Genomic DNA, 72089 nt, shown 5'->3' with positions numbered 1-72089 from the left:
TCAGCCAGTTTGCCGTGGCATACGGAGCTCCATCGCAGTCTTTCACACTGGTAGCATGCCGCGACAGCGTGGACGTGAACCGTATGTGCAGTTGACGGACTTTGAGCTGGGGTGTATAGTGGGCATGCGGGAGGCCAGGTGGACGTACCGCCGAATTGCTCAACACGTGGGGCGTGAGGTCTCCACAGTACATCGATGTTGTCGCCAGTGGTCGGCGGAAGGTGCACGTGCCCGTCGACCTGGGACCGGACCGCAGCGACGCACGGATGCACACCAAGACCGTAGGATCCTACGCAGTGCCGTAGGGGACCGCACCGCCACTTCCCAGCAAATTAGGGACACTGTTGCTCCTGGGGTATCGGCGAGGACCATTCGCAACCGTCTCCATGAAGCTGGGCTACGGTCCCGCACACCGTTAGGCCGTCTTCCGCTCACGCCCCAACATCGTGTAGCCCGCCTCCAGTGGTGTCGCGACAAACGTGAATGGAGGGACGAATGGAGACGTGTCGTCTTCAACTATGAGAGTCGCTTCTGCCTTGGTGCCAATAATGGTCGTATGCGTGTTTGGCGCCTTGCAGGTGAGCGCCACAATCAGGACTACATACGACCGAGGCACACAGCGCCAACACCCGGCATCATTGTGTGGGGAGTGATCTCCTTCACTGGCCATACACCTCTGGTTACCATCGAGGGGACACTGAATAGTGCACGGTACATCCAAACCGTCATCGAACCCATCGTTCTACCATTCCTAGACCGGCAAGGGAACTTGCTGTTCCAATAGGACAATGCACGTCTGCATGTATCCCGTGCCACCCAACGTGCTCTAGAAGGTGTAAGTCAACTACCCTGGCCAGCACGATCTTCGGATCTGTCCCCCATTGAGCATGTTTGGGACTGGATGAAGCGTCGTCTCACGCGGTCTGCACGTCCAGCACGAACGCTGGTCCAACTGAGGCGCCAGGTGGAAATGGCATGGCAAGCCGTTCCACAGGACTACATCCAGCATCTCTATGATCGTCTCCATGGGAGAATAGCAACCTGCATTGCTGTGAAAGGTGGATATACACTGTACTAGTGCCGACATTGTGCATGCTCTGTTGCCTGTGTCTATGTGCCTGTGGTTCTGTCAGTGTGATCATGTGATGTATCTGACCCCAGGAATGTGTCAATAAAGTTTCCCCTTCTTGGGACAATGAATTCACAGTGTTCTTATTTCAATTTCCAGGAGTGTACTACGTTATTTTCTTTAGAAATATGTTCAGACATTATTTATTCTGTTTTGTTCTAATGCTCATGTGTGAGGTTGATGTTTCAAAAGTTATTCTGATTTTTTATGTATGTACTTATGTCGTAATTTTTGTAACACTGATGTATTTGCTATTTAGATTCTTTTGTAAATCCTGTACTACTGCAAATGTTATCTGTACTATTATGTTCTTTAAAGATGTATTTTTTACCTTTGTTATGGTATTCCTATGTTATAAAATTGTAATTGACACCAGTCCATCAAATTAAGTAACTATTGAATTACATTTCACTGCACATGTTTCTGTTGGTCATAGAATATGGACAATATGTGAGAAGTAGGGACTGATAGTGTTTGCATGTGTGTTAATAATTCAGTAAGGGACTGGATAACAGCATTGCTCGTTGTAAGGACATTTCAAAAACAATTTTTGTGAGTGCACAAGTGGTGGTTATGGACTTGCTATATTATCCACAAGACTCTTCAATGGTGTTTGTGCGCCTGCACAGTCAAACAGATGGCTGCTGGCCATTTCTACAAGGACTGCATTGGGTCTGCACCTCTGGTGGCCCACCAATAGTAATCTCTACCAGGACTACAGTGGGTCTGTTCTGTGATGACCTACCTACCGATAGTCTTCAACGTCGACTGACTTTGCTGTGGCCCATTACCTGTCTGCATGTCAAGAGTCAGCACTGTCTTTCGTTGGAAGGACAACACTACTTCATCAAGACTGCATGGAAATCCACTACTTCCATGTGCATTTTCTTTTACTACTCAGACTTTGAGAAAAACACTGCAATTTTACTTTGATGAATGATCAGGACTGTCTTTATGGACTGTGAGAAAATTTTAGCTTCTGACCAACATTGTATCAATAAGTGTGTGCATTTGATATCTTTATTATAGTAATTATGAAAAAATTTATCAAATCATTATTGGCCACTGCCCAAAACAATTTGTAAAAATTTTTTGTGGGGATCATGGGGCTATGTAAGTAGGCTGATTAAGTTTTTTTATTGGTAACGCCACCGCCACGTAGCGCTCTGTATGAAAATCATTGGCTGTGCCGTGTGCAGTCTGTCGCTGGTTGGCATTGTTGTTATACTCGCCATTGTAGTGTTGGGCAGCGGCAGCTGGATACTAACAGCGCGTAGCGTTGCGCAGTTGGAGGTGAGCTCCAGCTGTGGTGGACGTGGGGAGAGAGATGGCGGAGTTTTGAAATGTTTAAGAATTGGTGTCACGAACTGATATATATATTATGACTATTAAGGTAAATACATTGTTTGTTCTCTATTAAAATCTTTCATTTGCTAACTATGCCTATCAGTAGTTGTGCCTTCAGTAGTTTGAATCTTTTATTTAGCTGGCGGTAGTGGCGCTCGCTGTATTGCAGTAGCTTGAGTAACGAAGATTTTTGTGAGGTAAGTGATTTGTGAAACGTATAGGTTATTGTTAGTCAGGGCCATTCTTTTGTAGGGATTTTTGAAAGTCAGATTCCATTGCGCTAAAAATATTGTGTGTCAGTTTAAGAACAGTCGTGTATAATTGTTCAAAGAGGACGTTTCACATAGACCAGTCTTGTATAAATTGTTCTAAGGGACGTTTCACTCTTTTAGAGATTTGGAAGGTTGAAAGGTTTATTCATGAAAGAACTCCCCCCCCCCCATTATTTATTTAATATTGACATATTGTTTGAGTTGTTCTTATTGCCAATACAGGTTAGAGGCATAGTATGCCAGTGTTAAAATTTTGGAGATTAAAAAATAAATTTTGTAAAGCTTGTTCAGTGTTAATGTGTACGGAAGTACCATTCCGGTTGCTAGTCGTATTTACACCCTGTTAGATATCATATGCTGAGTACATTATTATTAAATTAGATGTGAATGCATGGAGCACAAGACCATACAGCGCCCCCTCCTAAGGGCGCTTCGCTGCTAGTTGACTTGTTTAGCGTCAGTATACGCTCTGCTTCAAGACTGGTTGTGTCGCAGTTATAGTCATATGTTATAGGACACTCTCTTTGAGTTTTCAAGGCTGTACGTCTGGTTGATTATGAATGAGTTGGAGTTTGTGGTACGTAACTTATATGAGCCGATGTCATTTCCTTTAACGTTGAGACGTGTTGAGTGTGTGCTGTTCACTTATGTTTTGTACTTTTTTGTAACAGATGTCTCAAGATGGGTGTAATCCCTAAACGCGTAACATGTTATAATAAAAGAGTGAATCGAACATGTCATGAGTTTGTTGCCATTGTTGAGCATTGGTTGCCAATTTTTAACGTAAGTAACCCTAACAGCTCGTAGTATCATAGTGTCAGAGAGAAATGAGAGGATGACAACCAAGGTACATTGTTAATAGGTAGCTCTAGAGTAAATCATATCTATGGTTTTGGCTATCTCTCATGCACAAAAGTTGTGAATACTTATGTCCTATGAAATATGAACAAAACTGCACGACCTGAAGTAGCTGGTATTTTGTGAAAATTGATCAGGCATTTGTAATAACAGTTTCTTTTAAATATTATCTGGTGTGTCACATAGGACATTGATTGCAGTTTAATTTTATGCGAATGTACTTACTGCACTAGGGATACAAATATATCAGGATAAGACGAAAACAGAGAAAGAAAAGGAGGCAGATGACTATAAATAAAGACAAAATTGGGAAATAAATAGGAGTTATGTGGTTTGGTATACAGCAATATTTACACAGTCCAATATCAACATGATTAAAAAATAATCCACAGTTTATTAGTCGTGTATTCACTATAAGCAGAGTGATGTTTCTAGGTAAATATCGCAGTAACAGGTCAACTATCTCCATGTGTTTGAAAATGCTACAATCATTCCAAGAGGTAATCAGCGATACCGTATTACAGGAACGTAGTATGGAGTGTAATCGGAAAGATATTGAGGAAAGTGATCAGTTTAATAAATATGCAGTTCTGAAATATGTGGAGATTGACGATTTCATTGTGGTCAGCATTGTGCTCAGAGGTACCGACATGTACAGTAATCACATGTACTACTTTCCAGACATTTTTGTGGGACTGTATTTCCATTCCACATCGAGTTGCCTTTGTGCAAGAGTTCCTGTCAGGCAAATGTAGGGTACCTGCTTCATGATGTGGCCTAGGAAGTGTTCGTGCTGGCGAGCTGCTCTCGTTCACCACCGAGGACTCTAGGTGGTCATCGGATCCGTGTTCGACTGCTGCCACTTCCGAATATGGGATTAACCTGTCAAAGTCTCGAAAATGTTCACTTAAATTACAATATTTCCGTATTTTTCTGGCAGATCTCTGCTTCGAAAAACCATAAATAACACATAATTACGACACACAACCATAAATAACGCATAATTATTATACATAATTGTTATACATCCAACAAAAGCCAACCTAATTGCGGCGTGGAATCCATACCTCAATACTTCCCTCCACCTAACCACCCACTGGTAAGCTTTCAGGAATTCCTTACCTCCAACATGACCTCATCCTTCTTCCCCAAGACCAGGTCCTTTGAGCAGAACAAATATTATGAACTACAGTGCCTACTTGACACAAAGCCTCTCCCAATTATCTGACTCCTCCACTTATAAACTCTATCAGAGTGATCCCATACCAGATGTCCAATATAACCTCCAGTCCCTGCTCATAGACTTAAGTTGATTCCAGAATCACTCCTTTGAATTCACTTCCCTCTTCATCCCTATGACACTGCATACCTCTCTTCTATATGCTACCCAAGAGCCACAAAGCCAACTATCCTGGACACATGGTAGGTGGTTACTGTGCCGCCACTGGCATAATTCGGCCCTTATTGATCAACACGTGAGACCGGTGGTCTGTAATCCAGCCTCCAATATTAGAGACATCCACCAGTCGCCTCTTTACCTCTGTATCAACCCCCCCCTTCCCCTGTTTACTCCCTGGATCCCTACCAATCACTGTTGATGTCAGCTGTATATACAACAACATCCTTCATGCCCATGGCCTTATCGCTATTGTACAACCTCCTTCATTGCTTCAGGCTCCACACTCACTACCTTATTGCTCACACACAATACCAATTTTACCCTAATCCATGGCTACCTCTGCTACGAAGGGAAGGTACATCAACAAATCTGTGGCACAAAAAAAGTGGTTCAAATGGCTCTGAGCACTATGGAACTCTACATCTGAGGTCATCAGTCACCTAGAACTGTTCGCACGCTTCTCAACAACAGATTCGGTGACCAATGGATTGGTTTGAGGCGGACCAATTCCATGGCCTCCACGCTCTCCTGACCTCAACCCTCTTGATTTTCATTTATGGGGGCATTTGAAACCTCTTGTCTAGGCAACCCCGGTACGAAATGTAGAGACTCTTCGTGCTCATATTGTGGACGGCTGTGATACAATACGCCATTCTCCAGGGCTGCTTCAGCGCATCAGGGATTCCATGCGACAGATGGTGGATGCATGTATCCTAGGTAACGAAGGACGTTTTGAACATTTCCTGTAACAAAGTGTTTGAAGTCACGCTGGTACGTTCTGTTGCTGTGTGTTTCCATTCCATGATTAATGTGATTTGAAGAGAAGTAATAAAATGAGCTCTAACACGGAAAGTAAGCGTTTCTGGACACATGTCCACATAATATATTTTCTTTCTTTGTGTGTGAGGAGTGTTTCCTGAAAGTTTGGCCGTACCTTTTTGTAACACCCTGTATATGCACAAAACTGTCCAGACTAAAGAAACTTAGCAGTCTGGTCCCTTTAACATCCCCCCCCCCCAGACTAAAGAAACACCACCACTACACATTCAGCTAACTAGACTACTCCTCTTTCTCATCTTAAGCCTCCACCTTTCTCCATGACTCCTCCTAGTGCTTCCTGTACCTGCTCACCGTCATAGCCCTTGACGGAAAACTGTATCCCACCTGAAACATGTTCACTGAACGGCAAAACTAACTGACAGATAAAGACACGTATTGAGTTAAGACATACCTGAAGAAAAACAGGACCTAATTATACAGATAAGTATTATACACTGCATCATACAAAATGAAACAAAGGTGAAATTATATTTTTATCCACGATACACCAAAGAGTAACCATCTATAAGAGAAAGGATACAAGTGTCTTTGCACATCATTGCATCATTATCATCTCCAAGGGCCCAGCTCTTGTAGTGAGTGATTTCACGTTTGATACATGGTCAAGCCCTCTTCACCGTTGGAACTGAAGTGTCTCCACCTGTAGAGCGTTCGGATGTGTGAGTTGCCTCACCTAATATGATACACCAAAAATAGTAATGAATTCTTTTCTCAATGCCGAATACCTGTTAGTTTACATGACAGCATGAAGACCTTTCGGCTAGTGCGAAACTCTATGTTTCTAACTCACTTCGTACACATCGTTTTCTTTGCTTTGGCGGCGCATTTCATGTTGCATGAGAAAATATCAAAGACAGCCGTCGATTGTAACAGCTCTAACGGCCAAGGGACCATGGCTTCAATATCAGCGAAGAGCTCCTTGTTTCCCAAAACCAAGAGAACAGGTAAGATGGTCGATGCACCAATAATTCATTCAAAATATCTTGGGACGACTTCAGATATGTATCCCACGTTAAGTGGTTACATCTACATACAGCCCACAGAAATTCCCCGAATAGAAACGGATGTGATTAAGAGAGATAAACCTTGGTTTTGTTCTATCGTCTCATCGCTTACCGCCAGTGTTGAGATCCAAACTACAGCGCGTTATCCGAGATCACTCGTTTCACAATTTCCCCTCCTCTTGCACAAAATGGTATAGGAAAGCTGCAGCAATTCTTTCCACTGTCACCTTTCCCAATGGGGTAAAACATACCGACTTGGACGTTAACTCCACAGTGCCCTACACACCAGGAAATCCTGACTTAATATGTACAACACGGCCCACCAGATCAACAACGGCAAGGTCACGGAATTTGCTCGGATAATGGGATGTAGGGACACAGTGTACGTCATGGTGGTGATAAGCTCAAGAGCATAACTTACTTACGCTAATGACATGACATATTCATTTGAGCACATCGTTAAAGTGGCAGGTCTCGCACAGTTTCTGGAATCGGTCGTGCCGAATTAGCCATACTTTAAGTGCGCGCACTATAGTAATTTATTGACTGGAAGTTGATTCTTTTATACTGATTCTAGAGGCAGACTGGTTATCTGATTAGGAACGTGTTTAGGCTGTTAGACACCTACTTCCATCCTTGCATATGTTCAGAATAATCACTTACGTATTTTTAAATGGACACTCTATGTTGCTGAGAGAGGCTTACCGTTTGCGTGTCAGTTTTTTATCGTTATTTGTTGAACAGAGGGTAACAGGTGGTTTGAAGATATTGTTGGTTAATCCTCAATATGTATTAAGTAATCCTACCACATGAAGCGAAACAAGCGCTGTATCGTTTGTGAGATACAGAGGCGAGAGAGTGCGGGACTAACGCCAGTTCACTGTTAGTAACGCCACGTCACCTTCACGCGCACAAGTATTGCACCTTCATTAAGTATAAAATTAAGAGTCCAGATTTTATATTGAAACTTTGTCAAAATATACTTTAATGTAATAACTTTTTAAATCTCAAGTCTTACAGTAAATAAAGGAAAAGTTTTCAATAAAATACAGTTTTAAGAAAAAACTAAGTGGCGCTAAATAACAAAGCTAGAAAGCCAGAACTTGGTAGTAATGCGTCTATGGAGGTCAAAAATAAGTGCTGAAAATTTCAAAATAATGGAATAAAAATTATAGTCAGAGTCCACGTATTTACGAAAAATTGAAGGCGCTAAAAATTAGACTTAGAAATGTAAAAATTTCTATGATGCTTCAGGTCAACCTAAAAATAATATCTAAGAGACCACGTTAAGCTCCCTCTTATAGTTCTTGAGTAATTTAATGGAAACAAATTTGTAACTAAAATATACCCATTTTTAGTAGATTAAGCATATGCAGTCTTACTTATACAAAATTTTGGGTACAGCACATGATAAAACGTGCTAAATAATAGAACCATAACAAATATTAGAATCGTAGTATTAATAACAAACAATGTAATATCTACTAAATTTATATTTCAGATAACGATCTAACGTTAGTTTCAGTATAAATATCTTCGAAGGCAAGGCTTTTATTCAAGCGAGCTCAAACGTTTTCTTTGATTTCAAACAACTTACCGAAATGCAGATAAAAATTAAGAAGATTCTGTTAATTCATAACTTTGTTATTATAGATTATGTGTCCGAAAGAGCGGTCTTTCTGTGACAACTGCCGCGTGCATAATGCAGATGACAGCAGACGTTCCATCGATATAATCTCCACTATTGTGGAGATGATAGATTTCTTTGTCTATTGCCAGTGTTTCAAAGTTAGCATCTCATTTTGTATCTGTTGTGCCTATCGCCCGTCAGCTGCCTTGGCCTGCCGGTCACACGTGACCTCGCAATGTCTGCACCTGGACAATGGCTGCTGCGTGTTTAATCACTATTGATCACCCAGTCACGTGGAGACCCGACGTCCCGTCCTGTTGTCCCGCAGATTAACCCTCCTTACCTCTGCCCATTACGTACTGACCTGCTTGAAAGATAACAGTATTATTGCTTCGTCCCGTTTTCCGCTAGCAATCAAAATGCGTTAGCTTAAATTTCTCACATCAATTTTCTCTACATCGGTAAGTAAGAGGATAATGAAAGTGAAAACGGCATGTAACGTAGTAAACACCTATTCGTCATATTACCTTGTTTGCAAGTATTGTGTGTCACTCGAAAGTAGTGACTTGTCTTCCCCTAGGGGGAATAGTAAAAGCGAAGCACCTTCCAGATCTTCATATTCCGCAATAACTTTGAACTTCACATGACGTTAAAAGAATCAGTTCTCCCATTTTCTGATAACCTACACTATAAAAGATATCTCATCTTCTATATCAGTGGTGGTCAAACTGTGCCGCACCACCACAGGTAGAGAGGTAAGTGGCAAGCAAGGGGGTCGCTGTAGTTTTTTTTAAAAAAGAGACATTCTTCGTTGCAAGCAAACCAGATTATTTTTTCCTTTGAACAAAGAAGATTTTTTTTTTCTGACGTCAATGGTGTGTCGAGCGCTGTCGACAACAGTGAAACTGTTATCATATTTTTAGCGTGCTTCCAAATGAATGGGTGAGATGGGCGACGTCGGCCGTCGCAATTTTCGTCCGTTTTCGGCTGCACTGTGACTGCGTCCTTGATTGTCGCCCGCAATGGAAGCTTTGGCTCGTCTACATCGACGTTTTCCTGCCGTCTTTCAAACATGAAGACACCAATGGTCTGTCAGCTAGCGGATGTTAGAAAGATAGTGCAAAGTCGGAGAAGCAGAAGCTATGAAGGGTACTACGCTGGAGAACCAAAGAAACTAGTACACCTGCCTAATATGGTGTAGGGTCCTTGCGAGTATGCAGAAGTGCCGCAACAAGACGTGACATGGGCTGGACTGATGTCTTAAGTAGTGTTGGAGGGAACTGACACCATGAATCTTGCAGTGCTGTCCATAAATCCGTAAGAGTACGAAGGGATGGGGATCTCTTCTAAACAGCAAGGGATCCTAGATATGCTCAATGATGTTCATGTCTGGGGAATTAGGTGAGCAAAAAAAATGGTTCAAATGGCTCTGAGCACTATGGGACTCAACTACTGTGGTCATCAGTCCCCTAGAACTTAGAACTACTTAAACCTAACTAACTTAAGGACATCACACACATCCATGCCCGAGGCAGGATTCGAACCTGCGACCGTAGCAGTCGCACGGTTCCGGACTGCGCGCCTAGAACCGCGAGACCACCGCGGCCGGCTTAGGTGAGCAGTGGAAGTGTTTAAACTCAGCAGAGTGTTCCTGGAGCCACTCTGTAGCAATTAGTAATTGTAGACTTAAGGGGTGTCGCACTGCCCTGCTGGAATTGCCGAAGTCCGTTGAAATTCTCAATGGACGTGAATGGACGCAGGTGATCAGACAGGATGCTTTCGTACGTGTCATCTGTCAGGTCGTATGTAGAGTAGCAGGGGTCCCATATCACTCCTACAGCATACGTCCCACACCATTAGGGAGCCTCTACCAGCTTGAAGAGTCCCCTACTGACATGCACGGTTCATGGATTCACGATGTTGTCTCCATACCCGCACACGTATATCCGCTCGATAAAATTTGAACGGAACTCGTCCGACCAGGCAACATGTTTCAATTCATCGACAGCCCAATATCGGGGCTGACGGGCCCAGACGGGGCGTAAAGGTTTGTGTCGTGCAGTCACCACGGGGACGCGAGTGGGCCTTCGGCTCCGAAAGCCAGTATCGATGATGTTGCGTTGAATGGTTCGCACGTTGACACCTGTTGATGTCACAGCACTGAAATCTGCAGCAATTTAAGGAAGGCTTGCACTTCTGTCACGTTGAACGATTCGCTTTAGTCGTCGTTGGTCCCGTTCTTGCTGGATTTTTTTTCGGCCGAAGCGATAGCGGAGATCTAATTACCGGATTCATGATATTGACGGCCACACGTGAAGTGGATGTACGGAAAAGTCCCGATTTCTCTGCTATGTCGGAGATGATGTGTCCCATCGCTCGTGCGCCGACTACAACACCACGTTCGAGCTCACTTTAATCTTGATAACTTGCCTTTTTACTTATCTCTATATCTGAATACGGATACCTATACCAATTTCTTTGGCGCTTCGTGTATTTATTGCTAGGCTTCATGAAAGCTAAAATTAGTTTTGAAGAATGACCGTGGTAAGTATTTTTTAACCATTTCCTATGTTGACAGCATGAAAAGTTAAAGACACATCTTGAAACCAAACATCCTGAATCAACGGGAAAACAAAAATATTTTTTAGTCAGCATAGATGAGCTTTGCTATTACGACGAATGTGACTTCTAAGACCATTTAGCCTCATATCAGATTTCAAATAGGATTGCTAAATCCTAGAAACCACACACAGAGTTGCAGAAAATCTGGTTTTTCCAGGATCGACTAATACAATACCAACAATGTTTATTAACTCACTTGCTCAACAGTTGAAAAGTATTCCTATCTCTAATGACAAAGTGCGTGATGGAATTGTGGACATTTCTGACAATTAACTGGAGCAGTTAATCGATAAATTGCATAACACCAGTTTTTCAACTGGACGAAACGACTGATTCATAAAGATGTTCATTTTGTTGATTACGTCGGTTCTAGTCATGAACGTAACACTCCGAAGGAATTGCTTTTCCGTGAGCCGATAATAAAAATAACTACAGCTTAAAGCCTTTTTGTCCTGATTAGTAAAAAAGGTGGTTCAATTGGCTCTAAGCACTATGGGACTTAACACCTGACGTCATCAGCCTTAGAACTTCGTAAACCTAACTAACCTAAAGTCATCACATACATCCATGCCCGAGGCAGGAGGCGACCGTAGCAGCTGCGCGGTTCCAAACTGAAGCGCCTAGAACCGCTTGGCCATCGTGGCCGGCAATGACTAGTACGTTTTTAAATCGTAACTGGGTATCATGGAATAGGTGCAATGGAATTTTCACAGAGAAAGCTAATTTACATCTGGAATTCATGGTGGATTGCAAGCGAACGTTAAAGCTGTAGCTCCTGACGCGGTATGCACTGACTTCATGATGTATCGCGAGTCTCTGGCTGCTAAAGAACGTATCCCATCCCTTCATGACGTCCTGTAAAGAACAGTAAAAGTAGTTAATATTATTAAGGCAAAAATCTGGCACTTCCAAGTGTTTTAAATTACTGTGTGAGGAGATGGGTGCTGAACACACTCAATTGCTCCTTTTTACTTATCTTTGATGGTTTTAAAAGGATAACATACTAAAAGGATTTTCGAATTGAGGGATGAGATATTATGCTTCTTAAAGGAGAAAATTCACTCTTTGGTAGTCAGTTTCACCGAAATGTTTGAGGAACTAAATGTTCTTAACACCTCGCTTCAAATAGTCAGACAATTGTACTACCTTGGAACGAAAAAGTGAAGTAATTAATAGAAACATTAGAGCTGTGGCTAATCAGAATGGAAAATGGCTCGCTAGATACGAATATCTTCCCTACCCTAGCGTAGAACACAGATAACGCGATATTTACAATCAAGCTGCGGAGCTACGGGGTATCGTCTCAGTTGTGCGACTGGATTCGTGATTTCCTGTCAGGAAGGTCGCAGTTCGTAGTAATAGACGGTAGATCATCGAGTAAAACTGAAGTGATATCAGGTGTTCCCCAGGGAAGCGTCCTGGGACCTCTACTGTTCCTGATCTATATAAATGACCTGGGTGACAATCTGAGCAGTTCTCTTAGACTGTTCGCAGATGATGCTGTAAATTACCGTCTAGTAAGGTATCCGAAGACCAGTATCAGTTGCAAAGCGATTTAGAAAATATTGCTGTATGGTGTGTCAGGTGGCAGTTGACGCTAAATAACGAAAAGTGTGAGATGATCCACATGAGTTCCAGAAGAAATCCGTTGGAATTCGATTACTCGATAAATAGAACAATTCTCAAGGCTGTCAATTCAACTAAGTACCTGGATGTTAAAATTACGAACAACTTCATTTGGAAGGACCACATAGATAATATTGCCGGGAAGGCGAGCCAAAGGTTGCGTTTCATTGGCAGGACACTTAGAAGATGCAAGAAGTCCACTAAAGAGACAGCTTACACTACACTCGTTCGTCCTCTGTTAGAATATTGCTGCGCGGTGTGGAATCCTTACCAGGTGGGATTGACGGAGGACATCGAAAGGGTGCAAAAAAAGGGCAGCCCTTTTTGTATTATCACGTTATAGGGGAGAGAGTGTGGCAGATGTGATACACGAGTTGGGATGGAAGTCATTACAGCATAGACGTTTTTCGTCGCGGCGACACCTTTTTACGAAATTTCAGTCACCAACTTTCTCTTCCGAATGCGAAAATATTTTGTTGAGCCCAACCTTCATAGGTAGGAATGATCATCATAATAAAATAAGAGAAATCAGAGCTCGAACAGAAAGGTTTAGGTGTTCGTTTTTCCCGCTCGCTGTTCGGGAGTGGAATAGTAGAGAGATAGTATGATTGTGGTTCGATGAACCCTCTGCCAAGCACTTAAATGTGAATTGCAGAGTAGTCATGTAGATGTAGATGTAGATAAAATAAAAGCCTGCGAGTGGCTGTCTTGAGAAACTTTTCTCGAAACATAAACTGATCCATCACTCTGAAGTTTGTAATTTAAACTTTTAATGCTCTTGTAATACTTGGCTGCTGAATTGTAAATATTTTACGTTTTATAGTTTTTGAAAAAATAAAAATGCGCTAAAGGTAAAAATCTAGGTCCTGTCTTTCCTTATAACAATGCACGTAGTTTTGGTTTCTGTTGCGTAAAGCCTTTCAAAGATGGATTTGTTAAAACAGGGAACAAGGCAAAGAAAATATAGAACAAAGGCTATTTTTATTAGTAAAATAGGTTAGGGTGGCGGATACACTATGTTCTAGGTGGAGACACCATGTACGTTGACAACTGCAGACTGTGCTGCTGTAACTCTTAGTTCAGAATAAACGATATGCCGTTTCCAGTTTGGTTAATGATCCCTCGTTCACTGGATCCTCGATATAAACACAAACAAGCTGATGTCCAAAACTACCCGTCTTCCTCTAGTAATTTACGTCAGTAGTGACACGAAAATAAAACACAGCCTCATGAAAAGACTATGGGGCGACTACCAACTGCCAATAAAGAAATGAAAAAGGAAAACCTATTTCCTTTTAAACTGGAGGCCGATTTCTGTGAGTCATTATGTCCAGCACGTTGTTGAACACCATATAACCCAACCCCACATTTTAGATTAGTTTGTAATGAGTAATATTAACTGATCTAGTACTGCAAGTTCCATTACGGGGAACGTATTTTCTATAAATACTGCTTATTCCTTGACATACCGATCGCTATCGTACTAGAAACCGAATACATCATTTTACTACGTACAATCGGTTTAACAGGAGGTAAATTTGTATTTTCCGTTTCCTGACATCGACTTTCAGTCTCGTATCAAATACAAATCTTATAGGAAATTGTGCTTTGGTCCAAATTCCATTCCCCTAATTGCATAATTCGACGAGTATCAGTTGTCAGTTTAGGTGAAGTTATCATGTTGTATTGTTTCAAATATAAGTCAATTTGTAAGATTAATTACAAATGTATTCTGAGTTGTCTTTACTACCTACTTAAAAAGCAAATCCCACTAGGCAGAGACGGACAACAGGATTTTTACCCGTATTTCAGCAGCGGACTCAGCAGCAGATTTTACTGGAGGACCTACTCTGTTGAGACGACGGTGTTCACCGCTACTCAAGTGAACCTATAGCTTTTTTGTTATCAGAACGCCGAGTATTGTTTGAAAAGCGTGAACACGACAGGCCGTGAATGTTGCCCAGGCCGTCTAGAGGAATTTGCAACACAGAAGTGCAAGTGCACGGCTTCAGTATGTTGAATGCTATCAGGGTCATCAGACGTCATGCTGAAATTATACGAAGAACAGCAGAGCTGTTGTAGAAAGTAGTAGTCAAATCGAAAGGGAAAAACGGTTAATTTGTTAACATACATTGAGTGATCAGCTACTTACATGATACGAGGAATCAGACCTGACATTTCAGATGACATCTTTAGTAAAGTGAAAGCAAGAGAAAACTATGTGTGCTATGTTTCCCGAGGCCTTAATGCTCTGCTGTATGTTTAAATGATGCCCGCATCATCTCGGGTAAAATATACTGGAGGGAAAACAGTTTCCCATTTTGATCTCCAGGCCAGGACTATTCAGGGGGATGTCATCAGGAAAAACAAAACAGATATTTGACGAGTCAGAGAGTAGTATGCTAGATCCATTAACCAAGCATGTCGACTAGAGGATTTAAATTTGGAAAAGAATAGAATGCCGTAAGATATATTGATAACAGTTCTTGTGGTCAGATGAGTAAATAGTCATAATTACAGAATCAAACTAGGTCAACACAGTAGTAGCTCTATTCGATAAGAAAGTAGCAATGCAGGTATGCGTCTGTGAAAGCATTATCATATAAAACACAGACCGAAGCCAACCTCATTCACAATAGTACAATTTTATATCCGAAGTAGTTGTGTAGAAGAATATTGTGAGATAAAAGAAATTATCCAGATGGTTTAATTGTGGTGGGGACTTGAAAGCTGATAGTAGGCAAAGGCAGAGAAAAAAAATCATTTGGAGAATAAGGACTGGCAGAAAGGAATAAAAGCGGAATCCACCTGGTAGAACTACTACTTAAATCGATTTAAGAATCACGCAAGGAGGCTGTATACGTGGAGAGAATAGTAGACTTCAGAAGCCTACGCACAGGCTATATAATGGTGAGGCAGAGACATAGAAACCAGTTTTTAAACTGTAAAGTATTTCCAGGAGAAGCGACACTCCGACCACAATTATTAGTAGACAAGTCTAAATTGAAACATAGGAGATTACAGATAATGGGGGAACTAAGGCGAGATGTGAATACATTGAAAGAAACAGAGGTTGATGGGAGTTTCAAAAGGAGTATTAGGCAACAACTGACTGAAAGCGGGGTAGGAAGCAGAATGAAACACGAATCAACAGCTTTGAGAGACACCGAGCTAATAAAAAATCCTTAGACAACGAAAAAGTTATTGAAATACACGGATGTAAGGAGGAAATATAAAATTGCAAGAAATGGAGTATACAAATGAGGACAAAGACGTTTGAATGTGAGCTGCACAGACAGTAAATAATGCATAAGAGGAAATAGGTAGATGACAAATGCAATCCTACAGGAGCATACATAACCAAGGGAGATGCCGCCTGTACGATAATTTAAGAGGCCTTTGGAGAAAACAGAAGCAGTTGCATGAGTATCAAGGCTCAGATATTAAGCGAGCACTAGGAAATGGAGGGAAAGCTGAAAGCTGGAAGATACATATAGAAAGGCTATACCATGGAACTGAAGAATACTACGCGACACAGGGTGATCCAATAAAAGTAATAAATTTTCGTTTAGTTATTACGTGATTTGATGTATATTTACACCTAATACGGAATAGACAACTATTATACACACACTCATTGCTAAAAATCCCAATGCAAGTTTGTTTCTTAAAAAGTATGTTATAAAAATGGCGTCTATCATTGACCATGTATTACCGAAGACGTTCGCGGATCCATCTCCCTACGTTCTCAATCGTTTCTTCAGGAATGGCTTTTGATTCTTCCTGGATTGCAGCTTTCAGTTTATCGGTATTCTGCAGTTACCGTCAGAAAACTTTGTTCTGGAGATTTCTCCACAGAATAAAACTTGGCAGTTGAAAGATCAGGTGATTCCGCGGCCGTGCAATATCACCGAATTATGAGCATCATGCCGGGGAAAAAGGCGCCTCACTGAATTACTGGCCATGTGGGCTGAAGACCCATCATGCCGAGCTCATATTGCATTTAGTCGGTAATGTCCCGGTAGCAGCAGAACAAAAAAATATTTAATCGCGTCCGCATACGCCATGAACTAATACCCACTCACCGCCGGCCGATGTTTGTGTCCGAGTAATATCGGAAGTTTTGTTTATTGACAAACCTGTTCATATTAAAATATACCTCATCAAATACCACAAAATTTCAACAGTCTTGTTTGTGCACGGGTCCACTGCCTCAATACACTTTTCGAAAGAAAACATTCCCCATTATGAACTGTACATGTTACATACAGATCCGATGAAAATGCGTAACAATGACATCAGAGATGAAACGGGTCAACAGCAACAAATATATGCTCCAGCAACAGCGACATTATCGCATATACAAACAGTGATCCAATACTGTAAAATGCTTTTTTGTTTCAGTCTCTGATCAGAATATGAATTCTTTAGACGATGACCGGTTTCAGTCTGTATTGACCATCCTCAGACCTTTTTTACAACATGTCCTAAAGTGATACGGACACAATGACTGGTCTGAGCATGGTCAATACAGACTGAAACCGGTAATCGTCTAAAGAACTCATATTGTGATCAGAGACTGAAATAAAAAAGAATTTTAGATAAATGGTCAGTTTTACAGCCCATAACGGAACAATTTCTACTTCTAATCCCAGAATTCCTCAGAAACTCGTAATCCTGATCAATTCTGACCAACAGTCTTGTTCAGAAATTGCGCTTACTCACTTTATCTCTATGTCGTAACTGTTCAGTTACTTGCAACTGATTCGGACGGAACTTGAAATCATTATCCAAAAGTCTGAAACAGACGTGCTATAGATATGTAATAATCTGGAGTGGCGCTGGATAAATCACTGTGGGTTTCGATGCAGAGCTGGAGCAACTCGTTGGATATTTTCCGGGATTCTAACTGTCATGTTGTGTCGTTTATGCTTCTCAGTGGTTTCAGAACGCGTCTCAAACGACTATTTTATTTTTCTGGATATTGTTTTCCTGTCTGGAACACGGAAACAATCATTTCTTCAATAGCGCTTTGCGTGTCGGACAGCTGCTACGGTGTGCAGACGACAGCGCTCCTTCACTGCATAAATACGCACTTACATTTCTAACGTTCCACACTGAACTGCATACTGTTTGGAGTCCGAACAAATTGCAGCAGATGGAAAGAGTGCATTTGTATCCTAGCGAGATAGAGCATTGAAAATATACCATTTGCCTTGGACCAGCCTGTGGAATGAGAAGATTAAGTTGTAGAAGATGAATGGGAATATAACACTGGGAGAAGAATTTTACAGACAATGAAAGAACTAAGTCGATACATATACATCTACATACATACTCCGCAACCCACCATACGGTGCGTGGCGGAGGGTACCTCGTACCACAACTAGCATCTTCTCTCCCTGTTCCACTCCCAAACAGAACGAGGGAAAAAGGCCTGCCTATATGCCTATGTACGAGCCCTAATCTCCCTTATCTTATCTTTGTGGTCTTTCCGCGAAGTATAAGTTGGCGGCAGTAGAGATGTACTGCAGGCAGCCCCAAACACTGTTCTCTAAATTTCCTCAGTAGCGATTCACGAAAAGAACGCCTCCTTTCATCTAGAGACTCCCACCCGAGTTCCTGAAGCATTTCCAAAACACTCGCGTGATGATCAAACCTACCAGTAACAAACCTAGCCGCCCGCCTCTGAACTGCTTCTATATCCTCCATCAATCCGACCTGATAGGGATCCCAAACGCTCGAGCTGTACTCAAGAATAGGCCGTATTAGTATTTTGTAAGCGGTCTCCTTTACAGATGAACCACATCTTCACAAAATTCTACCAATGAACCGAAGACAGCTATCCACCTTCCCCACAACTGCCATTACATGCTTGTCCCACTTCATATCGCTCTGCAACGATACGCCTAAATATTTAATCGACGAGACTGTGTCAAGCGCACACTACTAATGGAGTATTCATACATTACCGGATTCTTTTTGCTGTTCATCTGCATTAATTTAAATTTGTCTATGTTTAGAGTTAGCTGCCATGCTTTACACCAATCACAAATCCTGTCCAAGTCGTCTTGTATTCTCCTACAGTCGCTCAACGACGACAGCTTCACGGACACCACAGCATCGTCAGCAAACAGCCGCACATTGCTATCCACCCTATCCCAAAGATCATTTATGTAGATAGGAAACAACAGCGGACCTACCACACTTCCGTGGGGCACTCCCGATGATACCCTCACCTCCGATGAACACTCACCATCGAGGACAACGTACTGGGTTCTATTACATAAGAAGTCTTCGAGCCACTCACATATTTGGGGACCAATCCCACATGCTCGTACCGTAGGTACGAGTCTGCAGTGGGGCACCGAGTCAAAACCTTTCCTGAAGTCAAGGAATATGGCATTCGTCTGATACCCTTCATCCATGGTTCGCAAGATATGTTAAAGAAGGGTGAGTTGCGTTTCGCAGGAGCGATGCTTTTTAAAGCCGTGCTGATGCATGGACAGCAACTTCTCTGTCTCAAGGAAATCATTATATTCGAACTGAGAATATGTTCGAGAATCCAGCAACACACCGATGTTAAGGATACTGGTCTGTAATTTTGAGGATCCATCCTACCCTTCTTATATACAGGCGTCACCTGCGCTTTTTTCAAGTCGCCCGGTACTTTACGTTGGTCAAGACATTCGCGATAAATGCAAGCTAAGTAAGGAGCCAATGCAGTAGATTACTCGCTGTAAAACCGAATAGGATTCCCGTCACGACCTGGCGATTTATTTATTTTCCAACCCATTCAGCTACTTCACAACCCCAGGGATGTCTGTCACTGTGTCTTCCAAACGGGAATCTGTACGAGACTCAAACGCGAGTGCAACTGTCTTTGCTTCCTGAGCATTCTCCAAATTGCGCTGTTATACCACAGTGGGTCTTTTCCGTCCGTAACCCACTTTTTCGGCACATACTTGTCCAATGCGTTATTTGCCCATAATTCTTCCACGTCCATCGTACCGGAAGTAAATGAAGTCGATTCATTTACTAAGTGGGATCCTAACAACTGCTTATCTGTTCTTTCTAGCAAGAATACTCTCCTAGCCTTCTTGACCGCCTTTCGTAACCATAGTCGTAATGAAAACATCATGATCACTAATCCCTGTCTCAACACTGACACGTCGATGAGGTCTGGTCTGTTAGTGGTTAACAGATCTAAAATATTTCCATTACGCATTGGCTGTCGATTTAGCTGCTGAAGACAGTTTTAGAATAATGTGTTCAAAAGTAATTCACACGACGGCTTGTCTGTACCACCTGTGAGGAATCCATGGACATCTCAGTCTATACTAGGTAGGTCGAAGCCGCCGACTAATGTAGCATGATCCGGGTACTTATGCGATACAGAGTGTAGACTCCCTTTTAATGATTCTAGAACTATCACGGTGGAACCTGGTGGCCGGTAATAACACCCAACAATTAACTTTATTTCCCCTAGCCCTGTTGAACGTGTCCAGATAACTTCACAATCACACTCTACTTCGATCTCCGTAGACACAATATTTTTGTCAACTGCAATGATGCAATGAAGACACCACCTCCTACGGTGTCTAATCTGTCTTTCCGATACACTTTCCAACCCTCACTAAATATTTCAGAACTTCCTATCTCAGGGTTCAACCAGGTCTCAGTCCCGACCATAATTGGCGCGCCACGCGCATCCTGGAGGGCAATAAATCCAGGAACTTTATTCCGAACAGTCCGGAAATTTACTGCTAATATCTTGATAGCTGAAGTGTCTTTACAGTTTTTATAGAGTTGATTTTCCTGCCTGAACGTCGACTGGTGAGTTTTCATCAGGACACCTCGCACTACAGCCTAGTCTAAAAACAAAAAAACCATATGCATGCCACAAGTACTCTGCTAACCGAGTATCCGCTTCCTTTGTATAGTGCACACCTGACCTATCTAATGGCGTCCTACAATTCCCCATCCAAGAGCGCAAGTCTAGAAATCTGCAGCCAAGACCGTCGCAGAGTAGACGAAGCCTCTGGTTGAGACCCTCCACTCGGCTCCAAACCAAAGGACCCCGATCCACTATGGGAACGAAGCTGCAAATGGAGAGCTCTACTTGCACCCCGCGTGCGAGGCGAGCGGTCTTCACCAAATCCGTCAGCCGCCTGTACGAACTGAGGATCGCCTCAGAACCCAAGCGACAGGCATCATTGGTGCCGACGTGAGCAGCTACTTGCAGATGACTGCACCCCGTACGCTCGATAGCTGCAGACAAGGCCGCCTCCACATCTTGGATGAGGCCCCCGGCAGACAAACCGAGTGCACGTTGGAATTCTTTCCAGGCCTGGACGCTATTTCCCTAAGGGGTTCCATCACCCGACTAACGTTGGAGCTCCCAATAACCAGCAAGCCTTTGGCTCCGCGTGCCTGCTCGGGCCGTGCTGAAGGAGCGGCCATCTGCCCACTGACAGGATGAACCGGCGATGAAAGGCCGGCTAGCCTCCACATTGACCCTCCGCCTCGAGCGACGCGAACGCATTGTAGTCGCCAATCACCCTGAGTTGAGGGCGGCCCCAACGCGCCGGGTACACTAGAAGGTGCCTCGGCAGCTGAGTCAGCGGACGCAGCAAGCGACACCTGGGGTGTCTGGAGCGACGCTCAAGACCCTCCGCAGTCGCTGCACCTCGAGGCACCAGCCTGAAGGCGGATGACCGTGGCCAACAGCACGCTCAGCTGCTCGCGAACCGCGGCCAGTTCCTCCTGCGCCCGCACACAGCACGTACACCCCCTGTCCATCCTACTGCTATATCTGGACGTATAGAGTTGCCACCAATAAAACAGCAATATGCGACTGCACAGTTGCGTCACCAGAGCCAGATTGAGCTGCGATATATGAACAATTACTTACGTACTAAGCAATCAAATTACCACGACTACGCCGCTTTACAGATATTACAACGCGATCCTACCCCTGTCTTAGTACAAATGACAACCGCCAACGCGATGTTATACTCTACTATTATTAAAATTTGCTACTACCCCTTTCTAGAATGAGATTTTCACTCTGCAGCGGAGTGTCCTCTGATATGAAACTTCCTGGCAGGTTAAAACTATGAGCCGGTCTGAGACTCGAACTCAGGACCTTTGCCTTTCGCGAGCAAGCGCTCTACCAACTGAGCTACCCAAGCACTACTTACGCCCCCTCCTCACAGCTTTACTTCTGCCAGTACCTCGTCTCCTACCTTCCAAACTTTACAGAAGCTCTCCTGCGAACCTTGCAGAACTAGCACTCCTGAAAGAAAGGATATTGCGGAGACATTGCTTAGACACAGCCTGGGGGATGTTTCCAGAATGAGATTTTCACTCTGCAGCGGAGTGTGCGCTGATATGAAAAGTTCCTGGCTGATTAAAATTGTGTGCCGGAGCGAGGCTCCAACTCAGCACCTTTGCCTTTCGGGGGGCAAGATACCGAGTTCGAGTCTCGGTCCAGCACACAGTTTTAATCTGCCAGTAAGTTTCAGAACAAGGTCTTACATGACGTGTTAATCAATTTCGCTGTTGTGGCGAACTTGATGTTCTCGATCGTTCTAAACAGACAGTTTATAAAACGATCGAGAACATTGAGTTCGCCACAAAAGCTGGAGACAAGAAGAACCGCATACCAGTTAAGAGTGTCGCTGCTACTGCACTTGTCGACGGACCTTGTTTATTCTGTGGTTTTAGACTTAATTTTAGTATTGACATTAATGATACTTTTGGTCACGGTAATGGTTGGCTCACTGTAGGCATTGTACGTGGAGATACTGGAGTTCCTAACGTACCAGGACTTGAAAGTTTCGTCGAGAGAGACATTATTGCCTATCGTACCTACCATATGGCAGAACTTGCAAATAAAGACTTTAGTAAATCAGCTTATATGTCGCCTTCTGCTTTGTCTTTGTACAGGAGTTTGGAAGGTAAAAGACGAGGTACTGGCAAAAGTAAAGCTGTGAGGACGGGGCGTGAATCGTGCTTGGGTAGCTCAGTTGGTAGAGCACTTACCCGCGAAATGCAAAGGTCCCGAGTTCGAGTGTCGGTCCGCCACACAGTTTTAAACTGCCAGGAAGTTTCATATCAGCGCACACTCCGCTGCAGAGTGAAAATCTCATTCTGGAAACATCCCCCAGTCTGTGGCTAAGCCATGTCTCCGCATTATCCTTTCTTTCATGAGTGCTACTTCTGCAAGTTTCGCAGGAGAGCTTCTGTAAAATCTGGAAGGTAGGAGATGAGGTACTGGCAGACGTAAAGCTGTGAGGGCGGGACGTGAGTCGTGCTTGGGTAGCTCAGTTGGTAGAGCACTTGCCCGCGAAAGGCACAGGTCCCGAATTCGAGTCTTTGTTCGGCACACAGTTTTAATCTACCCCTTTCTAATTCCAAAATACACAAAGATCCGAAAAATTTCACCACGCAAGCACAGTCACACAAAGTAATTTGAATTGAACCTGCGGAACTAATATGAAAAACTGAATATACGGCTAGTTTCTGCTACTGCTGCTCACACACGTCACTCTGCAACCACAGATGAAACTGCACTGGCCTCTTGCTGCTGCTAACTGACTCTGTGAAATAAACAGAAAGCAACTGACTAACGACTCCGCTTATTTATACTTTACAGCAATCAATAAACAACATTACTCCTCTCAAATACGAGAATACGCAAGGATTTTATGTAATGAATTATATAATCGCACAAACACTCGGAAAGAAATTAAGAATCAAACTACAAAACAAATATGAAAGCTAAATATGCGACTCCCTACTGCACTGCTGCTGCACTGATGAGGCCCCTGGAACAAACTGCAGTCCTTCGAGTGTTACTCAGATCAATGGGAGAGCCAAAAATGACAATATTAAGCCTCCTGGGATGCAGGTCATATGAGACAAGAGAAACCCTCTCAAACTTCAAGAAGAACTAAAAATTCCAACTCAAAAGAAGGCAGTACTAGTATGGCTATGATGACACCAGCGTAGTTCGTTCACATTCGAAAAGTCAGATGCACAATTCAGTACCAAACCCACGATCCGCTAATGAAAGATGCGGGATCAGTGACATAACGATGGAAGGCTATTCAGTCAGCAAATGACAGCTCAATACAGTACTGGCCACTAAAACGAAACAGGTAATTAAGAGTCCATTATTTATACACACCATTAAAACGATACAGCCTGCTAGAGTCCAGTACTTTAACTGGTTCTTAAAGCGTAGCAACCAAGCACCAAATAGTATTTTACTAGATATTAATACGGAACTACCAATCACCATCTTTTCTCCCCACATCTAATACTGGTCAATGAGTACAGCTTGAGTTTTGTACCACACTTGGGGCAAGGCGCAGTGGAGCCCGAAATTAAATATTGCTACAACTACATTCTGTGTCTTGTTCTTGTGGAGCTCAACCAAATACATGTTGTTTTCAAATGTCACATTTTTTACTGTATGTCTAAAATTTCTGTAAAAAATACATGTACCTAAAGAATTTCCACATATAAAATTACTGTCAGAAATAAGTAAGCATTCTGAGATATACAATTTCTAAGACAATGTTATTTCCAATCCTTTACAGAACAAAACATTGTGTATTGTGATAAATATTACAGACAAGTTTTCGTTTCTTTAAAGTGTAATAAAATAATAGAACTACGTTCGTTGACAAGTGCAGCTATACCTGTAAATTATATCGATAGCACCTATATGTGACTTATCCGCGTTTATTTTTTAAATGCAATAAGGACTATTGAGTTGTGAAAATAATGTCGCATTTGTTTTCTTCTCGAAATATTTATGTATTTGATAAAAAATACATACAATTCTACTGTTTTGCAAAGATCAAATTTTTGTTGTCGATCAGAGATCAGAGTTATACCTATGTATATGAATAAGCATCTTTGTTTCTTTTACTTGAAATCTATTTTGCTGCAAAGATTGTTTTTGAAGATGGAAAACCATCTCCATGCGGACTCCTGTCCATCATTTTCTAGGACGATATTGTGATTACATATCATATTTGTTATACACTCCTGGAAATTGAAATAAGAACACCGTGAATTCATTGTCCCAGGAAGGGGAAACTTTATTGACACATTCCTGGGGTCAGATACATCACATGATCACACTGATAGAACCACAGGCACATAGACACAGGCAACAGAGCATGCACAATGTCGGCACTAGTACAGTGTATATTCACTTTCGCAGCAATGCAGGCTGCTATTCTCCCATGGAGACGATCGAAGAGATGATGGATGTAGTCCTGTGGAACGGCTTGCCATGCCATTTCCACCTGGCGCCTCAGTTGGACCATCGTTCATGCTGGACGTGCAGACCGCGTGAGACGACGCTTCATCCAGTCCCAAACATGCTCAATGGGGGACAGATCCGGAGATCTTGCTGGCCAGGGTAGTTGACTTACACCTTCTAGAGCACGTTGGGTGGCACGGGATACATGCGGACGTGCATTGTCCTGTTGGAACAGCAAGTTCCCTGGCCGGTCTAGGAATGGTAGAACGATGGGTTCGATGACGGTTTGGATGTACCGTGCACTATTCAATGTCCCCTCGACGATCACCAGAGGTGTACAGCCAGTGTAGGAGATCGCTCCCCACACCATGATGCCGGGTGTTGGCCCTGTGTGCCTCGGTCGTATGCAGTCCTGATTGTGGCGCTCACCTGCACGGCGTCAAACACGCATACGACCATCATTGGCACCAAGGCAGAAGCGACTCTCATCGCTGAAGACGACACGTCTCCATTTGTCCCTCCATTCACGCCTGTCGCGACACCACTGGAGGCGGGCTACACGATGTCGGGGCGTGAGCGGAAGACGGCCTAACGGTGTGCGGGACCGTAGCCCCGCTTCGTGGAGACGGTTGCGAATGGTCCTCGCTGACACCCCAGGAGCAACAGTGTCCCTAATTTGCTGGGAAGTGGCGGTGCGGTCCCCTACGGCACTGCGTAGGATCCTACGGTCTTGGTGTGCATCCGTGCGTCGCTGCGGTCCGGTCCCAGGTCGACGGGCACGTGCACCTTACGCCGACCACTGGCGACAACATCGATGTACTGTGGAGACCTCACGCCCCACGTGTTGAGCAATTCGGCCGTACGTCCACCCGGCCTCCCGCATGCCCACTATACGCCCTCGCTCAAAGTCCGTCAAGCTCCGTATGCTACGGCAAACTGGCTGACACTGACGGCGGCGGTGCACAAATGCAGCGCAGCTAGCGCCATTCGACGGCCAACACCGTGGTTCCTGGTGTATCCGCTGTGCCGTGCGTGTGATCATTGCTTGTACAGCCCTCTCGCAGTGTCCGGAGCAAGTATGGTGGGTCTGACACACCGGTGTCAATGTGTTCTTTTTTCCATTTCCAGGAGTGTATTATGAGGTTTACCATGTGTATTACGAAAACATGCATTTCAAGCAATACAACACTATAAAGATATCATCAAAACAGAGCAACACTTTAGTAGAGTTTGCTATAATAAAATGGTGTACAACGTGACATCAGTGCATAAACATGCTACCACAGTTACGTCCAGATACAAAGAAATAAAATAAAAAGTTACTAGTATAATAACCAGCGAGGAACGTCAGCATTACATGCTTCCCCCTTACAACACAGCTTGGGCGGTTTGTGTCCTTACTACCACTAACACAGCCTGATTTAGACCTAAAACCAAGATTCAGTTATTACTGCAGAATGTCTTTTTAGCAGAGCTCATATTTTTGTATTATTATACTACAACTCATATGTGGAGAGGACAGTGGGGTACTTAGTTTGAGAATCCATAGTCATGTTTCAAGCATCATGTCTGCCAGTTATTGTACTCTACCATAGCTGACACATTGTTTTAGCTAACACGTGATATATACAACGATAAAACAGACATTTTAGATATGGAAACGACACTGGGATAATAACTGCAACCTCGACGTATTCAGATTTGTACATGAGCAACTTTTGCTGTTATCTCTGAACTAAACAGTTACCTTCTGTATGTATGCTATGGCGTCTGTCTAGTGTTTCGTTTTTGTTCTTGGCTGAAGCTAAACAAGCAGACCGAAAGGTTATGAATAGTACTTAAACTCTCTTTTTGAGACAGAGCCGTGCTGTGAGATTGACACCTCGCGCCCGGCGGCTTGGACCCCTTCTTTCCCGTTTCGAGTGCCTTTAGTTCTTCTCTGTGGTAGCAGCAGAGGTGGACGGTTAGCAGTGGTGCCGGTAGAGTATACGTGCTTCTTGGGGAGTAACAGGCCAGGATTTTTGGCGCACGGACTTCCTGATGCGAGCGTCGTGGGCCGACGTTTACAATACAGCACGTCGTAGTTGTTGACGAGATGTGTTTAGGGAGGTTGTGCTAGTTCACATGGGTTCGGTGTTTACTTCTGGACGTCAGCGCTATTCGGCTTGGTCCACCAATCGTGGGATTGTCGCTTACACTGGGTCAAATCCTTTTTTGGTTTTCCAGACGACAACACAGCCACGTCGTGCCTCTTTCTGTTCGCTGGTGAGCGTGATTTGTAGTGTTAACTAGCAAACTTGTCCCTGTTTTCTGATTTTTTTTTTTTTTTTTGAAGCAGCTTGGCTTTTGCCTTCCACTTCTTTCCAATCTCAGTGCGCTACATTCCGAGATTTTATATTTAATTGATGATTGTTTGAAGAACTCATTATCACGTGCTCAAATCCATCCCGTATGGGAATTAGGTTATCTGTTTAGAATGTTTGTTTTTAAAAGTTTGGATTCCTGATCTTAAATAAAAGTTCAGACTGCTATTTTCTTGTGCTCTTCATTTTAAGGCCTTGTGGCCGGTGGGCAATTTTAAGTTTAGATTTTATCTTACGAATGAGTTAAATTTAAGAAAGAGGATCTAGTTTAATCAATAACATTGACTTGTTTCTTGCCGCCTGTAGCAGTTTCCCTCTTTAGCGAGATAAGCAGATTGTTCTGTATGATAATCAAATATTAGTTTCACATTAAAACCTACAAATAACCATTGATTCTTGGATACTCCCGTGTTGACACCCGCTGTATGTGGATATATTCCACAGCTGAACCAAAAGCTCTAGTTTGATTCTACCCTTTCACTGTTTAAGAGAGTGTTTGCTGTAAAAATTGCAGATGTCAACTTGCTCTCGGTTCCCTTTTTGTCGCAAGTGTCTACTGCCCAAGACCTATGCCTAGAGCCTATTGTGCCCCCAGCGGGTTTGTGTCCCGAACTGACTTTGTAGTGATCAATTGTAATTCATCAGTTTCATAAGTTAGATCTTTTGCGATCCTGCTGGTGAAATATGTCTAAATGGTTGAAGATCTAGTATCTGAAGCTTAATAATTTTTTTTTTAAAGCTGAGCTTTAATATTTTTGTACATACAAAATAATCACGTTCTTTTAAAATAATGATTTATCAGTTTGAAAGCACTTCTTTTTGGTTAATAAAATTTTGGAGGAGCTGGTTAATGACAAAAAATGATGTTCAGTGGCTATCCCCAGCCCGTAACCCAGAAACTGGCTGTAAGTGTCCTCCAACTAGGTACATGCCTTTCTTGCCTGTTACATTCTGGTAGCGCAAATTGAGCTCTGTGCAGCAGAGGTCGATTATGTATGATAACTGGCTATGTATCCAGACTCTGGTGGTGAGCAATGTGGTTTTTAATGTTCTGACTTTGTTGAATACATTAAAGAGAATTTTTCTAAAGAAGAGAATTCCCTCCTACATGGAGGTTGATATAGTGATCTAGTGTTATGTGCTGATTTGTGTATTAACGAGCGGCAGGTGGGGATTGTTGGTGTTTCATTGAATGAAAATTGTGAGTCTGCTCTTGAGACAATAAAGGAAAGAATGTCAAGTTTTTTGGTGCTGTCAGGGAAACTTCACCGCCCGCGGTAACCGAGCGGTTTTAGGCGCTTCAGTCCGGAACCGCGTGACTGCTATGGTCGCAGGTTCGAATCCTGCCTCGGGCATAGTTAGTTAGGTTTAAGTAGTTCTAAGTTTTAGGAGACTGATGACCCCCGATGTCAAGTCCCATAGTACTCAGAGCCATTTTCTTTGTCAGGGAAACTTCAGTCCTTACGTGAACTAACGGTGATTTTTATTTTGCTTAGACTTTAAACAGAACAGGGTCTTGAATGAAATTTTCACTCTGCAGCGGAGTGTGCGCTGATATGAAAACTTACCGGCTGATTAAAACTGTGTGCCGGACCGAGACTCGAACTCAGGACCTTTGCCTTTCGCGGCATAGGTTCCGAGTTCAAGTCTCGGTCCGGCACACAGTTTTAAACTGCCAGGAAGATTCCGAACAGGGTCTTACATGACTTGTTATTCGATTTTGCTGGTGCCAGATGGAAGACAGCCTAGCATTTACGTCAGACTGTAAGCTAGGGAGATTAATAGCTAGTATATTATTGTAAAATAACCCTCTTTTATCATTTGACGTAAAAGCTGAGGTTTATTTAGCACAGTAAAGCCACATTTTTTTTATGATTTTAACTAGAGAAATTCATGAAGGATTAAGGGCAGTCACCACGGAAATGACTGAAAAATGATTTAGTGAGATACAAAAATAAGGTTGTAAAACCAGGAAGAAAGAATCAGGATATGAGTGATGATGCTAAAACTTTATTTTTTTATCCCTGAACATGGTGAGTGAACATATCATTTTTGACGCAACGTGTATAAGTCTTGTAAAGTAAATGGTCAGTGCTTAATTGAATAACTTTAAATGATTTTTTATTTTATTCTTCCAGTCATACGTCAATGTTATTTGTGTGGAGTCAGTGAAAGAGCTTGTCCATCTGTGCTTATGTATGTGATTCGAGAGTAACCTGATGATGAGTATTTATGTCTGCTTCTTTATTGATGTTAGAGGGATAGCGCTTTTATTTGAGGGGTGGAATTGCCTGCTTGTGTTAGTGCTTCACATATTTTCTGTTGTATATTTTCAGCTCTTGTCTATGAGATACTTTCCTGATAATGATATCCTATTAGTTGGAACATACCAGGCCATATTCCTATTCTTACTGTGTTGGCATGTCCCTATATCCCTGGGGATCCCTTTGTGAAGCCGTCCTCTGTAGTTTTATGCGTCCCGCATACGTCAGTTGCCTCGTCACTGCTGTCCAAGGAGAAGAGTTGTTGCACCAAGCTGTACTGCCGTCGACGAGCGATCTAAGACGCTGCAATCACGGACTGTGCGGCAGGTCCCGGCGGAGGTGAGAGTCCTCCCTCGGGCATGGGTGTGTGTGTTTGTCCTTAGGATAATTTAGATTAAGTAGTGTCTAAGCTTAGGGACTGATGACCTTAGCAGTTAAGTCCCATAACATTTCACACGCACTTGAACATTTTTGTACTGCTGTCTACGTGCGTTTTGCTACTTGTTCCGCTCTGATAACGTCGCTTGGCCGCCGGTTTGTAGTTCGAGTCAAACAGGTAACAACTGCAACGTACTCTTGCGACAGCTACACTAATGTGATACTGATCTATGGGGAGACACACCGCAATGCAGCTGAGGCTTGAAGGCTCTATTCCCGACGTTTTCCAACTTGACGTCTACATTCTGCTCTTGATTTTAGACCTACAGAGATGCGTTTAAGATCCGAGGGAGCTTTCCAAGTACAACGTGTCGTGGAAAAACCAACTACGACGCACCCGATGTTGCCCGGAACGTCAATGACTATTTTGGAGCATATCTTACGCACAGTAAACATACTTCATATGAAAATAATGTGGAAATGTAAACAAGCTATTCCATTTAAGTAGCGGTATTATTTCTACCTGTAATAATAATAATTATAGTAATAATAATAATAATAATAGTAATAATAATAATAATAATAACAATTATAACAAAAAGAATTATCTAATGACAACTGTTATTGATATTATAGAAATAATCAGATTTCGCCAAATAAACTTATTTGTCATTGTAATTAGGACAAAGAATAGTTGCTATCGTCCTGGCGACGTCGAGGTCTTCGGTACAAAGGATTCTGGAGGAACGAAAATGGCGTCCCTTTAAGCTACACCTACACTAATAGTTATACAGAAGCTATTTCCAAGATCATTCATCTGTCTGCAACGTCTCGTAGATAAAGTAGCCGTAATTCCGGATTTCATCAGGCGGAGATGAATGCCATTTCGACAGTGACGCCATTGTCAACAGATACAATCTATGTTCCGGTGCACCTGCAGTTCCTCACTGGTTACGACCACATCCCATGAAAACACACAGGTGTGTTAGAGTATGGTGCGGTATTCTAGGAGCCATATCAGTGGATCAGTTATTTGATTACCTGACTAAATGTCCGGCAGTATTTGCAGCTACAGAATTAGCTGAATCATGGACATCTCCTAGAAGACATTCCACTTCAGTTAGCTGTGAGGCACTGGTTTCAGCACAATAGTACACCATTCCATTATTGTAGATTGGTTAGGAAACATCTCAACAATATGTACCCAAAACAGTGGATAAGTCGTAGTGGTTGCATTTGACGGCCAGCGAGATCGCCTGATTTAACGCCCTTAGATTTTTTCTTATGGGGTTATATCAAAACCAGGTTTTACCAGATTGAACCGAAAAAACCAGATGTCTTACTATAGCAAATACGTTACGCTTGCTCTTCAGTATCAACAGAAATGTTAAGAAATGTCCATACTAATACCGAGAGGAGCTTACACCAATGCATCCAAGGCGGACAAGAATTTCAAAATTTGTATTACGAATAATGCAATTATAAATGCCTGCTAGTCTGTAAAATAAGTTTAAAGGAACGTCATTTATGATATTTATTATATTTATTGTTCTTTACTGCAGTCAAAGATATGACAGCATTTATGTAATACTGCCAGTTGTGAAACACGAATTGGTGCAATATGTGTTGTTAATAAATTTTCTCTCGTATGTTGATATGTTTCGAAACAGGTAATAAATATGCTTTGGCTCTTGCACGTATTGTTTTGGTCCGCGAAAATCATTCTTCTTCAGGGACACCTTTGTCGGGCATAGGAAGCAACCCTCGTCACCCCTCCTTACAGCAAGTACGTTTTCTAGCGATGAGCTATATGACTATTTAAAGCTATAAAGTGTTTGTTTTCAAGTTCTGGTCTTACGTTTAGCGGGGTTTTCAGTTAAAGCATCAAACTGTATCCAATTCACAATTCAACAGTCTGATATATTGTGTATTTATTTCTGTTTCTGTTGCCTTTATTTAAACAGTAAGGCACAACAGGAACTTCTTACAGATGTAAACTTCCACATCGTTTCGTGCACGACATGAATAAAATCAGTCGGAAATAGTTCAGTAACATCGTCAGGATCCAGCGAACTATACTAGGCTGCAACTAATTTTATACGTAGTAATTCCTCTCTGTACATTTGACGTAAAGGCTTCTTTTCACAGATCGGGTACGTACACATACGAGCAACTTTCACTTTAATGAAAATGTTCAAAGCGACTACCTTACATTTGAAAGCACTTTGCCACTCGCCTTTGGTGCACCATCATGCTGAAGTCATACCTGTCAACGATCAAGGGAGAAAGTTTTATTATGCGTCAGGCAAAGTATTGCAAAGAAACGTACGATACAGGGGTGCATTCAACTTTTCCCACAGTAAGTGACGGCTCAAAAGCACTCCTCCCATGATTAAACCCAACAGGCTTATACCAAAGCGTGGTTGAAAGCCACGTTCACGGGTGATATGTTGATTGTGTTTCGTCCAATAATCACTCTTGTTGAGGTTGAAAGTATCTTCATGAGTGAAACTACATTCGCCAGTCCACATCACGTTATTTTTAAAATGTTCGTTACCTTCCACTTGGTGCAAAAGCCATTCACAAAACTGCACTCGTCTAAAACAGTCCTCTGGCTGCTGCAGCTGAGTTAACGTGTAATGATGTGTACATATACCTCCCCCCCCCCCCCCCAACCCCACTCGCACTGAACCTCTAGCAACATCTCAGTTCAGCCGGTGAGTCCGTAGATGGTGGTATAAAGAGCATAATCGTAACTAACCACGCTTTTCCACCCGAGTTTTGCGACAATTAGGCCAGCCCGTCCTCGACCTGACTTAGTGGGCCGCCTCGTAGGAATTCTTCATAGCTGTTACGCTCTCGTAGTTTTGGTAGTTTTATGTCCCATTAATATCAATGATTTCTGGAGTTGTAAACTACTGAAAGAAGGTATTTATGACTCGTAGACTTCTCCTAATGTCTGAGTGGCAGAATGCAACGTTTGTTAGCAAATATTTATTAATAGCATTTACTTGATTCGCGCTAGCGTGAATGTACTTTCCCTGCGTATCCGTTTGCTGACGTCATGAGCGATTTCTGCTTCGGCACCTCATCCCAATGGCTCTGAACACGCCAGGTGGCTAATCGCCTGTAGTAGCCAGCGTGGGAACCCACTTCTTGCTCCTTGCCCCCTACGTCCCGCAGCGCTGATACATTCACTTCACGTGTGTGAAATAGCAAAACTGTAAATAAAGTAAAATGCGCCATTATCTGCAAATAAGGGGTGTCTTACATGTGGATGCAGTTCTTTATCGTGTAACACTTCCACGTCCATCTATCTGGAACTGCCTTGCAATATCACAAGTACTTAGGTGTGGTGATAAGTAAACATTTTCAAGAATCACGTCGTCTGTTTGTGATATGTGACGAGTCCTTGGACGATCTGTGTCCATTAATTGTGAATGAAGATTACCTGTTTCCGAAACGCGTTGCTCCAGGCGACGAGAACTACTCTTATCGAGACGGCGGCCTTGAGGGTATCGTGCGGCATACGCACGAGCAGTAGCAGCAGCAGCAGCAGCAACTTGGTTATGAAGAACACCCAGAACCGACAGCATATCGGCTCATTCATCGTTTGTCTACTCCATCGGGAAGCCATCCTACATCAACTTGACAGGACCAGGTGTAGTTGTGCTCTGAGCGTTTAGTAGACAGATGTAAGCAGTTAATAAATCCCACTGTCATATGATACTCTATTGTTGTGTGACAGAATGATATTCAGCTTATAAAAGACAACAACTAGGGAAAGGGCGTAAAAAAAATAAAAATAATACGGAACGTGACGAGGATTCAACCCAATATGCTAATAGGCTGGCATGGTATTGCGGGGTGATACAGGCAGCTCTGTACGTTTCGATGCGCTGCACGATGTGAAAGTATTGCCAGCTCCTCGTTTTCATACAAGTGGTTTCAAAATGTACTCCATATCATTTTCCCAGATGAACATTTTTTTTGAAACTGAATGAGGAATCGGGCAACTGTCTCCGACAATTTTTCTTCACTCTGTATACAACGCAGCCCAACTTCGACACTAGAATGTAAACACTGACATCTAGGCAACGGATTAGTGTGGAATTAGAGTCTTTCCGAAGTTCGCTCGGTAAACCCGGAAACGTGAACTATGGCGGTAATATTACTAAATGTGTCCAATCCGGACCAACGTGCTGTTATTTGGTTCTCGGCTGCCGAAGGCTAAACACCGGTGGACATCCATCGGAGAGTGTGGAATGTGTATGGGACAGCACGTCTGGCGTAAACCAGATTGTGGAAATGCTACTCCAAGTTACACGCTATAACTGTTCGACGTAAGACGTCATTCGATCTGGGAGGCCAGCCTCCATACTTCGTACAACTGGGAAACACTCCAATATCCGCAGTCCTGTGTTGTTCTCTCCCCATGCCATTATCATGTCTTCGGTCATTTAAACAACTCCTTGAAGGGTCGAAGATTCCTTTCGGACGCGGAGGTGCAGCAGGCGCTTACAGATTTGAAACAGAAATGAGCGCTTGGCGTCATTGGCCGGGACGCCCCTTGTGGGGCATGTCCGGCCGCCTTGGTGGAGGTATTATTCATTCGTCGCCACCTTGAGTGACCTCCGCGCCAAATGGGGAAGAAATGATGACGAAGACAGCACATCGCCCATGCCCTGAGCGGATGAAATCTCCGTCCCAACTGGGAACCGAAGCCGGGCCCGTAGGACGGCAATCCGTCACGCTGGACACTCAGCTATCGGGGTGGACGCTCACAGACTTAAAAAGCAGGAACCAAGAGAACTGAACAGAGAAAAATAATCGATGGATGGAGAATGAGGTCTCTGGGGAACGAGCCAAACGAATCCAAGAACACTGTGTCACAAAAGAGGTTCCGCAGTAAACTAATTAGTACGGTATTTTATAGTGGAACGATTCATGACATATGTATCTCTTCCCCCTCCGACTCATCTGGTTTCAGACGTGCACTTCTGAACTGTACAAGTCGAATTAAAATAGTCACTTTGCCAAAACCACTGAAACAAAAATGAACACATGTTTCCGTGAGATGTTTGGCTAAGAATTATTCACATAATCACCTAACGATTAAATTACAGTTCCTCTGGAAAGACGTCCCGTCTGGTACTGTGATCACTGTCCAGGTGGACTGTTATCTGGCCAGTGAGGGGATCAGTGACCTGGACGCCGCAGACGGCGCGGGCAGCACGGGTCCTGTCCTGGCGGCGCCGCGGCCGCACTCCAGGTAATTGCTGTTTGCCGTGTGACGTCGGCGCGCCGGCCATCTCGCCCCTCCCTTCCTGTGTGTCCCGCCAGCTGGTGTCGCCTGCTGCTCGCTGTGAGCGGCCCTAACCAGTGCCTGCGGCTAAGTACGAGCCACAATGAACGATCCTAATGACCTTCGCCATAGTGTTACGTTCTCTGCCTTCTTCCACTTCAAGATTTCTTTCTCTCTATGTAGCAGCGTACTGGTCAGCCCTTTGGAGAGTATGGTATCCCCCATATTGCCATCAAGAGCTCGAGATGCGACACTCGCCAGGGGACCAAACTTATTGTCACACCAGAGCCGCGTGGGATCAGCCGAGCGGTCTCAGGCGCTGCAGCCATGGGCTGGCCCCCGGTTCGCGATGTACGTCTAGCGTTTACAGAGGTCAAGCATCACACTTTATTAATAATTATAGTACAAAGTAATATCTCCAGTTAGTTACATTTTCAGTAAGCACACCAACTCCTTTCATATACACATGTATTTTTTCTTCATTCTGTACATGTTATTATGCGTACTGTGGAAAACAAACTCATGAAGTTTAAGAAAGCTCACCATCAGGTGAAATTCCGATTTTGGATAACTCCTTCATCCTGTGACCCGATGTGAAGGTGATCATACAGCCTGACATACCACCTTCATAAAAAACACTTACCACATGTGACAACATACCAACTTGCATCATCCTATGATTCGAGCCTTCATAAAGAACATCATAAGTGGCAGCATATCAACTTGCATCATCTATGACTTCATTACTAATTATTCTACAGGAGCGGGTATACAACGTAAAATACATATTACTGTACACATAACTATGTCTACTTTGAGTCTACGAGTAGATTCCACAATGCCACGTCTTGTAGGCTATAACATCTCGGTCGGCGAAGGATTCCAGTACATGAAGGGAGGCGTTTTCACAAAGAACAATGGCTAGGTTAAACCAACCACTACCAGAATTTCCAGTAGCGACCTCCAAAGCAAAATTAACTCTCCAGCAACGGAAGATTATATGTCCATTTAACGGAACTGCTTGGGCTGTTCCATTTCCTCCACGTTTATTCTCGAGCCTAGTAATATGCTTGTAGTCAGGCATGCGGTGGCGGCGTTGGCGATACACACGTCGACGAGGCACAGTGCTTCATTGCTGCTGCAGGTACAGCTCACAGCGGAATTATTCCGCTGACGTGCTCTGCCGGCTTATATTGGAGACAGAGGTTCGAGTCCTCCCTCGGGCATGAGTGTGTGTGTTTGTCTTTAGGATAATATAGCTTAAGTAGTGTGTAAGCTTAGGGACTGATGACCTTAGCAGTTAAGTCCCATAAGATTTCACACACATTTGAACAAGTGAGGAAAATAGTTACACGTTAACAAATACTAAACTATTTTTTCTTAAACAATCAAAAACTGTAGCAAGCTACAGTAACAGCTGAAGGCCTTATTGAGAAAGAATTGCAAATTATTTGTGGGCTGAAGACCACCAGAAATGTTACACACAATCAACGGGTGAAGGCCTGATTAAGAAAAAATTCAAAATTATTAGTCGGCTGAAGGCCATAAGGAATGAAGCAATTTCAGAATACACAACGGCTGAAGGCCTGAATTAAAAATAGGGTAGGCGATTACACCTTTTTTAAACAATCTCAATAAACTGTAACAGGCTATAGTGACGGCTGAATGCCTTATTAAGACAGAACTGGAAATTATTTGTTGGCTGAGGGCCACAAGCATAGTTACAAACAATTAGCGGCTGAAGACCTCAATTATAAGTGAGGAAGGCAATTGCATATTAAAACATGAAGGTGAATTTTAAACAATTACGACAATTGGACCAAGTAGGACGGAGTGACCCACAGACAGTGCTCCACGGATCCTCCTGGGAAAGATCATTACAGCTGTGCAGTCACCTAAGGAGGGCAGCTCAAACCAGAGACGGCTTAAACGCCGATCAACCCTCTTACCAAACCCACCTAACTCCAGATAAGCAGTACAACGATGGAATAATTCAGGCGAGGGCGAAGTGACAGACAGCACTGTGATTCCAGAATCTTGTGTTTAAAACACCAAAAGACAGAAGGAACCACCATAACCAAGGCAGACAAAGGAAAACAACTATCGATACCCCCATCAAGGAAGCTGTCAAATTGCACGCCATTCCGGACAGCATAGACAAGACGAGGAGAAGTAGAATGTCGCGAATTAAGCTAACCTCCAGGGCAGGTAACTGGGGCGTTAGCGGCCACTAGGCAGTAAGATACCTCTGGTTGAGCTTCACCAATAACAACACAAAGCAGTAGAAGGTGGCTAACAGCTTCCGTCAACCTGACAGACTCCACTTGTTGCGGTCGGTTTCACCGGCCATGGGAGCGGCAACACGCAAACAATAGCGAGACCTCAAACAGTGGAGGTTTCACTACTGGATAAGGTTCCCTCACCTCCAAACGTCCTGGGTTCGGTCGTCGGCTATAGCCCCTCCGACCGACAATACCTGCACGCCGCCAGCCGTTGACATGCCCACGCGCTGCGGACCTCCTCGCTGCTCCGTCTGAATCCGATCAACCTGACACACGCGACGACCCGGAAATACCAGCGGTCGCACCAACGATAGAACCACAGTACTGGTTATCGATAATTGCTGCTGCTGCCACTAGCGAACAAACAATAACAGCAAACTCAGTGGCGCCATTAACACAAGAAGGAATCGAGACCCATTACCGCTATTACAAGACGGCCAGTATGAGCGGCAAGAACACGAGTGGCACACTGCTCAGTAATATCGAAATTTTTATATGATCGAAACTTCACATAATTAAGCCGTCGCTAACTTTCGCCGATATATCTTTTCCTGTTGCAGTGGACTCCTGGTGCTAGATGTGCGTTCCTTTGCCTGGGAATGCGAGTGCACAGGACAGACGCCACAGGGGCGATTCTGCCGATTAAAAGTCAGTGTTCAAATGGCTCTGAGCACTATGGGACTTAACTTCTGAGGTCATCAGTCCCCTAGAACTTAGAACTACTTAAACCTAATTAACCGAAGGACATCACACACATCCATGCCCGAGGCAGGATTCGAACGTGCGACCGTAGCGGTCGCGCGGTTCCAGACTGTAGCGCCTGGACCCGCTCGGCCACGCCGGCCGGCTTACATTCAGTGTCTTTCTCCGAGCACTAACTCTTGTTTTGTATGAAGCGTGATGCGCTAAATAATCCCCACATAAAGAGCTCTTTCTCACTGGACCCGCGTTTTACTGCCATCGAGATACGGTGTGTTTCCGTAATTAGTACAGCTAGTTTCCAGACTTCATGGTCTTAGTACTTACGCTCAGTGTTGAGACAGTTTGAGTGCTACAAGCACCAAAAGCTCCTGCACTGTTAGTGACCAAGAGGAACGACACACTAAGATTAATGTGTTCTGTTAACCAAGAACAGTGGAACTTTATTGACTCTAATGAACGAAATACAATAACAGTTTCTTGGAACGAGACTCGGCAGTCCTCGGTTCAGTCGGATAGTTAATCACTAAAGCACTGGAATGTGCTAGCATGTAAGGTCTGGTGTGGCAGTTTATGTCCTAGAGGGTAATCACTGACATTGCAGAGGGACGTTCATGTGTGGATGACGCCCATGGTGATAGCATCCCATGAGTTAGTGAGCTGGGAGACAAAGTGGAGATAATGCCTCACGAAGTAGTGAGCTGCAACGGCCATCGATGGAATGGTCTTTCTGCAAGGCCGGCGCCGAGTGTGGAGCGTAGAGTGAACACAGTGGAAGAACTCCGACAGATGCACCACTAGGGATGGCTGGGAATAGAACTCTGAGCGTAGAGGGCTCTTGGCGAATCAACTCGATTGAGGAACTGCTAAGCGTCGTAGATGCAAAGCCTGATGTATGAAGTGACTGTAGAACAGTCGGGCGGCGATCTGAGCCCACCCACAAGGACACCGGCGGAGTCACGTGACTCGCGGAAGCGAGGAAGTACCGCCATGGTAGCGCTACTTGCGGCAGTGCTTATGTCCACCACAGTGAGGCTGGCGCCATACGATACCGTGGTGGCTGCCGGAGGTTCAGTTGTAAACGGCTCGGCGTATTTGCGTCCTGGTGAAGATGTTTTTCTTGTGCGTCCAGAGGAAGTGTCGTTAGCAGGCCACAGCTAACGCAACCCGGGGTAACAACTGTATGGTTGGTTGCTGTGTCTCCAGGAGTTACAACAGGGCCGGCAACATACGGCTGGTTAGTTCGAAAAATAGCTCATGCCCTTCCTCCTTGCTAGTTACATTAACGAGACCATCCGAAATTACAACAGCAGCTCGCAATTACAATCCCATCCCTATCACCGACGCCTCAATGCCACCACTGAATGTGCGGCTCACCTGCGCTTGGTGTTAATAGCACTCCTCTCCTGTGATGGCTAGTATGAAAGCATGTTGCCGCAGTTTTCGTTGGCGGTAGAGATCAAGAGGTCGCCAGGATTCAAATAATGATTTTTTCAGCCATGGGCAATGTGTGTGCCACTGGTAACTTTTGTACTTGTAGGGTGTCTTGATCAGCACAGGTACTGAGCAAGAATGGAGGGGAAGGTCACAATGCAAAAAAGGAACAGTTGCAAGTTCAACACATAAAATTGAATGTATGCAGAGGATAAAGGGGCATAGTATTCACCCGAGGACAGCCTCCATTAAAGTTAAGCATTCTGTACAGATACTAAATCTGTAAAACAATCAATGCGTCTGTTTGTCTTTGAATACGTTTAGCTCCAATATTCGTATATATTATAAAAATGTGTGTATGTATGTATGTATGTATGTTCCTCATTTCGTCCGAAACCACTAGACTAATTTCAACCAAGCTCGGCACACTTACCACTTACTGTCTGAAAATAATTGTTGTGGGGGGTAAGTACCAACAACCTATCAAATGGGTGGGAATGGTGATGAAAATGTAGTGTAGGCCACAACTCTCGATTACTCAGATTTTATTCATCCAGTACTGGAGAGCGAGAGTACTTAGAGACTTAGAATATACCTTGCAAATAATTCAAAATCTTTACGGAACTATTTTTCGCTTACATCCCCCACAAAATAACGAAGGAAGCATAGTTTATCACTTATATTGTCACTGCTTATGTAGGGAAGATGTCACACTGGATATGACATCATGAGGTTTAATTTTTCTTTTCTTTGCTCCATTCGCAACACATGTAGCAGACAGTATCCACATACGCCGTCGATTTACCTACAAGACTATTTCATTGTACGACACAGAGAGAGGGGCAGCAGGAGATGGGTAGAGAAAGGCAAGAGGAGATACACAAGTGGGGGTTGGAGAAGGACAAAGAGAGGAGGCTTAGTACATGGACGAAGACACGGATGGGAGGAGGTGGACAGAGTGTGGGACGTGGAGGGAGTGGACATAGGAAAGGCGAGAAGGAGGTGGACAGAGAGAGGGAGATAGAAGACATAGAGAGAAGAGGGAGGAAGAGAGAGCTGCTAGCACTTAAATAAATACATAACAGAGCAGGTACTCTGCTACTACTAATTACGAGCAATTGAATAGGCATTTAGATTTATATGTGCAGAAAATGCACAGTGTGACGCAAAATTACTAACTCTGTACAAACTCAAGTACCGTCACCATGGAAATGTTGAGAGAATTCGTTTAAGCCTGAGACAAGGAACTGAAGCATTCAGGCGACAAGCAGAGGTCAGGGTGAAAGTCTTGCTACAAGTGTGCGACGCGCTATTAGTCGGTGGCCGTAGCTCAGAATAGTCGCTCTCGCCTTCCGCATGAGGTGGCATGCGTACTTGAAAATTTTACTCAATGCACTGCGGCCATTGCTTTTAGCAGAACGCGCCCACAGTCGAGTTGAAGCGGTATCTGTTGCCCTGTATCGAAGCTGAATTTTTGGTGGACTGGGGCAGCAGAAGTTCCACTGTTCATGCCGCAGCTGGCGCCAGTCTCTAGTGAGGTTCCGACTCCAAAGAAAGCGAGGCCCTAGCAGACATATATGGAAGAGCAGGAGCTAGAACCAACCTACTGAGCCATAGGAAACTGACCACGTCTTTTTCTGGCAGAAGTTCCACGTCCTAAGTCAGTCTTATTTGCTCGCAGAACGACACTCACTGTCTTCCTTCCTCGCCACGTGGGAGAAGAAGGAACCATTTAAAATTTCAATAATTCTTTAACGGTTACCGACATTTTCAGTAAATTAACAACCTGTGTCAAAATGACTATAGTTGAAATCTGTTTCTTGATTTCCGTTCCTTAGTATTTCATAAATAATGTGTGATGGCACGTAACGCTCACTGCTGGTGTAGTTGCTCTTCTTGAACAACTTCCCATACGAGCAGACCAACTGCTATTACTCGTACTTCAGGTACCTGGTCTGTGCACTGCTCAGTTTGAAAAAGAATAGCTTGATTGAGTCATAGGGTCACGTCTGATTTCATGTCCAGCAGCTAATTCGCTGCAAGTAATATCCTATAGCTGTGATCTTGCAGTCAAATCGTCTGTGCAATAGGTATCTTTCTGGGACGGTAGCTATAATGTAATACTATCATCTGATATATCGTTTGATGAAACCGCAAGAAGAGATTAAAATTGGTTAATTCAGAGGTTCAGTCCAAAAATGTTTATTCACTAACTATTAACTGTTGTTGTTTTAAGGATTTTGAAATATTATTGTATCGCTGGATTCACCTCATTTATCTGAGATCTCTGATGCTTTCAGACTTGCTTTAGTAGTTGATATAAATTATGAGTGATGCTCAAAGATATGTACCACATAACACCTCGAATCACCAATGGCACTCCTCCACCAATGGCACTCCTCCACCAATGGCACTCCTCCACCAATGGCACTCCTCCACCAATGGCACTCCTCCACCAATGGCACTCCTCCACCAATGGCACTCCTCCACCAATGGCACTCCTCCACCAATGGCACTCCTCCACCAATGGCACTCCTCCACCAATGGCACTCCTCCACCAATGACACTCCTCCACCAATGGCACTCCTCCACCAATGGCACTCCTCCACCAATGGCACTCCTCCACCAATGGCACTCCTCCACCAATGGCACTCCTCCACCAATGGCACTCCTCCACCAATGGCACTCCTCCACCAATGGCACCCCTCCACCAATGGCACCCCTCCACCAATGGCACCCCTCCACCAATGGCACCCCTCCACCAATGGCACCCCTCCACCAATGGCACCCCTCCACCAATGGCACCCCTCCACCAATGGCACTTTTTCCTGCAGTGGAGGCAAAATCACGCGAAAGAAACGCCGATAGTGCCGGCCTATTAGGCGACTTGGATAGAAGGCTGATTCCAAAATACGGCCGCCTATTATCCTGGCGCACACATTCTGGCTGCACCGGTGCTGATGACACTGTTGCTGATGATTCTCTGTCATCATACCATGGGATTTCTGCACACTATCCCGCAGATGATTGTTATGAAAGTTGGAGATACCATTCTGTGTAAAGGTGGCCTCATCCGTGAATAGGATGGATGACACAGATCCCGGAATGGTGGTTCCCTGTTTAAGAAACCAGTGACGAAACTGCTTCTGATGTGGAAAGTCTGTCGCTAGTAAGCACTGAACACGCTGTAAGTATATTCATGGAGAATATTCCACGCGATCGTCTGGCTTACCCTGTACAGGCGGGCCATCTGCCTGATACTAAGAGGTCGGTCGCCCTCGACAGTTGTAATCGCATTTTCCTCCAAGTCTGGTGTCCAATGATTTCAGGTAGGTTCTTCTTGATTTCCTGCTTTCTGAAACGACCCCGTCTCAGACAAACGGCGAAATACTGTTGCAAACGGGGAATGCTGTGCTGTCGGCGGGGATAGGTCTCCTAATAGAATGTTGCTGCCCGCCGCCCGTTGCCATTCGCCTTTCCGTAAGTAAACACCATGTCGGTAAGCTCTGGATTCCAATACGAAACCACTGGGTACAACACTGTATCACGTCCACTACAAGATGATTCAACAAGAGAAGTGAATTGGACACCACATTACCGATTACTATGACAGGAGAGGGTGCTACTGAATGACATATGAGGAACCGCACCACCCTCCAAGAAAAAAGGAAGCATACTGTGATTGCATGATACAGCGCGTATTAGACCGCAGTCTCTGTAACAATGTGTGACTGAACAAATGGTCTCTAACAGTGAATCTGTCCATTTCCGGAAATAAGGTCATTAGACCTTTTTTGTTCCGTATCCTCTAAATGATCAATATCTAGTGTCTGTACACGGTGGAAGAAAATCACCCTGTTTATTTTATTAGTTTATGGTCAATTCTTACGGAAGTAGACTTGTGATATCCTCTCCCATCCTGAATCTATCCACCGTAACTTTGAAGACAAAGTCAAATCAGGTCTACAGTAGGAAATTATTTCTTCGCTTTAGGCACGGTCAGGTCAGGGATTTGGGGCATGGATACTTCTATCTGAGGCACGCAGCTGGGAACGCGGTAGCGCGTAGGGCTGGTTCCTGATGGACTGGCACAGCCGCCACATAGCAACGTCCTGCGGGTTGCCGACCCGCCAGACGCGCTGGTGATGCTGCAGTTAAGATCATGCCACGATCAACGGACTCAGCCGCCACTACCTAGCATCCTGTCCGCAGCTCGTGGTCTAGTGGCTAGCGTTGCTGGCTCTGCATCAGGGGGTCCCGGGCTCGATTTCCGGTCGGGTTGGGGATTTTCTTTGCCCGGGGACTGGGTGTTTGTGTTGTCCTCATCATTTCATAATCATCATTCCTGACAGTGACTGTATTGGACTGTGTGAAAATTGGGACTTTGTACGGGGGCTGATGACCGTGCAGTTCAGCGCCCTACAAACCAAACATCATGAACATTATCACTACTTCGCGTCCGCGAAGCCACGTGACGGCGGACACTCCCTGGTATCCCTGCACCGGGCGGCCATTGCAGTATCACCTCCTGCAGGTCTCCGGCAGTGTGCCGCCGAATCTACAACCGAGTGTAGTTCCGGACAAACAACGAGTTGCTGATGGAGCACTACCGGCCTAAGACCACTGCACCAACGAGCACGGCGACAACCGATTGTGACCTTGGAGTGTAATAGATGGTGACAGACTGCGTCCTTTTTCTCGCACCTAAGCAGAACTGCATTTATTGAATGACGGTTATTTTTATCAGATCAGGGCCATAACTTGTGTTCTTTTGTAGAGATTCAGGTTCCCTTATTGACGTTTTGTTGTTGCTGCCTATAGAAATAAATTCTATTGTTCGATGCTATCTGGGAATTGTCTTCTTACCTGCTTGCACCATCCTGCAATGGGCCACTCCATGTGGTCTTATCTTTAAACAGGCTTCGTGTCGTTCAAGCAGAGACATTGATTTTTATCTTCTTCCCATGGTGATTCTGTTTCCATGAGAATAAAAAGTTAAAGTAGGAAATTACGAGTGCAATGAGAAAATGTACTAAGCTTTGTGTAGTCACAGATAAAGAAAAAAATCATTTGAAGTATTTTCTGCGTGACGGCTCTAGAAAAGTATGCACTAGTTACCAGGAGAAGACATGCAGCATGTGCAGTACTTTGTACACTGAATTCGGTTTTGTTTAATAATTTCGTCTATAATCCACTGCTACGAGGAAGGTAAAAGCAATTACTCTGTTTGTTATTAAAGTTGCTAAAACCACCACAAAGGGTAGCAGTGTGTGTGTGTGTGTGTGTGTGTGTGTGTGTGTGTGTGTGTGTGTGTGTGTGTGTGAGAAAGAGAGAGTGTGTGTATGTATATAAAGTACAGCAGGGGGAATACTGTATTAAATTTGTACCCAATTCTGGGTATACATGGTACGAAATTTAGTACATCCATCTTCTCTGGCGAGCGATGGCCTGACAGTCGCTCGGCAATTCAGATGTTTTCATCAGGTGAGGCAGCTGAAGTACGTACTCGGCAGGGAATTGCGAACACTGTCTGTATTACGGTAGGACAACGCTGGCAGCATGCGGTCTTGATTATATTTCTGAAAGATACCTTCACAGAGACCTCGATTATGGGCGAGCCAACGTCCGTAACACTAGATTGCTCACTGGTAAAAAAGTAAAGGTAAAAGTTCAGCGACAAGGCGGGCCGTGCAACTGTATCGCCTCGTCCGAGCTGGTACACCATGCTGTAGGAGACAATTTACCTTTCAAATTGCCAGTCAGTGTTTGCCTGTGACAACTGCAAACGCCTGCGATGTAAATTAAAAGTAACTGCACCGTCAGACCTGTGACTGAACAAAACATTTAGTAACTGACAAAACAATACGACTGTGGAACTCCATATCGAGGCTTTGGCATACATCACATATTCATTAATGGAATTTTTTGTCGTTGCTCCGCTGCATGACATTTTCTGTTGCTTTTATTTTATATCCAGATGTCTTCTGTAAAATTGTATTTGTAAAGATTCTAATCGCTTCATTTGCTCTGCCCTGTAGTTTATTTTTAGGACTGCAGTGTTGTGCCCCGAGCGTAGTCTTAACGCTTATATATGTACATGTTGTAAGACATTTCCAGGGGCAGATGTGGACTCTGACCACAATCTATTGGTTATGACCTGTAGATTAAAACTGATGAAACTGCAAAAAGGTGGGAATTTAAGAAGATGGGACCTGGATAAACTGAAAGAACCAGAGGTTGTACGGAATTTCAGGGAGAGCATAAGGGAACAATTGACTGGAAAGGGGGAAAGAAATACAGTAGAAGAAGAATGGGTAGCTTTGAGGGATGAAGTAGTAAAGGCAGTAAGGATCAAATAGGTAAAAAGACGAGGGCTAGTAAAAATCCTTGGGTAACAGAAGAAATATTGAACTTAATTTATGAAAGGAGAAAATATAAAAATGCAGTAAATGAAGCAGGCAAAAAGGAATACAAACGTCTCAAAAATGAGATCGACAAGAAGCGCAAAATGGATAAGCAGGAATGGCTAGAGGACAAAAGTAAGGATTTATAGGCTTATCTCACTAGGGGTAAGATAGATACCGCCTACAGGAAAATTAAAGAGATCTTTGGAGATAAGAGAACCAATTGTATGAACATAAAGAGCTCAGATGGAAACCCAGTTCTAAGCAAAGAAGGGAAAGCAGAGAGGTGGAAGGAGTATATAGAGGGTCTATACAAGGGTGATGTAATGGAGGACAATATTAAGGAAATGGAAGAGGATGTAGATGAAGATGAAATGGAGATATGATACTGCGTGAAGAGAGTGACAGAGCACTGAAAGACAGGAGTCGTTACAAGGCCCCGGGAGTAGACAACTACTGAGCCAGTCCTGACAAAACTCTACCATCTGGCGAGCAAGATGTATGAGACAGGCAAAATACCCTCAGACTTCAAGAATATAATAATTCCAGTCCCAAAGAAAGCAGGTGTTGAGAGATGTGAAAATTACCGAACTATCAATTTAATCAGTCACAGCTGCAAACTACTAACGCGAATTCTTTACAGACGAATGGAAAAACTAGTAGAACCAGACCTCGGGGAAGATCAGTTTGGATTCCGTAGAAATGTTGGAACACGTGAGGCAATACTGACCCTAGAACTTATCTTAGATGCTAGATTAAGGAAGGGCCAACCTACGTTACTTGCATTTGTAAACTTAGAGAAAGCTTTTGACAATGTTGAAGGGAATATTCTCTTTCAAATTCTGAAGGTGGCAGGGGTAAAATACAGGGAGAGAAAGGCGATTTACAATTTGTAAAGAAACCAGATGGCAGTTACAAGAGTCGAGGGACATGAAAGGGAAGCAGTAGTTGGGAACGGAGTGAGACAGGGTTGTAGCCTCTCCCCGATGTTATTCAATCTGTATACTGAGCAAGCAGTGAAGGAAACAAAGGAAAAATTCGGAGTAGGTATTAAAATGCATGGAGAAGAAATATAAACTGGGAGGTTCGCCGATGATATCGTAATTCTGTCAGAGACAGCAAAGGACTTGGAAGAGCAGTTGAACGGAATGGATAGTGTCTTGAAAGGAGGATATAAGATGAACATCAACAAAAGCAAAACGAGGTTAATGGAATGTAGTCGAATTAAGTCAGGTGATGCTGAGAGAATTAGATTAGGAAATGAGACACTTATAGTAGTAAAGGAGTTTTGCTATTTCGGGAGCAAAATAACTGATGATGGTCGAAGTAGAGAGGATATAAAATGGAGACGCAAAGGCAAAGAAAGCCTTTCTGAAGAAGAGAAATTTGTTACCATCGAGTATAGATTTAAGTGTCAGTAAGTCATTTCTGAAAATATTTGTACGGAGGGTAGCCATGTATGGAAGTGAAACATGGACGAAAAATAGTTTGGACAAGAAGAGAATAGTAGCTTTCGAAATACGGTGCTACAGAAGAATGCTGAGGATTAGATGGGTATATTACATAAGTAATGAGGAAGTATTGAATAGGATTGGGGAGAAGAGAAGTTTGTGGAACAACGTAACCAGAAGAAGGGATCGGTTGGTAGGACACGTTCTGAGGCATCAAGGGACCACAAATTTAGTATTGGAGGGCAGCGTGGAGGGTAAAAACCGTAGAGGGAGACCAAGATATTAATACACTAAGCAGATTCAGAAGGATGTAGGTTGCGGTAGGTACTGGGAGATGATGAAGCTTGCACAGGATAGAGTAGCGTGGAGAGCTGCATCAAACTAGTCTCAGGACTGAAGACCACAACAACAACAACAACAACAACAACAACATGTACATGTTAGAAGCTGAACTAGACTGCATTAAGTTTAAAAATGACAAAGTGAATAACAATAGACTTTTGGTAGCGGCTCATAACGCACACCACTATAGTGCACTTCAGTTAACGTAAATTTAGTACAGAGGAAACAGGCTCTATGATTGCATTGCAGTATCTCATCTTCAGTTTTCTTAGTCTCTGAGAGCCATGACGTTGCGATCGTTAACACTGTTAACTTTCATGAGAGCTATGCCAATTTTCCTGTTTTTCTCTCTTGGATTAGGGCGTCCTCGTTGATGAGACTGTCTACAACGTTCGAAGAAGAGTAGTGACTCTCCCGGAACTAGGTATGAGAAAATCGATATTAATTGCAAGTAATTTAGTTAAGAAATAAGTTATATCTAATAGTTTTCAAGTATAATGCTGGGTAATTACATTTCATCTCTGAAGGCTGTCCGTTGTGACCGAGCGGTTGTAGGCGCTTCAGTTCGGAACCGCGCTTCTGCTACGCTCGCAGGTTCGAATCCTGCCTCGGGCATGGATGTGTGTGATGTACTTAGGTTAGTTAGGTTTGAGTAGTTGTAAGTCTAGGGGACTGATGACCTGATATGGTAAGTCCCATAGTGTTCAAAGCCATTTGAACCATCTCTGAAGCCAACGATGGAAAGGAAACAACGCATTTTGCGACACTTCCTTCCTTTATAAACTAAACAAAACTTAAGTCTTTGTTCTAATTTACGAGTAACTAACTAATCTAACTGACATAACTGTTAGAGTCGGTATTTTTTTTAAATCTCTTACAGTTGTGAGTTTCGCATAGCATAGTTCAATTGCTTAGTAATAGCGAGTTTCACTTTTTTCATTTTAAGTTCTCGCAAACTGACTAAGATAATATCACAGTAGTTTCCACATTCCATGTGAGTACTCACGCACTTAAAATATAACGAACACTTCAATGCGCCCTTACACCAAAAGATAGTACAATCAGAGAAAAGTTACCAACAACATATGCCCCCATGATGATGATTTATAAACTATAGTGCCATAAACCGCGAAATAGTTGTAGCTGTTCTTTTTCCAGTTGCTTGGGATTTTGTGTGTCTGTATGATTGAGCTGGTATGGATTTGTCAAATAAAGGAAAGGGGAAACTTGACCATCAAAAAAGTAATTTAGTGTCCGTCAAAAATAAGGGCTACCACAATTTGTATATTCGTAGTGGTAGCAGTGAGAATTTGCACTCACTAATGTGATCGTAATGACATATTCGGTAAGTGTGTGATGTTTCCTGCTGTCTATACTGACCAGAGGCATGTCACCTAAATGTGTGAACAGTGTGGGAAATTTTTGTTGTGTCTTTCGTGAGGCCAAATTTGCCAATTAAAAAAAAAGCATTTTCCGCCAATCGTAAGGAAAGTTTACTACTTGTATTTTCGTTGTAAAGTGGGCTATATGGACAGGAAGTGGGCACCAGCCATGTGTTGCAATACCTGTTCAACAAACTTACGGGACTCGCTACGTGGGATAAGATCAAGCATGCCGTTTGCTGTTCCCACGATATGGGGAGAGCCGACTGATCTTTCTCCAAATTGATAATTTTGTATGATTTCTCCCATTAAGGGCACATGCAGAAAAAAAGGACTACCACTTATGCCCATATCCCTCCAGCTATTCGCCATGTGCCAAACTCTGTAGAGCTCTCTGTCACACAGCCTAAAGCATCTTACTCCAGTGATTCTTCCCACGAAGAGCAAGATCCTGACAAACAGGTGCTGGTGTATCAAATGCACTTTTAGACATGTCATCCTCTGATCCTGAGTTCACAGCCAACACATCATATAATCGCCATCTAATCACTCAACATGAATTAAATGATCTTGTGAGGCACCTGGGGTTGTCAGAAAGCGGCGCAAAATTGCTGCCATCTATACTCATGCAGTGCAGAGTCCTTTCCGAAGATGCTCAGGTAGCTGTTTTTCGTACACGTCGAAAGACCCTGGAAGATTATGTTTTAGTGGAAAGTGATTTAGTGCATTGTAAAATTGTAAATGGCCTTAAAGAATAATTTTTACATAGAACATAGTCCCGATGAGTGGCGACTGTTCGTAGACGCATCACGTCTAAATCTAAAAACTATGTTAGTGAACAATGGAAATGTGTTGCCTTAAGTTGCAATAGGTTGTCATATGCCAACATGAAAAACTGTAGAATGCTGTAAATTATAGCGAATGCAGTTGAAATATTATTGGATATAGGTTTCACCTTTTATGCAAAATATTATTTTCCTTGTTATCCACATATGTTTCGACACCTTTGCGCCATTGTCAGTGCGTTTTGTTTATTGGAAACATCAGTTTTCATTATATGGTTTTGCAGCACCATCTGTATGGTCTCCTGCATTGATAGCTTGTCATGTTTTATTGTGACTGATCTTTCTTCTTTTGCGTTCTGAGTGCACTGCACACACATATTAATGCACTTTGTGTAATTTTTGCAGACTCCTTTCCACTTCGCAAAACAAAGTGAAGAGGCGTGTGTAAAGCGAAATTACACAAAGTACATTAACATCGTGTATGCAGCGACCTCAAAAAAAAAAAAAAAAAAAAAAAAAAAAAAGATATCAGACACAACAAAGCATGACAAGCTATCTGCGAATAGATCCTGCAAATCCATGTTATGTAAAATCATGTTTTCAATTAACAAAACCCACTTATGGTAGCATAGAGGTACTGAAACATATTAGGGTTACAAGGAAGAACAGTGTTCTGCGTAAAAGGTGGAACCAATATGCAATAATTAATCTGCAAACAAGGCAAGGAAGACAAGAGCTGCAAATCAAAAAATTAACATCTGGAATATTTGTAGTGACTACAGCGGCCTAGCCGTACGTTTTGGCCGGCAACACGTCTACACAATATTTTTCTGTTTTTGGTACTAGTGGCATAGCGGAAATGACGTGTTCCAGTTCGTAAAAAAAGGCTGGCCAATTCGTAAATCTTTGGAATGAGGGAAAAAGAACGTTCAACATTTTCCTTTGATACACTCCTGGAAATGGAAAAAAGAACACATTGACACCGGTGTTTCAGACCCACCATACTTGCTCCGGACACTGCGAGAGGGCTGTACAAGCAATGATCACACGCACGGCACAGCGGACACACCAGGAACCGCGGTGTTGGCCGTCGAATGGCGCTAGCTGCGCAGCATTTGTGCACCGCCGCCGTCAGTGTCAGCCAGTTTGCCGTGGCATACGGAGCTCCATCACAGTCTTTAACACTGGTAGCATGCCGCGACAGCGTGGACGTGAACCGTATGTGCAGTTGACGGACTTTGAGCGAGGGCGTATAGTGGGCATGCGGGAGGCCGGGTGGACGTACCGCCGAATTGCTCAACACGTGGGGCGTGAGGTCTCCACAGTACATCGATGTTGTCGCCAGTGGTCGGCGGAAGGTGCACGTGCCCGTCGACCAGGGACCGGACCGCAGCGACGCACGGATGCACGCCAAGACCGTAGGATCCTACGCACTGCCGTAGGGGACCGCACCACCACTTCCCTGCAAATTAGGGGCACTGTTGCTCCTGGGGTATCGGCGAGGACCATTCGCAACCGTCTCCATGAAGCTGGGCTACGGTCCCGCACACCGTTAGGCCGTCTTCCGCTCACGCCCCAACATCGTGCAGCCCGCCTCCAGTGGTGTCGCGACAGGCGTGAATGGAGGGACGAATGGAGACGTGTCGTCTTCAGCGATGAGAGTCGCTTCTGCCTTGGTACCAATGATGGTCGTATGCGTGTTTACCGCCGTGCAGGTGAGCGCCACAATCAGGACTGCATACAACCGAGGCACACAGGGCCAACACCAGGCATCATGGTGTGGGGAGCGATCTCCTTTACTGGCCGTACAGCTGTGGTGATCGTCGAGGGGACACTGAATAGTGCACGGTACATCCAAACCGTCATCGAACCCATCGTTCTACCATTCCTAGACCGGCAAGGGAACTTGCTGTTCCAACAGGACAATGCACGTCCGCATGTATCCCGTGCCACCCAACGCACTCTAGAAGGTGTAAGTCAACTACCCTGGCCAGCAAGATCTCCGGATCTGTCCCCCATTGAGCATGTTTGGGACCGGATGAGGCGTCGTCTCACGCGGTCTGCACGTCCAGCACGAACACTGGTCCAGCTGAGGCGCCAGGTGGAAATGGCATGGCAAGCCGTTCCACAGGACTACATCCAGCATCTCTACGATTGTCTCCATGGGAGAATAGCAGCCTGCATTGCTGCGAAAGATGGATATTCACTGTACTAGTGCCGACATTGTGCATGCTCTGTTGCCTGTGTCTATGTGCCTGTGGTTCTGTCAGTGTGATCATGTGATGTATCTGACCCCAGGAGTGTGTCAATAAAGTTTCCCCTTCCTGGGACAATGAATTAACGGTGTTCTTGTTTCAATTTCCAGGAGTGTAGATTGCAACAGGGTTTTATTTTCTCATCTACGTATTAAACTGGTGTTTCTCAAGAACTTCGTTTGGAGAATGAACCAACACATATTCGCATTCAAATACAGTCTGAGTAATTTTACACGAATTACTGAAAGAGAAATAGGGGAGGAGGTGATGTTTATTAGACCCCAAACTCTAGAAATTTTCCAGTTATCCTAAAATTGACGCACTATTAGGAGGAGATTTCACGGGATTCTTTGCGAAACGTGGTCAAAAATGTGTTGGGGAACTTTCGGGTTCAGAAGTAAAAGATCTAGTGTAGCACGTTATACACTCCTGGAAATTTAAATAAGAACACCGTGAATTCATTGTCCCAGGAAGGGGAAACTTTATTGACACATTCCTGGGGTCAGATACATCACATGATCACACTGACAGAACCACAGGCACATAGACACAGGCAACAGAGCATGCATAATGTCGGCACTACTACAGTGTATATCCACCTTTCGCAGCAATGCAGGCTGCTATTCTCCCATGGAGACGATCGTAGAGATGCTGGATGTAGTCCTGTGGAACGGCTTGCCATGCCATTTCCACCTGGCGCCTCAGTTGGACCAGCGTTCGTGCTGGACGTGCAGACCGCGTGAGACGACGCTTCATCCAGTCACAAACATGCTCAATGGGGGACAGATCCGGAGATCTTGCTGGCCAGGGTAGTTGACTTACACCTTCTAGAGCACGTTGGGTGGCACGGGATACATGCGGACGTGCATTGTCCTGTTTTTTGAACAGCAAGTTCCCTTGCCGGTCTAGGAATGGTAGAACGATGGATTCGATGACGGTTTGGATGTACCGTGCACTATTCAGTGTCCCCTCGACGATCACCAGAGGTGTACGGCCAGTAAAGGAGATCGCTCCCCACACCATGATGCCGGGTGTTGTCCCTGTGTGCCTCGGTCGTATGCAGTCCTGATTGTGGCGCTCACCTGCACGGCGCCAAACACGCATACGACCATTATTGGCACCAAGGCAGAAGCGACTCTCATCGCTGAAGACGACACGTCTCCATTCGTCCCTCCATTCACTCCTGTCGCGACACCACTGGAGGCGGGCTGCACGATGTTGGGGCGTGAGCGGAAGACGGCCTAACGGTGTGCGGGACAGTAGCCCAGCTTCATGGAGACGGTTGCGAATGGTCCTCGCCGATACCCCAGGAGCAACAGTGTCCCTAATTTGCTGGGAAGTGGCGGTGCGGTCCCCTACGGCACTGCGTAGGATCCTACGGTCTTGGCGAGCATCCGTGCGTCGCTGCGGTCCGGTCCCAGGTCGACGGGCACGTGCACCTTCCGCCGACCTCTGGCGACAACATCGATGTACTGTGGAGACCTCACGCCCCACGTGTTGAGCAATTCGGCGGTACGTCCACCCGGCCTCCCGCATGCCCACTATACGCCCTCGCTCAAAGTCCGTCAACTGCACATACGGTTCACGTCCACGCTGTCGCGGCATGCTACCAGTGTTAAAGACTGCGATGGAGCTCCGTATGCCACGGCAAACTGGCTGACACTGACGGCGGCGGGGCACAAATGCTGCGCAGCTAGCGCCATTCGACGGCCAACACCGCGGTTCCTGGTGTGTCCTCTGTGCCGTGCGTGTGATCATTGCTTGTACAGCCCTCTCGCAGTGTCCGGAGCAAGTATGGTGGGTCTGACACACAGGTGTCAATGTGTTCTTTTTTCCATTTCCAGGAATGTATCATCACACCAAGCATTGGGGATCCCATATATCTCTACAAATACATGTCACTCTCCAACAGGGACTGACTCGGAGAAAACTGAGGAGCAGCCAGAGATAAAAGAGGGGAACATCTCCACGGAGTGACACCTACAACGGATGAACGAAATCAGGATCATTGGAGCAAGTCTGTACTTGCTGTTTATTGTTGGCCGATCACTAGAGATTTTCCAGACCCACAATACAAGGGAAAGACAAAAAGGTGCCGTTTGTAATATCCAGGTCAGCTACGTTTTTATCACTTCCATTATGTTTATTTCTCATTCACACTAGATAACACTGAACCTTTACAATCACTTTCAACTTGAACTACCTCAGCAAACGTTTACAGGCATTATCTTATTCAGCATACTCGATTTAAAATTCACTTTTACTTTCCTAAGCACGAAAAAAGTTAAATTGTATTGTTCAGTCTTATCATCGTGAATGTGTAGAGCATCTCTCTAGGAATATGCCCACTTGGGGGTGGTGGAGCAATACCCTTGCCACCACGTTCGTCTGAATTAACACCCATGGACTTCTTTGTATGGGGTTAAATTCAAACCTGAGCTTCTGTTCCTCCGGTTGCGAGAAACGTCGACAATCTCCTACTGTGGACAGCACAAGCAGTTTTCACCATACATCAAGACTTCCTCCATACGATTTGGCAATATAATGACACGTGGGACATTTGTCGTGTTGCAAAAGGTGACGAAATTGAACATTAGTAAGACATACTTGAAGATACACTGCACTCAGTGCTGTACAGAACATTTCTATGAGTTGTTTACCTATTTCACAATTAAACGTTATTCCTATGTAACTAATTTACAAACACCCGGTAGTTTAAGAATATATGTAGGTATTATCCTTTCTTGTTGTGGAAAAAAATGTATGAATGTTTGAATGAAAATGTTTCTAGAAAAATAAATATGTAGATCATAAATAGATATTAAAGACAGAAACGAGGTGGAAATGTTATACCTAGTCATGTATCTGCGCTTCAGACACTACCATCATAAAGTTGCTTCATCTACTAAGATAATTACGAGGGTTGGAACTTGAATAGTCACAACTATTTATTCACAGCTCGTACAAAATAGATACGTGTTTCAGAGTTTTACTGACCTTCAAAGTAGTCACGAGCATTTGTATAACCCGTTTCCATCAATTTGGATGTCGTAGGATACTCTTTGCAGTGCCAGTTGTGTCGACAGTTCGGGTAGCGCGGTCTATTGCCCGACGGATTTGTAGAAGTTCTGAAGCGAATACCGTGAAGTGTTTCCTTCAGTTTAGAAATCTAGTTGAACTTACAAGGGCTTAAGTGAGGAGAGTTCAGTAGGTGGTATAACATTTAGCAGCCGAATCAGTCAAACATATCAGTAACAAAAGTAATCAAACAATCCGGCAACAGCTTACACTGTACGTGCTTGAGCATTGTCCTGAAAAATGATGGTCAGGTCCTGCAAAAAGTGTCATAACTTCTGCCTCTATGCTGTTCATTTTTGGAACACAACCTACTACCAGCTTAGAGGCAGAAGTGATGACACTTTCTGCAGAACCTGGCCATCATTTTGCAGGACAATGCTCAAGCACGTACAGTGTAAGCTGTTACCGAATTCTTTGATTGATGCGGCTGCTAAGTGGTACACCACCTAATGCACTCCCCTGACTTAAGCTTTCGTGAGCTCAGCTCGATTTCTAAACTGAAATAAACACACCATGGTATTCGCTTCAGAACTGCTACAAATTCGTCGGGTAATAGACAGCGCCGCTCGAAATGTCAACACAACTGGCAGTGCTAAGAGCATCCTATGACTTCCACATCTCTTACAATGGGTTATACACAATGCTGATGAGTGCTTTGAAGGTCAATTATACTTTCAAACAAGTATATATTTTGTACGAGCTCTAAATAAATAATTGCCACTTTTAAAGTTTCAATCCTCGTATATCAAACCAGTAAAGTTACAAGATAACTGTGGAACAATTTGGCATAGTACGTAACGGAACGTAAGCATTATGTAAACAAAATTACATTTAACAGAAAGTGATATACCAGAGTATGTTAGTGTATAGCTTTGAAGAATTGACTGGAGCTAAGATGAAGTTAAGGGGTCTCTAAATCCGAAAGTTACTAAGAAGAAGTAGACAAACGAAAGAGAAGTGCTAAATAGTGTGTTGTGTGCCTGTTTGTGTGTCTGTGTGTGTGTTTGTGTGTACAAGAACATAAACAACAGCCATGCTTTTGTTACAGAAAGTGTTCGGACAGGTGGAGTGGAAATACGAGGGAAACCGCCTCTCGTGTTTCCCGAGAAAAGAGGAGATGCCTACCACCTGTCGTAGAAGTGGGTGATTCTTCATAGCGTGAGATAAATGAAGGCGCGTTACGTTTGAAGGAGGAGACGGGGGAGAGGGGGGAGAGGGGGGCGGTGCGAGTCGTTTCAGGGCGTGCTTTGCAGAGACAAATATCTGGGTGCTTCCTACAGAAGCCATCTTCAGGAGTGGTGCTGTTGCATTAGATCTCGACGTCTTGTAGAGTGGACAGCGAAATCTGCAGTTGTTCCTAGTAACTGAATTATTCTTTTCACTCTATAAGTGATCTTGCCAAATATTCTTAGACTCCTGTCTAATAATTCCTACTTCAAAGGTGGCAGGTACTGACATGTATGAATATCACTAACTATCAATTTAGCAAATCACGATGGCAAAATAGAGACACAAGTTATTAACAGAAGATTGGTGATGTTCGTAAAAGCCGGGGAAGGTCTATTTGCGTGACGGAGAAATGGAGGAATACGCGAGGTCATAGCGATCCTACGACTTGTCTCATAAGATAGACTGAAGTAATGAAAAACCACGCGTTTGCATCACCTGTAAATTTAGATGAGGCTTTTGACAATCTGGAATGGAATATACTATTCTAAATTGTGAAGATTTCAGGTGTCACATACAGGGAGCGAAACAAGGTAACGGAAAGCGATAACTAAATACGCGATTCTGACAGAATTAGGTTATGGAACGAGACATTAAGAACCGTGGATATTTTTTGCTATTTGAGCAGTAAGACTGAAGATATATACATGGAACGTATCTTTGTATACAAGTGGAAGGTGGACGACAGGCGTTTCAGACAGGAGGAAAACAGAAGACGTGGAAATATGGTACTACAGAAGAATGATGAGAATTAGATAGGTTGGGAACTAACAATGGGGCACCGAAGTGGAATAGGGAAAGAGGTATATGTAGCACGACTTCAATGAAAGAAGGGATCGATTGACGGGATCCATACTGAGGCACGAAGGAATTATCAATAAGGAAGTATGGTGTGTGCGGGGATGGGGCAGCGGGTTGGGAGCGGAGGGGAAGTATGAACTACAGAGGGAGACCAATGATTGAATACAGTAAACTCGTTCAAAAGAATCGTTCTGATGGTTTCATACGTTACTAGCCACACGTTATACTATTGACGTATTGCACATAGAATCGATGATGTGCCATAAATTGCACTTAGGTACACATTATTTACTAAGATTTAAATTGAATAACAGTGGTGTTATGGCCAACATTCTATTTAAGTACTGATTACTTAGCTAGTATGATCTGAGTCACACTTACTAACGATGCTGCTGTGGTCAACGTTGTTCACAGATCCTGATTCTTTACTGACTATGATCTGAAAGCTGCTAATCAGTAGACTGTTTTAATTTTTATTGATATCAAGACAAAGAAAAACATTACAGGCAGCATAATGGACATTTGTTCAGATGCGAATGAGCAATAGTGTGTGATGGATCTCGTATCCGGCTACCAGCGACTGGAGACAGCGAATCGTTTTACCACCTGACTCGACTCCCAAAGTTCGGGTCGCCCCTCTGACGTGACGCGCTAAAAGCTCTCGGTAGGTTCCAAATTATTCGTTCTGAATTATTCACGAACCGAAAATGTGACTTTAGGCTCCGAGTGATCCAGAAAAAGGAAAGGAGTTTGAATGTTTTATGAGGAATTGTAAGACTGTGTTTGGCTGACGGAAAACTTCTTCACGAAAGAGGTGTTACTGACAGTATCATAAGCGAAAAGTTTCTTTTACATCGAAACTAATTATGCACACAGTGCAACGTAAAAGAATAAGGAAAATGTTTCTCGAACAATTTTTATGGCATTGTCCTTTATGTGATTATATTCTAGTGCTAAGCATTCCCCGAAACGCATTCGGAAGCTTACTTACCTTTGCAATGACTTTTTTTTAATTCATGAAAGTTGTTTTCAATTTTTTGATTTCATTAATTTCCTGTTGTCTTGAATTTTAAATTTCCCATCTGCATCACCTTGTATTTTATAAATTTCCTGTCATTGTTAACTTGGATTTATTTAATTTCCCACTACGAACAGTGATTGCACCACTTTGGATACAGGTTCCCCATAGATGTAATACTAACAAACAATAGTCATTTCGCTTATAGAAGATATTCCATAGAGTAAAAGTTGTAGGTGGAGGCCAAACCAGGTCAAACTGGATGAAGGTAACAGTAATTAAGCAGAAGATATAGAAGCTTGGTGAGCTGCTTTAAACTAGTTTGAAAATTCGTCCACAATAGCAACAACATCAATAGTGAGACCAGGTGATGTCATTTCACAATTGTTCATTTGTAAACAGAGTCATCATTCAATGACAAGAATTCCATTGTGCCTCGGTCCATGGTTTTAGCTTTACCAAGGATAAACTGTAGTCAGGATGGGTGGTATACTTGACGAAACCTTATCGGAGAATTCTGGATACCGATCATCGTTTCCGAATAATTTGGAGATGACTCTCAGTGACTGCAGCGCCTCTATTTTACGAGTCACTCTTTCCTTCAGTACAAATGCATGCAAATGTCCCAAATTTTCTTTCTATTGATACAATATTATTTGCAGGCTCACGTCATCATTGTCAATGTAGATGAGAGTTAAGGTGAAGAAAGATAAATTTAGCTATGCAATCACCTCTGGTCACGCAGCATAATACGGTAATATCTTATATCTAACCTCTCACGGAAAAAAAAAATGTGTTGAGAAGTGTAAAATTGGACATCTTGTGTTCCATAAGCGTAAGAGAATGAAATTACAAGCTGCATTGGGCAGTGTAAAAGTGGACATCCTGTGTTCCATAAGTGTAAGAGAAAGAAAATACTTCCTTACTTGTAGAAAAAAGAAACACAAATTTGTTGTGTTTGCAGCTGTAAATGTGATATATTACACTGACACGAATAATACAAACTAAATAAATAACTCGTCCAATTAAGCCCGACTTACTTCGCAAAGTAGAATAAAATGTTTATTATAGCAAATGCAAGTAGTAAATGACAATAATAAACTTATATATTAAAGATAAATGTTGTGTGTCTGTGCATGACGCCAAATCTTCGGAAGCGAATTTCGCAGCGCCGTGGGGGATATGGTGTCGTAATTCTCCAACCTGGATTCGTGAAAAAGGTTTTGTTTAGCAAAATATGGGTGTCTAAAGAGGGCATTCGTTTATGATCACATAATAAATATAAGAATCGTTTGTCCGTGAGTGCCGCTATAACTCCGCCACACACTCCTGCATAAGGGTTATATGGTAGGGTAATCCTTCATAATCGAACCAAGAATAAGGTTTGGTTTCGAACTACAGGGGTTTGAAGATATGAATATGAAAACGGGAATCACGCTAATGGGCTCCTTAAGGAAAGCTGGTGAATCAGCCTGGATCCGAACACTGAACTGGCCGAGAACGGCCAGAGTGTTCATTCTTGGATGCTAGAGAATGTTGGAGATTGTTGTACGGTGTTTCAAAATTTTATAAAATTTCCAGAATATTTGAGAGTGTTCTATATGTCCTATGTAGTCCAGAATTAATGGGAGCTGTACTACTTACATATTTTGGATACTATCGCCGTATGCTTCCAGTTATTCCAAAATCAACTCCAGCTGATAACATTAGCGCATGTTTGACGATATCTGCTCTTTGTTCTTGAGTGAGGAAAGTACTACTAAGAATAAATATGAGAGTTCATCTTTTCAATGATGAAAAAGTCACACATTATGCCTAAAGACTTCTACAAGTTAGTGAAGGCACCCAATTAGTTGATTGCGTAAATGCCCAAACTGCACTTACAGATGATTAATGTAACACTGTCACCGGCCCAAATGAATTAACGGGTAAAGTGTCTCTGAACGTTGTCCTAAATATTGAAGTTTGTTGTTTGAAAGCGGTATTCAAGAGTGATAAATGAAATAGTTAACAATAGTAAATAAAAAATTCAAGTAAAGGTATGGTTGAAAACAGCTATCATACAATTTAATTGAACAAAAAATAATATCAGAAAAAGATAAAGAGCAAAGTACACTTATTCAAAGCAGTTCTACTCTTATCTACACAACTGCCTTTTCACTTCAGAAGACTGCAGTTAGTATCGCTATAAATAAGGCGCAAAGACAGACATTAAATACTGTGGTATTAATTTGATAGATTAATGTTTTCCTCATTGTCGAGCTTATATGAATATTTTTGAAAGTTAATGAATGTTTCCGAATGCTATAATAATTTTCCCCAATTTTTTAAGTTTCTCCATTGTTTTGGAATGTTTTCGGTAGGCTGTAAAGGAGTGATTGTCAGATAAAGTTATTTCAAGTCAGGGTATTGTTGAATACTTAATTGGATTTAAGAGCATTGGGGATAATTTTTGAACATTCGACAGTACTTTTTAGCGTGACATAATAACGTTTTTTTTCAAATGTTTTAACATGTGATTTTACTAAATTCACGAATGTTCTCCAGTGATATCGAATGTTCGTAGAAAACATATGAAAGTGAAAACAATGTGAAACGTTCCTAAATAAAGAAAAAGATGCCGAGGCGGCGGTACGAACGTATGAGAACAATAAATTAGTTGACTAAATATAATTATTTCGGAAAAGCTGGACGTCAGTACTTACATTCCGTTGAGCTCGTTATCCTATCTGTTTGCACCGTTCGCGATTAATCAAGAACTGTTATGTGTATATGTCATGAGGCGATCGTCTATTTACTGATCCGATTGAGGCGTATCGTTAAATATGACAAAACTGTTTCAACGGTTTATAGATTAGCATATACGTAACACAGCGGGATTATGAGGTGGAATAATCATGTATGTGATGTCTGAAACTTGTAAATCATAGCAACAGTTTGCCTAGGGATAGAGCAATGAAGTCTAGAGCAGTGTTAGCTACATGGTAAGTATACATTGATCTGTGATAAGTCAATTTCTAAATAGTCGTAATAGAGGAAGAAAAGCAACACACTTAGCCTACGTTTTGCGAGTCGTAACAGTGTATAAACCTAAATGCCTGGTGAAAGCACAGAGACCAACTTAAGTTTTGTTTCTCTTCATTTTAGAAATTGAAAGTGCTATTAATTTGAAAATGTTTTGAACAGATGATTTTGAATTCTTGCCACTGGCCATCGCAGCTTCTCTCCCTCCTTGTTTATGTCGGTGCTGAGTTCCACAGTAGCTGATCGAACAGAGCCTCGTTGACAAATTGGATTCACGCCCTCATGCGGTCTGCGTTACACACGAACCGATTATCTTTTACAAAGTGAAACCGGTACCCATCCGAGCAGTCCACGGTTTTCCAGTCGTCTAGATTGTTCATGTAGCTCTGAGCACTATGGGACTTAACAACTGTGGTCATCAGTCCCCTAGCACTTAGAATTACTTAAACCGAACTAAGGACATCACAGACATCCATGACCGCGGCAGGATTCGAACCTGCGACCGTAGCGGTCGCCCGGTTCCGGACTGAAGAGCTTAGAACCGCTCGGCCACCACGGCCGGCCAGTAGTCTACAGACCAAACGATATGGTCAGGAGAGGTGCTGCAAGCGACGTCGCGCATGCTGTTAGCAGTGGCAATGGCGTCGTTCGTCTGCTGCCATAGACCATTAACGCCTGCTTTTGTCTCACTTTTCCCACTGATACGTTCCCCATTGAATTGTACCGTTGTTTCACGGGTGTTAGCTGTCTGTTAGCACTAACAACTTTACGCAAACCCTGCTCCCCACGGACGTTAAGTGACGGCCATCGGCCGCTGCGTTATCCGTGGTGAGAGGTAGTGCCTGAAATTTGGTATTCTCAGCACAGTCTCTACACTGTGGATATCGAAACATTGGATTCCCCTGCTACTGCCGAAATGACATGTCCTATGCGTCTAACTCCATGTATCATTCCGCCTTCAAAATTTGCTAATTCACTTCGTGGGGGCCATAATCACGTCGGAAAATTTTCACATGAATCGCCTGATTGGAAATGGAAGTTTCGCCAAAACACTTCCCTTTTATTCGTTATCTACACGCTACTACTGCCATCTGTGTATGTGCATACCACGACTTGTCACACTTCAATGTGAAGTGTGGATCGGTAAGTAGTTATTCCCTTAAAAAACCGAATAACTCGATTGTAGCCATACATATAGATTAGAACTTCATCTTATCACTCTTACACAGTAACTCGAATCTGAGACATAACGCCGACGTGATATTAAACCCAGACCTCCGTCATTCGTCTTACATGAGGACTTACTGAACTCCAGCATGGCAAAAGTGTTAGAAATAACGGAAAACGTGAAAGGTAACCATGACAAAAGGAATCAAAAATTATGAACACCCCCAACACCAATGAAGGAACACTCAAACTAAAGTTTAACACCCTACTCATCAAAAGAAGAGTCATGAACTTTCGTTAACACATCAGTCATAGAATCAGCCACAATGGTGGACCAAAACGTGTCGCCCACCTTATCAGTGACATACCCAAGCCAGGACAGTTAAGAAAATAAGCCCAAACAAGTAATAGGGACGCCCATCCCTAACACAACTCTCAGACTAAGAATAGGACCAACAACACGATAATATTTTAAATTCCTTGACAAACTAAGAGAAAAAAGACTGCAAGCTAATTATGGCAAAGTTGCTGTTTTGTTGAAAGCGCGTAAGTCTCCAAAGAAATACCACCGAAGTAATGCAGAACTTCAATCTTCTCATCATAATTCAAGAAACTAATGATACAATCCTAATCCACAAGTACCCATTTAAAGAATTCAACATACACTGCATACAAAAGATTACACCTGTTGTGGAATTTACCAAAACTAAAACATTTCAGCCACATAAATTATAGCCTATTCCTCCTACAGGCATTAGAGATTATAGATCTCAAAGAATGTCTGATGAAACATAACTGAATTCCTATTAACTATAAATTTTATGAACGTACAGATTGTCTAGGCTTGATATCTGCTATAAATTTTGGACTCTTAGTTCAGTATTGATCACATAAAATGCAGATTATTTGCTAAAACCCTGCATTCGTGATACAAATAACACATTTTTACGTATGTGTTAATGACATGATTTCACTTTTCGAGTATATTACAGCAGAAAGTAAGAATTAGATATCCTCTTCAGCTAGTTTCATCCTAACATAAGGGTCACCATTAACTGTGATAGTATAAAACTTTAAATTTCCTACATAGAGTCGTTATGATAAAACAAACAAAAAAATATTACAGACCTCCAGACAGAAGCATTCATACTATAAAGTTGTTGTTTTTGTGGTCTTCAGCCCTAAGAATGGTTTGATGCATCTCTCAATGCTACTCTATCATGTGCAAGCCTCTTCATCTCCCAGGACCTACTGCAGCCTACATCCTTCTGAATCTGCTTAGTGTATTCATCTCTTGGTCTCCCTCTACGATTTTTACCCTCCACGCTGCCCTCCAATACTAAATTTGTGATCCCTTGATGCCTCAGAACATGTCCTACCAACTGGTCCCTTCTTCTGGTCAAGTTGTTCCACAAACTTGTCTTCTTCCCAATCGTATTCAATACTTCCTCATTAATTATATAATCTACCCACCTAATCCTCAGCATTCTTCTGTAGCACCACATTTCGAAAGCTTCCATTCTCTTCTTGTGAAAACTATTTATCGTCCATGTTTCACTTCCATACATGGCTACACTCCATACAAATACTTTCAGAAATGACGTCCTCACACTTAAATCTATACTCGATGTTCCCTTTCATGTCCCTTGACTCTTGTAACTGCCATTGGGTTCTGTACAAATTGTAAATAGCCTTTCTCTCCCTGTATTTTACCCATGCCACCTTCAGAATTTGAAAGAATATTCTCTCAACATTGTCAAAAGCTTTCTCTAAGTCTACAAATGCTAGAAACTTAGGTTTGCCTTTCCTTTATCTATTTTCTAAGATAAGTCGTACGGTTAGTATTGCCTCACGTGTTCCAACATTTCTACGGAATCCATACTGATCTTCCCCGAGGTCGGGTTCTACCAGTTTCTCCATTCGTCTGTAAAGAATTCGCGTTAGTATTTAGCAGCTGTGACTTATTAGACTGATAGTTCGGTAATTTTCACACCTGTTAACGACTACTTTCCTTGGGATTGGAATTAATATATTCTTCTTGAAGTCTGAGGGTATTTTGCCTGTCTCATACATCTTGCTCACCAGATGGTACAGCTTTGTCAGGACTGGCTCTTTCAAGGCTATCAGTAGTCCTAATGGAATGTTGACTACTCCCTGGCTCTTCTTTCGTCTTAGGTCTTTCGGTACTCTGTCAGTCTCTTCACGCAGTATATCCCCCATTTCATCTTCATCATCTTCCATTTCCATAATATTGTTTTCAAGAACATCGCCCTTGCATGGCTTCAGAAAACATCGCTCTTGTGCAACGCAGCTAGCTCTATATTCGCACGAAGTAATGGCCGCTATCGACAGGGGATCTCAAGTTGATTCCGTATTTCTAGATTTCCGGAAAGCTTTTGACACCGTTCCTCACAAGCGACTTCTAATCCAGCTGCGGAGCTATGGGGTATCGTCTCAGTTGTGCTACTGGATTCGTGATTTCCTGTCAGGAAGGTCGCAGTTCGTAGTAATAGACGGCAAATCATCGAGTAAAACTGAAGTGATATCAGGTGTTCCCCAGGGAAGCGTCCTGGGACCTCTACTGTTCCTGATCTATATAAATGACCTGGGTGACAATCTGAGCAGTTCTCTCAGACTGTTCGCAGATGATGCTGTAATTTACCGTCTAGTAAGGTCATCCGAAGACCAGTATCAGCTGCAAAGCGATTTAGAAAAGATTGCCGTATGGTGTGTCAGGTGGCAGTTGACGCTAAATAACGAAAAGTGTGAGATGATCCACATGAGTTCCAAAAGAAATCCGTTGGAATTCGATTACTCGATAAATAGTACAATTCTCAAGGCTGTCAATTCAACTAAGTACCTGGGTGTTAAAATTACGAACAACTTCAGTTGGAAGGACCACATAGATAATATTGTCGGGAAGGCGAGCCAAAGGTTGCGTTTCATTGGCAGGACACTTAAAAGATGCAACAAGTCCACTAAAGAGACAGCTTACACTACACTCGTTCGTCCTCTGTTAGAATATTGCCGCGCGGTGTGGGATCCTTACCAGGTGGGATTGACGGAGGACATCGAGAGGGTGCAAAGAAGGGCAGCTCGTTTTGTATTATCGCGTTATAGTGGAGAGAGTGTGGCAGATATGATACACGAGTTGGGATGGAAGTCATTACAGCATAGACGTTTTTCGTCGCGGCCGGACCTTTTTACGAAATTTCAGTCATCAACTTTCTCTGCCGAATGCGAAAATATTTTGTTGAGCCCAACCTACATAGGTAGGAATGATCATCAAAATAAAATAAGAGAAATCAGAGCTCGAACAGAAAGGTTTAGGTGTTCGTTTTTCCCGCTCGCTGTTCGGGAGTGGAATAGTAGAGAGATAGTATGATTGTGGTTCGATGAACCCTCTGCCAAGCACTTAAATGTGAATTGCAGAGTAGTCATGTAGATGTATAGACACTCTATATACTTTTTCCACCTTTCTGCTTTCCCTTTTTTGCTTAAAACTGGGTTTCCATCTGAGCTCTTGATGTTCATACAAGTGGTTCTCTTATCTCCAAAGATCTCTTTAATTTTCCTGTAGGCAGTATCTATCTTACCCCAAGTGAGATAAGCCTCTACATCCTTACTTTTGTCCTCTAGCTATCCCTGCTTGGCCATTTTGCGCTTCGTGTCGGTCTCATTTTTGAGACGTTTGTATTCCTTTTTGCCTGCTTCATTTACTGCATTTTTATATTTTCTCCTTTCATCAATTAAATTCAATATTTCCCCTGTTACCCAAGGATTTTTACTAGCCCTCGTCTTTTCACCTACTTGATCCTCTGCTGCCTTCACTACTTCATCCATCAAAGCTACCCATTCCCTTCTACTGTATTTCTTTCCCCCAAACCTGTCAATTGCTCCCTTATGCTCTCCCTGAAACTCTGTACAACCTCTGGTTCTTTTAGTTTATCCAGGTCCCATCTCCTTAAATTCCTACCTTTTTGCAGTTTCTTCTGTTATAATCTACAGGTCATAACCAATAGATTGTGGTCAGAGTTCACATCTGCCCCTGGAAATGTCTTACAATTTAAAACTTGGTTCCTGAATCTGTCTTACCATTATATACTCTACCTGAAACCTGTCAGTATCTCCAGGCTTCTTCCATGTATACAGCCTTCTTTTATGATTCTAGAACCAAGTGTTACCTATGATTAAGTTGTGCTCTGTGCAAAATTCTACCAGGCGGATTCCCCTTTCATTTCTTTGGCCCAGTCCATATTCACCTACTACGTTTCCTTCTCTCCCTTTTCCTACTACCGAATTCCAGTCACTTATGACAAATTTTCACCTCCCTTCACTATCTGAATAATTTCTTTGTTTTTGATCATATATTTCTTCAATTTCTTCGTCATCTGCAGAGCTAGTTGGCATATAAACTTGTACTACTGTAGTAGGCACGGGCTTCGTGTCTATCGTGGCCACAATAATGCGTTCACTATGCTGTTTGTAGTAGCTTACCGGCATTCCTATTTTCCCATTCATTATTAAACCTACTCCTGCATTACCCCTATTTGATTTTGTGTTTATAACCTTGTATTCACCTGACCAGAAGTCTTCTTCCTCCTGCCACCGAACTTCACTAATTCCCACTATATCTAACTTTAACCTATCCAGTTCCCTTTTTAAATTTTCTAACCTACCTGCCCGATTAAGGGATCTGACATTCCACGCTCCGATCCGTAGAACGCCAGTTTTCTTTCTCCTGATAACGACATCCTCTTGAGTAGTCCTCGCCCGGAGATCGGAATGGGGGACTATTTTACCTCCGGAATATTTTACCCAAGAGGACGCCGTCATCATTTAATCATACGGAAGCGTACAAAATCATTCGTAAACATAAACAGAAAAATAGGTAAACGTAAACACCTATCAGTGATAATGCCTTACAGTGGATGCGACTAGCCAACTGCTATCCATAAGGCGGAAGATGGATCAGTAAATTATCATGGGACGTGATCAACATGGCAACTCTATCATTCCAACCGTTATTGCTAGTAGGTAAATTCTGATGATAGCGATGCTTCTTCATTAAGGCAGATTCTCGTTTGCTCACATAAGGGCTGAGCGGAATGGGATTCAAGCCAGTGTTTTCCCGCAACAAAGGTTGCGACGCTAAGTATTCGGCTTCAAGGGCGGTCATTATGCACAGGGCAGTGATTAATTCGGTGGTGCAAGAAAATCTTGTTGGTGAAGCTGAACTAATGAAACACGTTCCTATAAACAATGGATATCTGCTTATGTGAACGGAAACAGTGTGACATTTACTACTTTAACACACGCTAAGAATCACTAAGGAAACAGTATTATTTAAGTAATGTAGTAAAGCCACGAACTTGTTAAATTATTTCAAGGCAAAGTACACTTTTGAAAGTTTTTTGTCGGTGCAGAAGATTAATTTTTTAACTTCGGAATGCCCGTCAGTAACGATACGTTGTTTGTGTGTTAATCAAATCCAAGTCACTGTTCTTGTACAACCAACAGCATTGTCGTTCTACCTATAGTATATTATAGGGGTAAGCAAACAGTACACCTCAACGTAGTTCTTGAAAAACGAGATGTAGCTCCATAGAACGCTGCCAAACCTCAATTTGAAGGTTACATTCTGTGACTGAAGACCACATATTATTGGCGTAACTAACCATAACACACCACATTCTCATTATAGACTGAGATAACGCTAAGATGTTAGAAAAACTATCTAGAAACGCATATGATCCACTATAAGCACGAATAAATCAAATGAAGCTTATTTCCTTGAGAGGGTTTCATAGGCTTCACGAAAAATTTTAAGCTTAATTTATGATAATATTTTAGTTTTTGAATATTGTTAGCCGAACTATAAATAAGACAGGTGTTAAACCGAAAGACGTGTAAAACCAGAATGTTACATCACCAAAATAGTTGATATATCATTACCCTTATTTGCCGCAGATGTATTGCTGCGACATGGTCTACTTACTAGAAATTAGTTAAGGACATCTATTATCAGCGGACAAAGTTCTAGAAATGAAGCTGTACGAAAGTACGGAACAATCCATACTGGTAAAAAATAAACTTGAACTCCGTAATTCATCCCAAACGTGCTCTATAGTATTCAAGCCCGTACATCTTGCTGTCCAGTCGGTACTGTGACCGTCAACAATAACATTTGTCTACAAGAACTGCTTCTTGCGGACGGCCATAAGGTTCATGAAGAGGAAGGGTGGACGAAGTGCTTCATTGGTATGTCACCCGTGCTGTTGCTTTATGTTAGGTTTTTACCTCTGGACGTCACCAATGTACCTGACACAGAAAACAAACATGAGGTGGTCCATAATGTTACTCAATGCAACGCTTCCCCAAGGCAAAGATCCCAAAACTACTAAACTTTTTTGTTCCCACCATCCAAATGCGATTACACCAGTTACGACTCTTCGTGCATGCAAACGTGATGGAGGAATATTGCAGATAGTAAACTCGACAAATGTTGGGTATCATATCACCACTCATACTGATAAGAAAACAGTCTCAGCAAAACAATGTTCCATTTTGAGATATCACAGCTGTGTTGACAATATGTGACGCAAGGACTTCATCTCGATTGCCTAATACTACTTTAATATTACGTGAACAGGGTGTTTAACCAATTGTGATACGATCTGCTTCGAATGCCTCTTAAGTATTCAACTATTTTATTAGAGAAGTATTTTAGATCCGTATTTTAGATCTATTAAAGTAAGTACTACAAGCTTACCCATAGTGTATGACGTACCACCTCCGGAGCAGCAGTCCTCGTAGAGGGACAGAAGTATTTCCTTCGAATATGTACATTTAGTATATCGTGCACTGTTGCACTGCCTGACGACTAAATTAACAGCGGCACTAGAAAACATGACAGTGGCTACAACTACTTTCATGTTAAAAATTCAGTGTAACTCATGAGCCTACAGTATTGTTTTATTTCTCATACAATTTAGCATTTCTGTTCTGATACATACCATCTCACTTTTTCGGTGGCAATACACCATCACAAGTGGCTGGTCTCATAGGCAACTGGAAATACTCACTTTTGTGGGTAAGGTTTGACTGCCACCCATAAATCGTATACAATGTGCCAAAATAGCCCACCATGAATATATCTACTGTGTTGTCACATTTACTACATTTGTATATTTTGATTTTCAGTTACAAATACCATCTGAGCCGTGTTGAGGCTCGATTTCATTCTAGCACCGGTCAGAGAGATCTGATATCATGTCTGCACTTATGGTTTCCCCGGTCGCCGTGTGGACACCGGGGCGTGGCAGTAAGCGAGAACGTAGCGCCGACCGCGCCTGTGTAAAGCGAAAATCGGGCGCTTGCTGTTTAGGAGACCAGGGAGGCAGTTGGAGGATGGAAACACCACTGTTGAACAGGAACGCGGAGCTAGCATCGTCACTTCCTTGATGTGTATCGAACTATTGACTGGACGATTATATGGAAAATCTCGGATCAAGTTGCTTCATAGTGCGTTCTACGTTAAGTGACTGGTCATCCAAGGTCACTGCCGAAAGGGTGCTTTACAGTATAACATGTTGGTGTAACGCCGCGTTAATTGACACAAGCTGATCATCTGAGTCTGAGAAAGTCTTGTGACCGTATGGAGACCTGCAGGTTCATCTGACGCACCTGATAGTGATATGACATTTATTTTCTCCGTGCTAGTCTGCATACCCAGTAAAATAGTGTACGTATTGGAAGACTAACAAGCAATAAGTAGTTACCTTTATTTGTCTGTTATATGGCAATAGCTCCAGCAATACCTTTGTTTGAAATTGAGATAAAAACAGAAATAACTTAGGTCCGTACATGGGTCTAGTGATTTAATTCCTGTTAAAGAAGAGGCGATTTTATATTTGAGTTACTATTGTACCAAATTCCATTCCTAAAGAGAGAAGAAACAAAACGACTTTAAGAAACAAATGCGTTTAAGTTTGACAACAATAATTCTTATCTGAATAATTAGCCGTTACCACTTGCTTGTCCACGCCTTTGCTGTCCAGGAGAATATCACCACCTCTACATTAGATTATGCTATGGGTTTCGTATGTTGTTTGGAGTTATACATAGACATCCAAACTCCATGAAGCAGTGTGATATGAGTGGAGGAGTGTACTTCCCATTGGACCAGTTATTGCGGCTTTTTCCCGTTCCATTCAGGTATGCAATGTTGAATGAAGGATTGTTGAAATATCTCTGTGTGCGCTGTAAATAGCTTATCTTGTCCTCACTACCAGCCCGCGAGTGATACGCAGGGTATAGTACACAGTCCAGTCTCGTTTATGCGACCACCGCCCTCATTGATGTCAATATGCAGTAACCACTCACCGACAACATGTAGCAGCAGTAGCAGAGGAAGGTATATAAAGCATGTCCGCGAGACTCGCAAAGCAGTGCGGTCGTTGTCTTAATGCGGAAATGGAGCAAAAAAATTTTCAAAAGTGTGTGAAGTCTTATGGGACTTAACTGCTAAGGTCATCAGTCCCTAAGCTTACACGCTACTGAACCTAAATTATCCTAAGGACAAACACACACACACCCATGCCCGAGGGAGGACGCGAACCTCCGCAGGGACCAGTCGCACAGTCCGTGACTGCAGCGCCTCAGACCGCACAGGTAACACCGCGCGGCAGGGAAATGGAGCGAATTATCTGACGACCAAAAGGGTATGATCATTTACTTTCGGGCTAAGGTTGGAAACAATTCCGAAATGGCTACGTTTTTAAACCCTTTGAGTGTAGCTCTAGTTGAAGTATACCATTCACGACAAAATGGTGCAATACAGAACCGGCGCCAAGTCAAATGTGGTCCACCACGAACGACAGGTACGGAGATGTTTACGGGTGAGTATACGTGCACCTCTTTGGCAACTGACGGCCCAGATGAAGTAAGCAATTACCAACAGGGGCTGCCCCTATAGCCGTTCAGCAAACGTTGCTGCATACGGGATTCCACAGCATCCATGCTGACTGCTGTTCATCAGCGCTGAAGGTTGGAATTTTCACGCTAGTTTGGCAACCGTACGTCCTCTGAGGGGCGACAGATGGCATTTTCAGATGAATAAAATTTTATGCTCCATGGCACCCAGCGACTATCGTCGGAAGGTTCCAGACTAGAGAAAGGAACTTAATTGCCTGGGGAATGTTTCTGTGGCACTTTCTTGGTGTCATCATTCTGGTAAGCACAATGGATCAACAGTCCTTGGAAACGACATACGTTCCTTCGTGTAGTTTGTTGTTCCTCGACACGGTGGTACCTACCAGCAAGACAATGCAACGTGTCGCACAGATCGCAGTGTATGTATGTGGATCGAAGAGCACCAGCAGTTTACCGTACTCACCTGGCCACCAAAGCCACCAGATT

Source organism: Schistocerca gregaria, chromosome 4 (assembly GCF_023897955.1).
Source record: "Schistocerca gregaria isolate iqSchGreg1 chromosome 4, iqSchGreg1.2, whole genome shotgun sequence".
NCBI lineage: Eukaryota > Metazoa > Arthropoda > Insecta > Orthoptera > Acrididae > Schistocerca > Schistocerca gregaria.
The sequence above is the reverse complement of the archived record's forward strand: the minus strand, read 5'-3'. Positions refer to the sequence as shown.